General features: G+C 42.3%; 4 protein-coding genes across 4 annotated transcripts in view; 2 read left to right on the top strand and 2 right to left on the bottom strand.

The window, feature by feature from the left end:
- Window positions 1-5159: 5159 nt before the first annotated feature.
- Window positions 5160-15412, top strand: svip (small VCP interacting protein). Its single transcript, XM_076262876.1, has 4 exons — window positions 5160-5846; window positions 7895-7945; window positions 13087-13203; window positions 14327-15412. The coding sequence occupies exons 1-4, from the start codon at window positions 5784-5786 to the stop codon at window positions 14339-14341; spliced, it is 246 nt and encodes an 81-aa protein (XP_076118991.1). The 5' UTR covers window positions 5160-5783; the 3' UTR covers window positions 14342-15412.
- Window positions 15413-19880: 4468 nt separating this feature from the next.
- On the bottom strand, window positions 19881-51993 carry gas2a (growth arrest-specific 2a). Its single transcript, XM_076300073.1, has 8 exons — window positions 51788-51993; window positions 43754-43915; window positions 38343-38458; window positions 31950-32091; window positions 27524-27587; window positions 26999-27203; window positions 26549-26656; window positions 19881-21100 (listed from the first exon to the last, which is right to left on the bottom strand). Exons 2-8 carry the CDS (start codon window positions 43899-43901, stop codon window positions 20891-20893), a joined length of 993 nt encoding a protein of 330 aa, XP_076156188.1. The 5' UTR covers window positions 43902-43915; window positions 51788-51993; the 3' UTR covers window positions 19881-20890.
- Window positions 51994-52427: 434 nt separating this feature from the next.
- On the top strand, window positions 52428-53867 carry fancf (FA complementation group F). The gene has a single exon (XM_076300062.1). The coding sequence runs from the start codon at window positions 52594-52596 to the stop codon at window positions 53659-53661; it is 1068 nt and encodes a 355-aa protein (XP_076156177.1). The 5' UTR covers window positions 52428-52593; the 3' UTR covers window positions 53662-53867.
- Window positions 53868-64916: 11049 nt separating this feature from the next.
- slc17a6a (solute carrier family 17 member 6a) overlaps window positions 64917-72089 on the bottom strand; it is a 13243-nt gene continuing 6070 nt past the window's right edge. The window contains exons 7-12 of the mRNA XM_076300056.1: window positions 70975-71117; window positions 70125-70274; window positions 66332-66464; window positions 66087-66197; window positions 65659-65786; window positions 64917-65276 (exon numbers count right to left, since the gene is read on the bottom strand). Of these exons, the coding sequence (XP_076156171.1) occupies window positions 64917-65276; window positions 65659-65786; window positions 66087-66197; window positions 66332-66464; window positions 70125-70274; window positions 70975-71117 (1025 nt within the window). The remainder of the gene's footprint in view (window positions 65277-65658; window positions 65787-66086; window positions 66198-66331; window positions 66465-70124; window positions 70275-70974; window positions 71118-72089) is intronic.

Genomic DNA, 72089 nt, shown 5'->3' with positions numbered 1-72089 from the left:
GGGAATGACGGCTACCTGAGGGAAATCATATGGAGGGCTACTCATTTGAAATAAACAGACCCCTATAGGGAGAATAATCCTAACGCTTATAGACACCATGACATAGAGTTGACTGACCGAAAAGCGCTTATTGACGTTTATTATATGGATGCCTCCTTCACAAATCCACAGTGAGTCAAGTTTTATGATCTGTATTAAGTATTAAATCACAAAAGTTAAAGGTCATCCAATGAAGCATCTCCCCATTGTGTTCTGTGTGATTGGTGTGAAGACAGACAAACAAGTGATTTGTGGATTCGGCAATACCCTACAAAAGGAGAGGGACCATATGGAGTGTTCACCTATGACATTGTCAAAAATATGTCTGTAGCTTGCCGCCTTGCTGTCATGTTCTCCGTGCCTTTTGACCGAAATGTGCATGAGAATACTATTTTTATCAAAATTAAGTTGTGATGCTACTTTGCTGAAATAAATTTACTCAAGGAACAGCAATCTTTCAAGAGGATGGCAGCAAATGGTGGCGAGATTAGTTTTGAAGGTAAAGGTTACACCACTATCAAGGGAACCAAGACTCAGTTCTGGCGCATATACATGTTATCAGTAAGTAATATGAAGTGAAATAGTGAACTGTACTTTCAGAATTTAAGAATTAATAGAAAAAAAGCTTTAGTAGACTAATTTAGTGATAATGTTATTCAGTGTTAATATTAATTTGTTATTTTTCTCAAGATGAAAATGCTGTGGAGCCATGACCCTGTTTCTGTAAAGTCCATGTGCTTCATATGGTGTCAATTTAATGACTAATGTATAGAGAATCAAAACCCAGAATCTGAGAGCAAAAACTCAGAATGTGTAACCAAGACATAGCGTTCTGTAAACAAGAGCACTGTCATCTATGTCAAGATCTTATAAAAGTGTTTTTAAACACATCATATTTAAAACCGTTTAATTTTGTAAATTAAATTAAATTTCGTTAAAATTGTGTAAGTCAACCTCTCTTGCTATTCGCCTTATTCACCCGGCGGCCAGAACGAGGCTAAAGGGTACACTTGCCATTACACCTAAGTCCAGCAGATGGTGGTGGTAATGCACTCTGTTTGCAAACTGCCAAAAAAACTCACTGAAGTAGAATAGCAGGCCAGTGAACCCTTTTTTTTGGCAGTTTGCAAACAGAGTGAATAAGGCGATTTGGAGAGGTCCTACTCAGTTTCGGTTCTCTCAGTCTCACTCTCATTTCTGAAAGATTCTTGCTTGAGTTTTGGTATGGATTTGACAGCAAGTGGGTGGGATGGGACTCCAAAATGTCTTTCCATAGGTGGTAGTTAAACTCAAGACAGCATACCAGTAGCATACCAGCCAAATGCTCTAAACTCTACTCCACAGAACAAGCAGATGAAACCATGATACATATAATGTATGTGTGTGTGAGGGATGATACATGTCGATAGAAGATCACAGAGGTCACAAAATGGCTCATTTAAGGATTCAAGGAAGCTTTATTGTCATTCCTACATTGTCATAGCCTGGAAATCCAGACCCAAATCAAGAAAGATTTAGGGTTTGGCTATTGGTGCGTTCATGGCACCTGGGAATATCAGGGCCTGCCCTGTGATTGGGTGATTCTCCAACTATGGTACTTTTTCTGTCCTTGACATATATTTAAAAAAATAAAAAACATTTCTACTTTTTTATTTTTTTCACACTTACTACATATTTAGGGGAACCTATATATAAAAAATCATTGTTCAATTATGTTGTTTTTTATAAAATATAAGACATTTTATATGCGTTTTTTACTATTTTGCCTCTGTCCCTAGGCCAGACTTTGGGTCTTCGACCTTATCTCACTTAAAATCTAATACTGATATAATTTTAAATTCAAACAGAAAGTATGCATTATAACCCAATTCATTCAAATCTACTATTTGTTTTTATATTTCTTTTCGATTTGGCATATTTTAAACATGTTAAACACTTGTCCCTTGGGTTCACCGTCATTTCCACACCTCTGCATAAAATGCAATCCCAGGCTCAGTATTCTAGATTTGTATACTCATTAACCATAGCAACTGACACTCCAGAGGGATCCACATGGCTGAATGAAAGAATGATCCCAGCAGAGGTTAATACATAGGAGATATATCAAGGTAAATATGAGAAATACCGCGAGTATGTTTATTGTACGTCATTTCTGAACCGCTCATAATTCATTCCGATGGGAAAAATTCTGGATTTTTACCATTTCATTAGGTGTAATTTGAGATTATTTAATGCTAACTCTAAAACTAACACTAACAGGCTAGTCAATCATGAGATATTAGAGGGAAAGTGGGAAAATGTCATTTCCACGACCGTCTTTTCCACATCTGTCTCCATGGTAGTGATAGGTAGACAGGTTGGCTTGTTTTTGTTCGGTTGTGGAAATGACCATTGCTTTTGCCATTGTCTGGAAAAATGTCAAAAAATACATATTATTCCATAAAAATCAGCACAGCCAACTTCAGGGCAGGTATCTAGGCATACTGGGGAAACAAATTATGCCAGTAATATTTTAATTAAAAATGTTTCATTTTCTGAAAATGTTCAGGTCCAAAAAGTACCATAGTTGGAGAATCACCCGATTACGTTATTTTTCCCACTGCGAGTGTTCATGTGCTCACAACAAACAAAACTAATCTTAAATAAACAACCATATTTGCTTAAGAATATGGTGTAAGACACTTGTGAAAGAAGGATATGCAGCTTTCAAGTAACAAAAACGGCACATTCCCAAGTTCACATTAAAACTGTTGGACATGAAAGGCCACATGGACTACAAACTAACTACAACGTGACGACAAGCCCTCAACTCGCCAACTCTGTTATGGTCCGTTCATGGCACCTGGCATTAGGGCTTCGGGCTTGAACCCAGAGGGTTGCCAGTTTGATCTCCAACCATGTAGGAAAAATGTGGGCGGGGGAAGTGGTTAAGCAATGCTCTACCATGCCCACATCCAAGAGCCCTTGAGCAAGACACCTAACCCCTCACTGATCCTGCTGTAGCAGGCAGCTCAGTGCTCCGGGTTAGTGTGTGCTTCACCTCACTGTGTGTTTCACTAATTCACGGATAGGATAAATGCAGAGACCAAATTTCCCTCATGGAATCAAGAGTATCTACATCTATACGAACTGTTGGAAATGAAAGGCCACATGGACTACAAACGAACTACAATGTGACGACAAAAGTGAAGATGAGCCCCTAACTGGGCAACTCGTGTAGCAAAATCTAGCCCCAGTTTCCCACCTCTGATTCCAAGAAGTTACGTTTTTTACTGGGAAAAAGTTTTTTCCGACGCCCATGAACGCACTGTTAGCAAAATCTAGCCCCAGTGGCCGCCTCTTATGTTCCCGTTCCCGTAGCCCCATTGCCCGCCATTAAATCAGATTATTCCCACATGAAGTGACGTGAATGATGATGTTTTTTCACTGGGAAAAGGGTTTTTCCCGTGCCCATGAACGCACCGGTACTGACTGATTCCGGACTTCGACGTTGCAGTGCTGTTGTCGTCTGTTTAGCTCGCCTCTGGCCCGCCTATATCAGATACACTGATGTGATTGGTGCAGCTCAGCTCCAAGGGCATGGGTAATAATTGCCTGCATTACATGCATTAGTGATTGCCTGAGTGACTCGCTGAGCAAATTCATATTGTGCTCTCGCAAGAACTGTTACCCTGGATTTCCAGCGAATTTAATAATCAGGTCCCGGTTGATTAAACAAAGCAAAGCACACCTCCCTCTCCAATAAATATAAATACTTAAAACTAAGTAAAACAAACAAAAATAGGTAAAACAAATATAAGAAATACAAAATATGGGTAAAACAAATGTAAAATAAACGTATGTGGCCTATACTACATCTCCCAGAATACCGTGTGCATGGGCTGGAGATTTATAAATGGGTATAAATGATCAAAATAGGTATTTCTGCACAATTCAATGCATCTTAGACATGGTCCCTGAGGTCCATCATAGAAACTTTGAGAATTTGAACAGTTTAAAAATGAAAGTATGCATCAGGTTAGGTTTGAACCTTCTTGTCACTTTCACTTGACTTACCAAGTGTGCAGTCTGAGATAGTAGATATGAGGATGCGCCTGAAAAAAAAACCATGAAGCTTAGGGCAACCACAATATACAGGTGTACATCATTTACCTGATTGGCCAGACAGGTGACGAGAGGAAGAAGATGCCACAAAGTGCATTTGAAAGGATGAGAAGTGGATAAACTCTTAGAAGACAAATGTCAAGGGACCAGAGAGGTTTAATTATTTTTACATTTACAATCCTACGAGTGCCTGGATATGGAATTGTTTCCTTCTCCTTGTTAATGAACAATTGCATAACAATGTTTGACTACCTGGCCAAGTTAGAGACAAGACACATTATGTCTCAGGCGGGTTTTGAACCTGGGTCTCCTGGGCTGCAGGTGAATGACTCTGAGAGTATATCACAATTCATGTATGCTGACTGTCAAAATTGTTTACTTTTCTGAAATTTTGTTGTGCTGATTATGTGTATAAACTGTTTTTATGTTGGGGCCTTTAAGTTTGCATGATGCTGATGTTGGCCACTTAATCATCAGCGGCCACTTCCTTGTAATATTCAATGACTCAAAGAAGCAGATGAATGCAAATATTACAACGATGCAATAAGTTTGAGTCTAGGCTTCACTGGTGTAAAACATTAATTATCATAGCACCACCTATAGGCGCAGTACCTCAGGTTTGGGGGTTTGAGCCAACGGGGGAGTTTCACATTCCTGGGTCTTACGGTTTTTGCTGCACAATCACTTTTGGCGGAGAAAAATAAGACCTATAAACCTATAATCAGCACAAAAACAATAGGGTTCCTGCAGCTGTTCTGCTTGGACCCCTATAAATAGTGTCAACCACCCAACAAAATATATGTTAAGTTTGAGTGCAACTAATATGCACTGATAATGATACGAGCTTTTCTGTCATCATATTTAATTGTCACTATTTTAATGTCTTGAATGATTCTTCTGAAATGGATTTATTTATGGTATGATTATATTTACTCCCTACCAACAGGCGGCACTGTCGAGGCTTGATAGTGGAAGGGGACGCCTAACGGTAAATAAACAACATAGGCGTTGTTACCGCTTACACTTCTCCATCAGGTAGCAAAGCTAGATTAATTTGCGGCTTTCTGACCAAGACAACTTTTATCTTCGCCAGAAATTTTCTGTTTAATATTCACAGATGCCGCGACGTGTAAATAAGAGGTTTGGGCCCGTGATTATTTAGGCTTAAGTAGGTACACGTTAGTTGCTTGCATTTGTTTAACTAGAAGCTAGCTGCTAGAGCTTTCCAGCTGGGTGGCTGACTGACTGGCTGGCTGGCTAGCTGGCTTGTTGAGAGGTGTAACGTTAACGTGAGGTCTTGAAAAATAGCAAGGCTACGTTGTCGCTAACTGGCGTTAATCAGCGTGAGCCTAAACACCCTTAAGTAGCGTTAAATATTTAAAAGTGTTGCTGTCCATGGATTTAAACATCGAAAGTTGTCAGTGCGAACTGGCTTTTCGTTTTTATTGAGCAATTAGTCAACATAGCGGTGGTGTTTCCCCGTGGCTTTTGCAGTAGCCTAGCTAGCTATTCAGTAGTTTGACGCTGTCAAACTAATTACCTAGCTGGTTGTCTATTTAGTTTCTTTGATAATAACTGATTTTAAAACGACCATTTGTGTTGTCATTGAAATATCCACTACATCTTCGGAATAACCAAGTATGGGAATGTGCCTTCCTTGTCTGGGTGGAGCTGCAGAGGACGTGGTGGATACGCCAGATCCAGTAAGTTCTGCAAGCCTTGAGGCATCTTAATGTTACGGTAGAGCATCCTAGCAGTCTTAAAACATACCGAATTGTTCATCTCTATTAAATCAGAATAAAGTTAGTCGAGACCAGCATTACATGATGAGATTTCTTACCTTTTAATACACCGGTTCGTTAAGCTTAGAGCGTTGTGAAGCTTTATTGTTTACATGACAACCCTTTTTCTTTCAAGCACCATGACTTGAATTACACCACGTCTGGTTTGTCAATGCAAGGATGTGGAAAGATTTGGCTTTGTACATGAGTGCTGCTTGTTCTGTAGGAAGATTTAACATATTTAACTGAGATCAGAGTAGTCCAATGGAGATGCTATTTCTATCCTTACGAAAAAGAACTATAGTAATACTATAAGAATTCTATGGTAGTGTAATACTTCTGTGATGTTCTGTAATACCTCTATAATATCCTTAGCTGCTATTGTGTTTCTATGGTAGTCTTAGTAGTACTTCATGGGCAACATACGGCCCGCGGGCCACATCCGGCCCGTGGGCTTTCCCTGACCGGCCCGCGTAAGGTCCGTGAAAGAACAATAGTCAAGAGCCTAGCATAGAGATAATGCATGCAAATCAATATCGTTGTTTTTATTTTGAAAGCGACTGCTATTTGTACGCCCATGCATTTGTGCGTGGATGCATACGACGTACACACCCTCACTGATGTGCTGGTGAATTTATGCTTCTGCGTCGACACAATGTAGTTGCCTTTACGTCGGCGTAAACCTTTCAAAGTTTTGTGTATCTTATGTCTGCGTCGCTCACCACCGCAAAGGTTGTTAGAACGAACTCCTACTGCTGCTCGTTGGCGATACGAAGTGTTCATTTCAAAACGTCACTGGCAGATAGACAGTTTACAATCGGATAACCCCGTAATTGTAACCAAAATATGTCTGAGTTTATTTGCAAAGCTTATGTTAGCGAACTAGTATGATGCTACTACCCACAGGTTGCTTGAAGCAGCCGGCTCAACACACAGAGCGAGTTGACCAATCACAGTTATGTGCATAAAGTTAAAGCAAAAACATAGCCTACATTTTTTAAATAGTTTTCTTTGTGCATGTTGATTAACTAATGACAGCCTACTATTGTCTGCTCCACATTTTCGTAGTCTAATTCTGCATAGTTAATTTAATGATGCAATGATTTAATGATGAAATATTGCTGAGTGTTGATGAAATGGTGGCACAGGCCTATCGGTTGTACTGACTCCTTCACATTTTCATGACCTAGCCTAATTATATAGATATTGTAGTACTTTTTTTATATCAGTCTTTGAAAACTGAAAAAAAATGTCAATGTCAAAAAATCTTTTTCGAGAATGAGGATTAAATACTGGACATAGATTAAATATTGCTGTTTTTCCTTTGTCTCCCTCACATTTTCATCTGTTCTTACGACTAGTAAACAAAACCATATGATTTACTTAATGTTATACAAGAACAGAATAGAATTGAACAGAATTGAGTTCAGACTTGAGTTCGGTATTTTGGGTCCGGCCCTCCTCAACAGTCCCAGTTTGTCATGTGGCCCCTTGGGGAAATTAGTTGCCCACCCCTGTTCTATAGTATGTCCGAGCATTTTATTATAGTAATCTCATAGGAATACTATATGTATGCCTATAGTATTCCTATTAGATTACTATAATATTTTATTCCAAAATACTACAAGATTACTATAGTTCTTTTTCATAAAGGTAATCTATAATCTTTAGTCATCTGCAAGCAGAGCACAGAGTCAGTTATTGTACCACAAACAGGGTGTATTCGACTATCCATGTTGGCTTAATATTTAGCTGAAAGTGCGTTCTCCTGAGCTGATGATCTCTTAGATAAGCTTATATAGATAAACATTTGCTTTCACTTGATTGCTTTACCTGTCAATGGGTGATATATTTATGACATGCTGTTGCTGTACAAAGCCATAGCCTAGTAATTGGTGGTTTATTTGGTGGTTGTTTACCATTTGTTTTGTGTGTGTGTGTGTGTGTGTGTGTGTGTGTTTATTTCACAGGAAACTAGAAGACGTCAGCTAGCAGAAGCGGCAGAGAAAAGACAGAAAGAGGTACGTGGACGCCAGCATCACAACGCCAGCATCACATGTGGCCATCTCTAGCTCTCCCGTCAGCAGTCTGCCAGCTGGTGCTGTCCCTCACAGGCCGATGCTGCTCTGCTAACGCTAGGCTAGCTCTCACTTTCTCTGTGTGTCTCACCAAGCAAGGCGTGTGATTGATTCTCAGTCCAATAGTCATCTAACCCAGGGGCAGTTGTACTGCTTTTTCTCTGTAAAAGTTGTCGTTTATCTCACAAATGTAGTGGTGTATGGTATGATTTACTTAAAAGCAGGAAATAATTTAAATGGGGTCAAAACGATCTATTATTCTTATTCCTTGGTTTGTCTTATTTGTTGCTCTGTCTTTGGGAATATATACACTCACAAACTTCTCACAGTCTTCTACAGGTGCTCCTGTAAGTCTACCAAAACATCTCTCTCTCTCTCTCTCTGTCTCTCTGACAATGTACTATTTAATGTTCAAACTCCACATTTCAGTACTACACAGTTCAGTCTTTTCAGTTATTTTATTCATTTTCTAACCCATACAATGTGTTTCCAAAACAAATCTCATATTTTTGTTTACAGTGTCTTTAAGAAACTGGTTGTAGATTGTATGTCTGTTTTAGATAAGAAATAGGCATTGCACCTGAGAATGGGCTCGATCTTCACATGTTTCACAGTGAATGACTTTAAGGCCCCTGACCTTGTCTGGATGGCTCTCTGCTCTCTGACTTCTGCTACTTCTGGCCTGATGTGACCCTGTCAGCTACCTTGGACATGCCACTTGCGCATGCTGAATAACCCCCAGATTCCCCACTCCAAAAATCAGTCACAACCGCAGCCCCCCAGCCTGCCCTTCTCTTCTACTGCTGTGCTTGTTTTCTACTTCCGAGGCAACTCTAATTTTTGTCTCCCTTTCTCTGCCTTGCCTCAGTCTCTTCTGTGTTATGAATAAAGACATCTAAGCCCCGAGCCGTCTCGGCGCCTCTGTACAATTCTGGCAGCTTCTTTTATCACCTCTGTGCCACAGAGATACTTCCTACAGCGACTTCGCCGAGCGCGCCACCGAGCCGCCCACACTGCCGCGTAAGTAGTTTGGATGGACGCGGCCATTTCTCCCCCAACCGGGCACCCTTTCTGACCTGGCTGATCCTTTCTTCCCCCTACACCTCACAGCACCCCCTACAGGCTGGGTTGTGCACATAAAGCGGTCACAAAAGGGGCCCATTCTTCTTGCGCTTCCACAGGTGGAGGTGTGGAGTGTGGCATCAGGAGTCATTGTCAAATCTATTATGGTTGTGATGCTCCATCCAGTCATTGTGATGTGTCCCTGAGACTGCGCTGTTGATCACAGTGTGACATCAGCCACGTCCTCTTCACTGCTGTGAATTATTTCACATTCACAAGTTCCTCTGCTTACTTCCTCTTCGCTGAGGTTGTAGCTTCCTGTGCCCAGGAGTCAGTTGGTGTAAGGCCTCATGTTCGCACAGACACCACACAGTGTCCCTGCTTCACTGAATGCTCTGAGCCATGTTCCCAGCCATGTCCATATTCACCACACATACTCATGCCCCCACTGCCTTGACAGCCTAATGGAGTTTGTGGGTGATCTCGGCTAATGGCCATGTGAGCTTCAGTTGCTCTCCACATCCCTGCTGCTGTGAACACACTGTGGCTCAACATAATGGCTGCATCAGTGGGCGACCTAGGTTTGATCCACATGAACCACAGTTGCTCTCTGTATTACATCTGTACACTGTAAAGGCTTAGTGTGTGTGTGTGTGTGTGTGTGTGTGTGTGTGTGTGTGTGTGTGTGTGTGTGTGTGTGTGTTTGCTGGCTGGTTACATGGTATTAAGATGCCGCTCTGCTTTGCACATGAGCACTGCATACCCAGCATGCCTTTGAAGCACGAGATATGCAGCTGAAAAATCCCTCTCTCTCTCTCTCTCTCTCTCTCTCTCTCTCTTTCACTCTCTCATTCATTCTGTCTCTCTCTCTCTCTGTGTGCTTGAGACAGAGAGGGTAAAATAATAAGGCTTTTTGTACATGTGAGAAACATAAGAGAAGAATATCTTCATAAGGCATAATAGAGGCAGTCAGAGTTTTGCCTTGAGATAATAAGGCCATGCTTCATTCCACGCACTTAACACCTTAATGGTCCTGGACTGAAGACTTCCTGAAAGATTGCCCACTGTTGCATCCAGTGTTAAGACTTTTAAGCCCCATACCACCAATGACCTCCAGTGTGTATGTTTGAGTATTTGATGTCAGCTGATGAGGACGTGGTTTGACACTACTTACATAGGACCGCCAAAGCCAGATGGCAGACACTATAAAACACAAAGTGCCCATGTGTTTATAACTCAAATAGTTGCTGAGCCACATGTTTTCATTTGAGGTAATCTTCTGTATTGGATAGGTGGTGAGATGCTACGGTTCAAAGCTGATGCTTCCTTAGCAAGTGTAGAGTCGGTTTATGTTTGGACAGGCAGAGAAGGTGACTTGTTTCAGATTTGTTTGGAGAGCTGTTTACAATAGCAGTACATTGTATTTTGAGTGAACCTTTCAAGGATACTTCAGGAAAAAAATAAACACATAAATCAAACTCAGGATCTGAGCATTGAATCGCAAGGTCAGATTATTAAGTTAACCAAAGTGCATCACAGTGAACAATAACATACAGAAACATGAAGGAACAAAGTAGAAAAAACAAGCACAAGGACTGAAGCCCCATATTAGGATTGAGATAGAGGAGAGAGGAATGGGCGATGAGACGGCGTACACAGCGTACAGAGTTCAATATGCTGTCTGAATAATTCATCTGAGTTGATGAGACTGAGGGCTGAGGGCCTTTGGCAAAGAATCCCAGAGCTGTGGTGTGCAGTGACTGAAAGCCGTGATACGTGATAAGCTGACGGCCATTGATTGATTGGCTGGCTGGGTGGTTGGTTGGATTATTCATTTACTTATTGATTTGGAGTACACACTGTCTCTGTGAAGGAATTTAGAAATAATGGGTTACACTTTACTTGACAGTATCAACATAAGAGTGACATGACACTGTCATGAACGAGTCATAAACAAGTCATAAACGTTTATGACAACACTTCTGTTATTAAGTGACATTCGTTTTTTGTCATAACAAATTAGGGTAAGGGTTAGAGGTTAGGGTTAGGGTTCATGTGTCATGTGTTCATGACAGTCTCATGTCACTCTTATGTCGATACTGTGTTACCAAATAAGGCATCATTAATGTCCTATATGCATCCTATTGCCACTGAACTTTTTATTTTACTTCTTGACTCCTTGTGTGTTTGTATGCTATATTGTTTTGTTGGAGAGTGTGAAGTTATTCACAATTGTTCAACTATTGTAGTATGCTGCTCAGTTAGTATGAAAAAATCCAGATAATCATGGACTACGACTAACAGACAGTCAGACCCAATTACAATACCCTCTTCCCCCTACTGGTGGAGGGTATTAAGCTAAATTAATCTTGTGTATGGTTATCCAGTGACAGTGTTTTCGTTCTTACTCAGAACTGTGACATTTGATTTAATCATGAATCTTTATGAGCAAAGTCAGCAATATTGGCATGGATCGAGAGCCAGGAGCTGACATGTCTGGTTAGGTTTTTATAAAGCACCTTGCTACTGTACATGTGTATTGCACATCAGTGTAGTGATTAGCTTAGCCCAAAGGTGTGTTCTGCATGTGATGCCTCTGAGGTTGTGCAAGAGCCCACACTCAGAGCTGCAGCAGAGACACCTTCAGTCCAGCAGGAGATCGGAGTTCCCATGCACTCACTTGTTATTGTTTTGTAACCTGTTTTTTAGTCTCCTAATGGAGTCTAGTTTTAAGTTTCTGATGTTGCCAAGATTCACTAATACTCCATAGGGATCGTTTGTCGGACTATTGGAATTGATGCCCATACAAGTATCAATAATCTTAGATTTTCATAATAGTCCAGACGAAAATTATTTTCACAATCAGGGTAAATAAGCACTTGACATTTTCCGCATAAACGTCTGTGTACCTCAGAATAAGGTTTATATTGAATAACTGTATGTTGTTATTAATGACTAGACTTAGGTGCTAGACTTACAAGTGCTAAAATACCATTTGTTGGCATAAAACACATCTTTCAGTCATTTTCATCCTCAAATTGATGTTTAATTTTAGAAGTACACCAGTTTAACACATCATATTAACAGTGTCACTTTGGGTAGAAAACTAGACCACACTAGGACATTCTGTGATTATGATATGTTACAATTGTGATGCCGAAGAAAGAAGAAATTGTGATGCCGAAGAAAGAAGAAATTATCACAATAGGCTTTGTGCACTAGCGTAGTGACAAACTTCTTTCTTAACGTTTCTTAAAACTGTGGGCGGCTCTAAGGAGCACAGCTGTGTGCCATTCTGTTTGGCTTCAAGTCGATGTAACAGCGATTTGAGCTTCCACCTTTTTTCTAAAAATGCCAACCTTCATGCAGAGACGGCAGGATTTTCTGTGACGGCACACATTTTGGTACAACTGAAGATTGGATAAATAAACGTACAGAAGGCCTTGTAAAACAAAGTGCTTACCCTGATTTTGAAACTACACACTTCTTAATGAAAGCATGAAACTTGCTACAATTTTACACTTTGGGGCCCCAAATGTTTCCAAAAATGAAGCCATTGCAAAAGCATTGTCACTGCCATGATGACCATTTTATTCTCCGTCATAACTGAATAATGCATTTTGCTAGTGTTTTGTAGCTGATTAGAGCTCATCTCAGGTCGACAGTTCTGTATAATAATTTTTTTATTCTAATATTTGAGATTCTAGATTTTTTGATTTCCATTAGCAGTAACCAGTAATCATCAATATTAGAATAATCAAGATTAAAACTAAAAAAAGGCTTGAAGTATTTCATTTTATGCATATTGAATCTAGTGAACTGAACTGAATTGAAATTGTAGTTTTTGAAATAAATTACGGGGAAGTTTTTTGAGATGCACCTTTATCTCCTGAACCAAATGTGATGGAAAATAATAGGTGACGTCCACCCCTGTATTTCATGGTCAAGGATTATAGTGACCATATTCAGATACCTTATTCACCCTCTTAATTTTAGTTACAACACATCTTATGGTTCCGCAGACCTCCAACCGAGGAGTCAAGAACCCGGAAGCACTTGAGAGGAAAAAGAGGAAACAAGAAGAGATGGAGAAGCAGACCGTGATGGGCACGTCTCCGTCAGGGGGAGGGGGGCTCAAGGTAAGCGTTCGTCTTCCTCCTGTTCCTAACCATCATTATCGTCATCGTCCAACTCATTTATTAAGCTGTTTGTTTCTCTACCTCACCTGGAAGCACACTAAATATAAATATAAAACTCACCAATCAACAATCAACAAATGAACACTTATTGTAGTCATAGTACTGTAGTTATAGATTGTTTGTAGAGTTGATGCATGATGTTATATTATTTTAAGATAATATCTTTTGAAAATTATGGAAGCCCGTTTGCGCCACATAAATATAATAATCTCATTATTGTGAGATACTATCTCGTTATTCTGACATAGTATCTCATTATTGTGAGATAGTATCTCATTATTCTGACATAGTATCTCATTATTCTGACATAGTATCTCGTTATTGTGACTTAGTATCTCGTTATTGTGAGATAGTATCTCATTATTCTGACATAGTATCTCGTTATGTCTCGTTATTGTGACATAGTATCTCGTTATTGTGAGATAGTATCTCATTATTGTGAGATAGTATCTCGTTATTCTGAAATATTTCGCTATGACTAAATAGGAAATGCTTTGCCCCTTATATTTCCGTGGTCATTCAAGATGGATTCGATTATTGAAAACTATTTTCGACGTGGTTTTACAAACACTGAGATACAAACGCTTTTACATGAAGAGCATAATATTGAAATAAGCCTCCGCACTTTACAGAGAACCTTGCAAAGAAAGCACCTCTGGCGTTGGCGCAATAAAACTGATGTTGCTTAAGTTGCAGAGTTCATCCATCAGCAACTCCAGACTTCGGGTCAATTGCATGGCTATAGATGGATGCACCAGAAGTGCTGGATGGCTGGCATAATTATGGACCGAGAAACTGTCCGTTTGTTGTTAAGACTAATGGATGGTGGTGGCGTAGATTTGCGAGCAAGACACCGCTTGAGACGCCGTGTGTATGTCAGTCTCAGAATAACGAGATACTATTATCTCACAATAACGAGATACTATCTCACAATAACGAGATAATATGTCAGAATAATGACATAGTATCTCACAATAATGAGATATAATAGATCAGAATTTTTTTTTATGTGGCGCAAACGGGCTTCCATAGAAAATAATACTAACTTGACACTGTTTTTTAGTGGCAGATGGGCTGATCTGAAGACACCTCTTGTGGTTTAAGGACATTGGACATCGCATCGGCCAATACAAACAGTGTGGCAGTCAACTTGAGGGTGTTTTTTTTTTTCCTTTTTTGTTTGTTTTTTGTTAAAATGTTCATACATAAGCTAGTCAGAGCAGTTGCATCTAGAGCATCTAAAACTAGCCAAGCTGGAAGTGTGATTACTCGCCATAGCCTCTTGATTGGCTGAAGTGCATCAGTGGGCAGACCCTGTCTATATTGCCAAGGTGTACCAGCCAATGAGGTGCTCGAGCAACTGACTGCTAACAGTGAGTAGCAGGTTGCAAAAAGCTCTGCCAGGTGAAGAAACATTGCTACACATAACTACTGTTTATCGCAATGCAGCTCTCTCACACACACAAACACATGCTCAAACAATCTCCTTGAAAGGTTGTACAATGGTGCTTCTGTCACATCACATTGGTTTGAATGCTTTTGTGCTTGTGTGATAATTTATATAGATATGTATTTCCTGGGAGTCCATGGCTCTTTCGAGTGATTTAGCATGATTGGAAGTCACCTATACCACACATATGTAAGAAAACACTTTTATGGCAAGCCCAAGATTGTTGGAGGATCATTGTTGGTTGGTGTCAGACCAGTTTTGCTGAGATTTATTGATTGTCTTTAATGTTTAATTATTCCTCATAGTGCAATGTAAGTTATTTTGTCTCGAGTTTGAAAGGTAGGGCATGTTTGTTTGTTTGCATCATAGTTTGATGTTATTTAATAGAAGGCATTGGATAAAATGAAAGGTTTTCACCATTGAGAAGTGTTTGTTGTACACATTCATTATGTTCACTTTTCACCATTTACCATTTACTAATACAATTCACTTTTTGACTAGTGAAGTCATGTTTAACAGGTTGAAATGAAGTTGCCTCATACTGCATATTTCTATTTACTCATGTGTGGCAGTGTGCTTTTCGTTCACAAAACGGCAGCATTTTGGTCATCTGTCCAAATGCCTTACTGTATTTCAGGATGAACCTAACCTTAGGTTCAGAATGGATTAAAAACCTTTGACCAGGAAGTACAGCTTGTAGCTGTAGGTGTGTCTGATGTCATTTGGACATTTGAAGGAGGAGAGGGGGCATTAACACTGATGGTGCCCCCTTTCTAATCACTAACCTTAACACTATCTGTGCTTCTGAAACACAGCAGGAACTCGTGTAAAAGATGGGTGTCAATACTGAAGAATGCTTCTTAACTTTGAAATTAATTTCTATTCGAACCCTGTCTGTTTGCCTTGCTTCTCCATTTGCATTTGCAGAATTAAATTTCTATTTTAACGTGGCATGGATTTTTTTTTTCTTCTCTTGAATTGGAATGCAAATTTCAGTCAGACCTGATGACAGGGCTCATAGTTCAGGCCTGGCTGGGTTTTACATCAAATGTTTGGTATCTGATTGAGGAGAAATTTAATTTCAGGGTTAATCTGATATTCATTATGGAAAATGATTGTTGCACTTATTTGTATGATTGTTTGCATTTTGTTTAACTCAATTTTGTCTATCGATTATGGCATGATAAATAGGAACGATCCCAGTTTTTAGTTTTGTATATATAAGTATATATACTCTTTTGATCCTGTGAGGGAAATTTGGTCTCTGCATTTATCCCAATCCGTGAATTAGTGAAACACACTCAGCACACAGTGAGGTGAAGCACACACACTAATCCCGGCGCAGTGAGCTGCCTGCAACAACAGCGGCGCTCGGGGAGCAGTGAGGGGGTTAGGTGCCTTGCCGTGTCTACTGGTCGGGGTTCGAACCGGCAACCCTCCGGTTACAAGTCCGAAGCGCTAACCAGTAGGCCACGGCTGCCCCTCTTGTCATGTGTAGCCCAAGAGATTTTACACTAAATGTCATATTCCTGCTTCTTGCCAGGCTTTTCCTGAACATAAGTTATTTAGTCTCTAATCACATACGGGTTAAAACCTGAAAATAGATAATTCTATAATCGCTTCGAACATTTCCTGTGCCTGATAACTTCAGGCACAGGAATTGTGCTTGCTTTAAGTGATATTTTCTGTTTAGAATTTTATTTCAGTGTCCTCTCACTGTTGAACTGAATCAAAATTGATCTGTTATCACTCAAAAGGTGCCAATGTTTATTTAGGTGAAAATTAATGTAATGTAGGCCTACCTTAAGGCTAAAGACGTTTAATGTGTTTTATGTGTTGTCTTTATTTTCATCTGAGTGAACATGTATCAACAATGATCTGATGGATCAAATCACTGCATCACAAAACACATGCTAATGTAGTCAAACACAAAATAATGTTTTTGCTTTTCTGAAGTATGATGTTTTACTAGCCATAAAAAAAATATATTGTTTGAATAGAGATGCATGTTGTTACTATTAATGATGCTTAATAACACCTATGAATAGTAAAAGTGGAAATTAAGCCATTAGGCAATAAGATCCTTTTAAGATCCAGTAAATGTAACATAGTCAATTAGTCAGTTAAATGTAACATAGGTAGTAATCTGTAAAAAGACTACAGAAGGAGGAAACATGGAAATACCTCTGCCTGCCTGTAGAGGTCAATGGTGCTCTTTGCTATGGCTGTTGGAGATGTCGGGCATTGGGGATTTCCAATCTGTAATAGGATCCCCTTTAGTAAAAAATTACCGCATCAGTGTGATGTAAAATGCTGAATCTTTTGGTACAATAAGTTGACACACAGACATAGATCACAATCTGTTTCATGGTCATACCCAGAATATCACAAAAAACAGTAGGCCTACCATGAGGGAGGTATTGTCTTTCCACTGTGGGCCTATTGCTAGGACAGACCGTACTGAAGACAACTCGGCTAATGACAGATGGGATCTGATAGGCTTTTAGAAAATGAAGCTTTGCTTTCCAGCACCTTAGCATAAACTTTCTATCTATCATGACACAACATGAACAATTATAACAGACACATGTGAATTAATGACTGAGATTTACAACACATACAGTATGCTTTTCTCTTCACAAACATATCCTCTGTTCCACATAGATTGTAGCCTATGCTACATTACATACACAATATGAATTAGTTAATAATATGATTAAATATTCTGCTTTGACAAAGTCTCAGAAATGTGACCTTAAACTTTTCAAGTCTACTTTAAGAGATGAGTACAGATGGCAATTAGCTTAGTTGTGAATCCCCACTAAAGGAAACAAGGCTTTTACAAAAGTGTCCAAAATGATAGCCTTACAGACACCCATCTTTCAGATGAAACAAAACATTATATAAAGTAGAGAGTAAATACATTTCAGATATAAAGACAATTTGAAATTCAACAAAATACAACAGAAAGAAAAGGGAATTACAAACTAACATATTATATTAAACATATTATAACAGTGACAGTAAGATTGTCATATCCTCATTCATTTTTAAGAATGAAATTAAAGGGTTTTGAGTTTGCTTAGGATTGTCACAGAACATCTACTGATAAACATACCCAGTTCAAGAAAGATATTTCAAAAGCTACTAATTTACAAGCTCAATGCTAAGTTCTTTATTTCTTCAACCACCATACATCATATTTTCATTCGTTTCAAGGATAAAAGAATTACTTAAACACTAAACACTTAAACTGTCCCTATGTCATCTCATGCAGGGTAGCATTAAACCTCCACTGCTTAAGGAGCCAAACAACATACAACATATGCTCTCCCCCAATCATTACTCTCAGGTCAAAGGTCATTGGTCATCCAAGCCCTTCCTGGAACCTGCCATGGCTGTGCCAACCAGGACACATTGGCTTGCGTGCTAAACCATTTTATACTCTGGCACCTTATAGAGAACAAACAGATGCTTTGGGCTGATGGCACTTACAGGTACCAAGATGAAGATCTGCTAGTGTAAGGCACTCCTGATTGTTTTTCACGTAAACCTTTATATATATATACTGTGTATATACAGTATATATATACAGCGGGGAAAATAAGTATTGAACACGTCAATATTTTTTTCAGTAACTATACTTCCAGTGAGGCTATTCGCATGAAATCTTCACCGGACATTAGTATTAACTTAGGTAATCCACACATATATAAAAATCCAGTAAAGTAGAGTTATGAGTAAAAAAGTGGAATGGCACAGGGAAAAAGTATTGAACACACTAAGAAAAAGCAGTACACAAAGGCAAGAAATGGCAAGGAACAAACTGGAATCTATAAGTAGTTAGAGAAATTATCCCTCCTATCTGTGCAAATTTATATAAGCTGGGTTAATACATACTGGTGGGCTATAAAAAGGTTTTTTCTTACCAAGGTGTCAAACAAGAAGCATTTCATAATTGGTAAAAGCAAAGAGCTCTCCCAAGACCTTTGCAACCTTATTGTTGCAAAACATATCAATGGAACTGGTTACAGATGCACATCAAAACTTCCGAAGCATCCAGCAAGCAGTATTGGAGCCATTATCTGCAAGTGGAAGGAACATCACTGCATCATCACTGGCCATGCACAGGATCTCCTTGCAAGATTTCTGACCAGGAAGTCAGAAGGATAGTCAGAAGAGTAGCCCAAGAGCCAAGGACCACTCGGAGAAAGCTCCAAAAAGACTTGGTGCAGTTGTTACAGAGAAAATCATAGGTAATGCACTCCACCGCCATGGCCTCTATGCACACTCATCCCGCATGACTCTATTGCTGAAGAAAAACATGTCAAAGCTCGTTGAAAGTTTGCTACACAACATTTGGACAATCCTATGAAATACTGAGAGAATGTATTCTGGTCAGGCGAGAGCAAAATTGAACTTTTTGGATGTCATACTACACACCATATTTGGAGGAGAAATGGCACTGTGCATCACTCTAAAAATACCCTACCAACAGTGAGGTTTGGAGGTGGTGGCATCATGGTATGGGCTGTTTTTCATCTCATGGTACTAGCAGACTTCATACAGTTGAAGGAATGATGAATTGAGTCATTTTGTTCCGGGAGAATCTTGACCATCCACCAGGATGATGAGGATGAGACATGGCTAGACCTTCCAGCAGGACAATGATCCAAACCATTCAGCAAAGGAAACTCTCAATTGGTTTCAGAGAAAGGAAATCAAGGCCCTGACTTCAATCCAATTGAACAGTTTTAGAAGTAAACTAAAGATCAGGATTCACAAGAGGGACCCCTGGAATCTTCAATATTAAAGGACTATCTGTTGAAAAGAATGGGCCAAAATCACACCAGAATACTGTAACTAGTTTCATCATACAGGAAATGCCTTGAAGCTGTCATTACGAATAAAGGCTTTTCCACAAAGTATTTAAGACATTTCAGCAGGCGTGTTCAATACTTTTTTCCTGTGTCATTCCACTTTATTACACATAACTCTACCTATGGACTTTAATGTTTAGATTTTTTTATATGGGTGGATTATCTGAGTTAATACTAGTGTCTGGTGAAAATTTCATGCAAGTAGCCTCATTGGAAATATACTTACTGAAAAAAATGTTGACGTGTTCAATACTTATTTTCCCCGCTGTATATACAACTGCACCATTTCCTCTGCTTGGACTACAAAGCTAAATGAATATCATAAACGACTTCCTGCCTATTCTGGCCTGTGCTTTAAGAATGCTCTTTAAGTGCAGATGATGATGCTCAGGTTGTAAAGCTTATGGGAATGTACACGGCTCTTTCCTCCACGCCATACTGTGTTTCTGTACAAAGGCAGCATCACTCTCTCTTCCACACTCCCGCAGTCTGTTTTTCAGCACAGCGGCCTGGAGTCAGCGGTGTGGAGTCAGCGGTGGTGGCTGTGGCACTCTGCAGAGCGTGACTTCACTGTGAAGATGGGTGTCGGCAGCTCGACACGTCTCCATGCCACCAACACCACCGGCACACACATCACATCAGAACCCTTTACTTTTACTCACTCTCGTCCACAAACACACACGCCGACGCACACACAGACAGACACATGCACACACATACACACACACGCACACACACACACACACACACACACAATGCACATGCAAACCTGGCTATAGATCTTTGCAGACACTCTTTGTAGCTGGAACGATTCAGAAGAATCTACCGGCACTTTCTGTCACACGACTCTCATGGTGGAGGCTTCTGTTGACAGCCCTTCTCATAGGTCAACCACCAGCGTCATGACCCTCCAGGAGGTCTCTGGTGATGTAGCCAGTGTGAACGATATTCAGCCCAAAGACCTGAGATCAAGGCTGCTCAGTCCCTCAGTCCAACCACATTGAGACTGTACCCACTGTTGGAAGCAGGGTGTGAAGGACCCCAGAATGAGTGGGGCCCCTGTGAAAAGGGTGTATTAGAAGCCCTGACCAGTGGGTGTTTTGTGTTTGAGCGAAAGCAAATGTAACATGGTCAGTCAGTACATGTTTACATCTGTTACACAAGCTTGCATGAAACAAGTTTTGGTAAATGGAATTGGTGTCAGACCAATGATGATGGTGTCAGATTAAAAAACTGATCTCCCCGTGCAAGGAGCCCCTCTCTGGCCAAGGGTGGTTGATTGAGTGTGTGAGGTGCGCTACTTCTTGCTGCGGTAGTGAGCCGCCACCACCAGGTAGCTGTCGGGGCTCAGGTCCTTGATGTTGGGGGGCTTGTTGGAGACGGGAGAGGTCTTGCCCTCCACACGGGAGATCTGGAGCATGCGGCACGGGTCATGCTTCAGCAGGTAGCTCTCGAACGTCTCCCAGCCTCCCCCCACGCGAACCATCACATGCTTATTATGCAGCATCTGTCAGATAAAGATTGAAAGAGAAAGAGAGTGAGAGAAAGAGACAAACAGACGGATAAAGAGTGTGTGTGTGTGTGTGTGAGACAGAGAGATAGATAGACAGACAGACAGAGATAAAGAGAGAGAGTGAAATGGATAGTCAGATATGCAAAGAAACAGATCGATAGATCAGTGAGCATGAATATTTCAGTTGGCAAGAAACATTGGAAACAGGCACAAGTTCATTGATGCCTATTGCCTACATGTGATGAAAGAATAAAAAATTGCAAACAATAATATTCATGGCAATTATAAGATGGATACTTGAGGATAGGCTACATCAGTTCAATAACAAAATAGAGACTAGAAAGGCACAGCATTCTGCCAAGGCCCAGTATCCTCACAATGTTAAGAAAAGGAAAAAACGAATCTGTGGATCTGCCCCGTGATTCAGATCCACTCCACAATGTAACAGACACTGCTTTGGTCCATTGTTAAACCCTCCAACACGTTTAATGCAATTCCATGAAAGTTTGTGGCCTATACTTGCTGAAAAACAGATAAATATGGAAACAAACAAACCAAGCTGCAAACATAACCTCCTTGGCAGTAATAAAAAGAAGACTTTTGAGAAGACTTGGAGACCAGACGACTTTACTCTGATAACGGTAAATAATTTGGTCGACCGGAGTGAAAGGAGTGTATTAAATGTGGAAGAGTCTTTAATCACAAATAGTCTGAGCTGCTTTTGAAAAGATGCAGTGAAATTACATGATTTGAAATAGCTGGGCGTCTCTGGAATCTGATTCTCCCCCTAACACCTCCAGATTCACTCCTTCACACTCCTCCATCACCTGTCAGATGTTGCCCCTCACAATGCATTCCCAGAGTGCGCTGCCATAGCAACACCCACCCTGAAAGTTCCGAAGACTGAAAGGAGCCATAAAAGAGGCTGGGGTTGTCATTTCTGACCAATAAGATGCAACGTTGTCCAGTGCTCCCCACAGAGCCCCTCCTCTGCCTATCCATCCAAATAAGAAGCTGTCAGACCCCCCCCCCCCCCACACACACACACACACATACACACACACACACACTCAGAAAAGAAAAAATCTTCAGCTCTTCAGTGTTTATGTGTGTGTGGAGTACAAGTGTGTTTAAATTAAATGGATATGACTGTGTATCATGTGTGTCTACAGATTCATTTAGTGTTTAGGTCAAACATTCTAGAGCGCTACACTAATTTTAATGTTAATGTTTATTGATGTCAGTGTAAGTCGCTTTGGACAGCTAAGAACTATAAACATAATCATAAACATGTGGCATTGTGGCATAATTCTTGGCTTGCTAAACCAAGCTAAACTGTCCAGCCAAAAACAGTTCTATAATGAGTCCATTTGTGATAATTCTGTTACTGTAACTGGAATTAAAGATGCTCTAAGCGATGTCATGCGTTTTTTAGGCTAAAACATTTTATGTCACTTACTGCAAACATCACCTAACCAACCGCTAGCTGTCTGTGTCCTGAATACACTGTAAAAAAACACAATCTCTGTGGACAGCCCAGGCTCCAAAAGCGGCAACAAAAACAACCTGGGCAAACCTAGCCGATAAAAACATAACAAACTGTTCCAGCAAATTACAGACGAGAAGCGCGTTTAGGAAAGTTTCAATTGCACGGGAGCAGCACGGGGGTTTCAAAGTCAACAGAAAGAAGTGACGTTACCCAGCATCGTTTAGAGTACCTTTAACAAAACTAGGTTCTACATAAGCCTACTTTGTACTGTGCATGCACACACACAGCTAGCTAAGTTCCACCCCACAGACTGATACGATGGAGACTGCTTTACATGAGCTGTCTTTTTCTTTAAATGGCACTTAGCATATGACCGATTGTCAAAGATAGAGATATTTTCAGTGTACGGGTAGGGTGCAGATGAGGAAAAAGACTCAAACTAATGACACTTAGAATGAATGTCCAAGCATCAGTTGGCTCCATGTAATCTCACACGTGACCACTCATGAGCTGCAGATAGAGATCAGATTAGGAATCCACAGGTTACGCTAAAATAGGCCTAAAGGTCAAAACAGGTGTGATACACACTGCAGAAGTGAGCTGTCTTTGAAACTAACAGCAGCAACATCCAATGGACCATCTACATCTGTTTTGTTTTCTGGACTATCTACACCTGAAAGCCAAGATGGAGCACCAGTGATGTCTTAACATGGAGGGACTGCAGAAAAAGTAAACTCTTATTTGACAGTTTCAAAGGATACAAATGTCTTAGATATGACTGATCTCTGTTTGTCTTTGACAGGCTCCATCTGTGCAATTTCACCTCCTCCGACCTTTACTGCCAGGGTGGGTGTCTCAACACAGACATTGATCTGTCTGGTTAAAATTTCATGAAGGTGGAGACTCAGAGGTTATTGCCTTGGGAACTAATGGACTAATAGACGGGGCGGAGGCACACAAAGACGCACCACTGACCTCTAACACTATGGGCAGAACGTAGGATAGAGGAGCCAACAGTGCCCGAGGTGCAAACCTACTGAATTGAAACCACTTTCTAATATAGTAGCAACATGATCAAATATGAAATCTCCTACAGAAACAATAAAGCCAGGTCTTATGTGAAGGTCTTTACGTCTCACCTCCCTCTCTCCACACCTGTGCTTAGGGGCATGAACATCGAACCTGGTCAATCAGTGGTGCAGTGCAGAGGACAGGGAGACAAGGGGCCTGAGACTCAGATGGAGGTGAGGTTTTAATCATGCTGAACGGTATACAAAATGGTAGGGGGAGTATAACTGACACACACATACACACACACACAAATAAATTCTGGAAATGCTAGAAAGAAAATCCTTGTGCAAATGCAAATAAGCTAAATGCCTCAGTAGGCAGTTATGAAGACAGCTAGCCGTGCCATTCTGGTTCAATACATTCTGAGTCATACAAGACGGAAAGCATGTTACTGCAGTCTGAGAAAAATGACACCAGAGAGAAAGGAATGTTAATTGACTTTTCAGGGTGTGCGTGTATGTGTGTGTGTGTGTGTGTGTATGTGTGTGTGTGTGTGTGTGTGTGTGTGTATGAGTGTATACATGTGTGTGATTGTGTGTTTGCTGTGCACGTGTGAATGTGAGAATAGGTTTTTGTGAGAGAGTGTATGTGGTGTGAATGAGCTGCTGCAGGCCTTGTGCAGGGTGTGCGTGTATGTGCGTGTGCGTGTGTGTGTGTGTATGTGTGTGTGTGTGTGTGCGTGTGTGTGTGTGTGTGTGTGTGACCCTCAGATAGGCAGCTCCTTCACTGACCTTGGCTTGGCTTTCAAGGCAGAACAAAAACATCCTCTTTCAAAAATTGCATTATATCCTGGCATTGGAAAAAAAATGTAATGCCTTGCGAGCAATGCACATCTTACTGAAGAATTAAAGACATTTAACCTTGGTTTCCAAGCAACCAAAAAAGAGGGCATAGTGTAAGAAAAATGTTGAATATCCAGGGTTTATAAGGAATTTGGTGTATGCAACTGGACAAATATGTCTTTAGGCTGAAAATGAGACATGGAGAGCCCAAATGCTATCCAAGGGGAAAATATGCTTTATGTAGCCGAATACTGATGGCATTGCTTTCATCATGATTGCGTTCATTTCTTTCAGCGGTGGTATGGCAATATGGCACATCTCTATTCAAAAGCCACATCCTTGCAAATAAATGTAATGGCACACACACACACACACACACACACACACACACACACACACACACACACACACATTCTGCTCACAGTCACATACATATTCTCTCCGATACACACACGTACACCTCCATGATTTTTCTCTTCAGACTGACCGTAAAAATCATTGTCTGTTGTCACGACTCCGTGTACTTTCTTTGGACGCCATGGCAACATTGACACATTTATTTTAATTTGGGAGCAGCTTTAATTACTTTTGTGTGCGCGAAATCACACCACTCCCTATTTTAATTGCTTCTCCTGCCAAGGCTGCTTTGCTCCATCCTTGCACATACAGTTGAGTGTGTGTGTGTGTGTGTGTGTGTGTGTGTGTGTGTGTGTGTGTGTGTGTGTGTGTGTGTGTGTGTGTGTGTGTGTGTGTGTGTCGCTATGGCAGACAATAGTGACAATGATTAGGGTAATTGGTGGATTTATTGTGCTGACGGGAGTCCTTTGACCTCATCACATGTGAAGATGTCAACAGAAACACAGCAGCAGCTTTTAATGAAGTGAAGAGAGGAGGCGTCTCTGGCCAAAATCAAATCAACTTTCTCACAGTGGAGAGCTTTGCCATGAAAATGACTGATGCCAATAAAACAAGCCTTGTAGCTATTTAGAATGAATAAAATCTTGAGACCAAGTTCACAGTTTGAGACTGGACAAATAGACCTGTCTTTGTCTCTATTTCAGACTGATTTGAGATATGTAGACTGGGTGTTGTCACTCATCATGAAAGTATATATGACATGAATTGAGAATTTTAATGAAAATGTAGCTATGTGTGTGCAGTTTTCATACTGATGAAAATGTTTTTTTGGTTTAGATGAAATAAGCCTAATGTTGATATCCTTGTCCTAAATAGAAAAGCTGAATTATCATAAATGGGAGGCCACAGCTTTGTCTAGTGTTCAGCACACTTCTTCATATCTGTTGTAATAATATCAAAGAACATACTGAAGCAGTGCCTTATAGGCTCAAACATTTCATAGAACAGAAGAGTTCTCCACAGAAACAAGAAAAAAAACACTGAACATTGCACTGTGAATGAATGAAGACTTAAATGGTCCATCAGGCTAGAAATAGGGTGGTGAAAAATGTTCTACAGAAGTCTAAAAATAACCAGTAGATCTGTGCTCTACTTTCCTTCATGCTGAAGCAGATCCTAGAAGCTGTGAATCCATGTGTTAACTGCAACTGTCATGGGTGCATTAATAAGCTCTCGAGGTATGAAACAGAGCCCTTTAAATGGCAGAATTAACCAGGCTAGTGAGCTAGCGTCAGGAGAATAGCGAATAACTAAACATGACTGATGAACCTTCTGGAGGTGTTGTGATCCTAATTTAATGAAACAATGATGAAGGAAGGTGTCTGCTTGGAAGGTGCCAGTGAAATGCTCTGGAAGGCTGCTCTATTTGTGATGTTTTTTTGCCCACGAAAGTTGCTTTGCTGATGATTTTGCTTTTCATGTTAAATAGGCTTGGTTGTTGATTGTCCCTAGGTGAAATCTTTTACCAACAGCACTAGGATTTTAACATCACTCCTGTGTATATCGTCAATCTAAAATTTAATTTACTTCAGTCTAATGCTGTCTGAAGGCACTTTACACAGCTCCTCAGTGAGAGCTTTGTTCTAGAGAATGTAGAGGTATTTGCTTGGTGTGAGCAGCTGCTGGATTGTTTGTTTGGTATGTTTTTGTTTTTGTTTTTGAGGAGAGCATAGAGGCGCTCACCCTGATGAAGAGCATCTTCTCTCCCACTCTATAGCGACCCTGCGAATGGCGCTCCACGCAAAACTTATTAGGGCACTTGCATGGTGGGTCCTCAGAGATGTGCTTGACCTGAGGATACAACATGATGCAAACAGTCAGTGGCCATTTTAGAGGAATCACGCACACGCACACGCACACGCACGCGCACACAAACACACACATACACATATATATATTCCGAGCAAACAAACATTCTCAACACAACTTACAGGCACAACGCACAAACTCAGATACACTATGAGATACGAACCCCTGGCCTCAGGATTGTGAGTAGGAGCTAACCTGCAGGAGCTAAAATGATTATTAGCCAAATCCCAGCAAAACGGCAAACTGTCTACCAGACAAGGCAGTGGTAAAACTGCCATGGGGTGATTTGAGACGTGTGTGGTAAAGGGCACGGCAATAACTCACGGCGTCATCCAGCAGCTTGCCCGTGCTCTTTTTGCTGGCGGAGGTTTTGGTGGCGGAGGGTGAGTGCGTGTGCGTGGGCGTGGGCGTGGGCGAGATGGTGGGGGAGAGTAAGGGTGACAGCGGGGAGGGGGGCGGCAGAGGCGCCGTCTCCTCCTGCTCAATCTCCTTCTCCAGCTTAATCAAACCAGGGGGCTCCACCTTATACCTGCAAGGGGAAATGAGTTCAGGCGATTTATGTGATGACTGTGGAAAGGTGCAAGGCTAAATGGCCTTTACAGCCTGACAGGGTGACTACAAAACATAAATCAGTATACAGACAAGGAAAATAAATAAAGGCTAATAAACAACAACAGAGGCTATGGACTAGAGATAGTGGTTACGACAGGGAGGAACACTGGTGTTGGAAATGAATTGATGTGAAGTAATATATGTTCTATACTTTAATCTCTCTACATTCTATCTCAGCACATGGGTAATACCACTGGCAGCCATGTTGAAGTGTGTGTTGAGGTAGCAGGCTGTTACCTCAAGGCAATTCTGCCCAGCTCCAGCAAACAGAGACACACCTCCCGAGGCTGCTTGTGGAGAACTGTGAGAGAGTCACACTATCACTCAAGAGTATACAGCTGTAAAATGCACACACCCACAAACACACACACGCACACACACACACACACACACATGCACACAACCCAACCTCCCATCCACCCCCACCCACACAAACACACACAGATGCACATGCATGTACACACATGCACGCACACACGCACGCGCACACACACACACACACACACACATAGGCCTACACACACATTTCAGCTTTAGGAATATCAGAGTGCCATAAGAAATCCTTTACATGTTAGCGGTGTCAATGTAATGGGATATCTTTGACTCCTGTAAAGTTCTGGCTCCAGTCTGATGTGGATCCTGCAAATCCACACCCAGATCAGAGCCAGAACCACTTCAGTGTGAGCCGACTCTTTACAAGTTACACATGAAAACAACACACCACAATGCTGAGGAATGAGAAGGAGCTCATCTATGGAGGGGAAAGGGTAGGAGGAGGCACAACATGGACACACATACATGTACAGTAACTCATTTCTGATAATGTGTCTGATTTCTGATCCATGACTTTGAAAGTTGAAAGGAAAGTTTCTCGTCTTGGAACAGTATTTTCTTTGTCTCACAATAAACAAATAAGCTCTTATTGAGATCTGACCTGTTTCTTTTAGGAGAAATAAGGTGAGATAAGAATAGATTGAGAAGGACATCTTTTTTTCTCAGCTGCAATATAGCCCTCCTCTTGTCTCAGCCTCAGTCCAATTTAAGTTCAACATAAAATCTTCTGAATTTGTTCTTATCTCCCCATATTTCCCCTAAAGGTCCCTTAGAAGAAACAGGTGAGATCTCATTTCAAACTTTGCTCTCCTATGGGAGATTATGGAGACTCTGTGTACATTGTTTCTAATGGCTGACCCAGTGGTCTGTGCATTAGATGGCATGCTGTTTGTATGAGGGATTCAGCAGAGCTGATCTGGTGCACTGAATATCTGCACCTGATTATCACCAGAGCCGATCCTCTCCAGAGGCAGTGAGTGGCTACCTTATACGAGTGCTTGAAACCACTCCAGAGATGATAAACTCCAGATCTGCCCCCCGACCCCGCAAAAAAAAAAAAAAGCATGAAATCCAACACACATGGACTGGTGTTCTCTCTTTTCTCCGCTGCAGTCGGAGTGGATGAGAAATGAAATGACAGACAGTGAGAGGGGCATGCGGTTTAGTCATCAGCCTCCATCTCCACACACGGCAAACCTGAGTCTGGCGCTCCTTCCAGAGGTCTACACCCCCCGAACTTTCCATCTCAACTTTCACTTCCAGAGAAGGGAGAAAAAAGCACCAAATGATTAGTGAGGCTTGTGTTGTTTCAAAGGGGCTTTTTGTGTTTAAGCCTGGTCTTATTGAAGGAATTCAGATATGGCACTGGGAAGCATTCATCTGCTTGTCTTTGAGAACGGATTGTGTTTGGCTAACTAACAAAATATCGAAGAAAAATTATATGTCTATGTTAATTCAAAATATTATTAGGCTTTACTGACTATGCGACACCACCGTGACCCTATGGTTGGAGCCTCTGCACACACACACACACACACACACACTGCTCGTGTTGGTTACAGTAACAGGGCAGCATAACCTGGTCCAGGCCCAGCTTTATAAACTACACAGATTTTCCTCTCTGTCCACTGGCCATCAGATACCTCAGAGTGTGAAGAGTGAAACTGCCCTTCAGTGATTTAGCACTCTGCAAATTGAAAGGGGATTTCCACAGAATCTCGTCTCCATCGAGCCTTCAAGCCTGCCTATTCCAGCAAAGCTCTAAGGGAGACAGTCCCATAACAACATGATACATGTCACCATCACATATCGCGTTACCCCCAGAGAACAGCTGACTGACCTCGGAACAGTTCTTAGCTGGATTAGGAATGGAGCATGTCAAATCCGATCCAGGGTGCAGTTCAGGTAAAGTTCTGTGATCAGAGGCTTAAGATGTGCTACTCTGCATTTTTACAGTGGTAATAAAGCAAGTTGGAGGAAAGCAGCAGTGGCATATTGGCTGTTTATCCAAGCATGGAGGTATTTGGGTATTTGCTTTAGAGCTTCTGGTCATATTAACAGACAATACTATTTGTAGACTACTGCCAGAATAACACAAGAAGATTCCGCTGCTTGCTTTTCAAGGCCTGGAGTAACATGAAGTAACGTAAACACAGAAATATGACTCACAAATGCAAGCACACACAGCATGGAGAGACATTAAGAGTGGAGGGGAACAAGAATTTTCTAAGCCATCAGAGAGAATCAGTTCCATGGTCCTGCCCTACTTTCTCAGACTCTGTCTTCCTCCCTCTGTCCTCTCTCTCTCTCTCTCTCTCTCTCTCTCTCTCTCTTTTTCTTTCTCTCTCTCTCTCCTTGTCACTCCCTCAGTAAGCTCTGCTTGCTATGCAGCTGTTTCCCTGTTCCCTTACTATCTCACTCTGTACCCCGACCCCACCCACCCCACCCCCTCTCTTTCTCCTGGTGAATCCACGGGGATCTTCCCAAACCCTCTTCCTCTCATTCTCTGACCACCAAAACCACCCTCTCCTCCTCTCAAACACACAGACACTCTGATGGGCCGTGCTCTCTGCAAATACAGGGCTGCTAACAAGACAGAAACAGATAGGCCAGACAGCGGTGTGGAGTACAGAGACAGGAAATAGAGGGGAACTATAAGGGGAAAGATGGGAAAGTGTGTGTGTGTGTGTGTGTGTGTGTTTGTGTGTGTGTGTGTGTGTGTGTGTGTGTGTGAGAGAGAGAGAGAGACAGAGAGAGAAGTTTCATGGTGGACCATGGTGTTGAAAAACAAAGAGAGAGCATGACATCACAGAGTGATAAAGATGGAGTGCCTGAGGCAGAATGAGTGAGAGAGAGAGAGAGAGGGAGAGAGAGAGAAAGAAGAGCGAGCATTGTGTTGTTGGTGTCTCCAGAGAGGACTGCAGGTTAATCAGGTCTGGTTAGAGAGAGAGAGAGAGAAAGTGAGATGACCAGCCTGTCCAGCATCAGCTGCCGTCTCCAGCTACACAATGGGAGCCATTGAGGGGAGATCTGGCGAGCTTAGGGATGCTGAGAGCAGAGTCTCCTCTTCATCTTACGCTTAAGTATCTGTGCAGCCTGCCATACATAATCATTGTGAACCAAGCAAATCCTAAAATGGTACAATACAGTATATGCTACTTCTACTACCACTAGTACACATTTTTATACAGCACAGCATTTGGCAGAATATAAAAACATATGGGATAACCTGATACAAAATGACCTAGCACTATTAAAAAAACAATATTGCGGTCTGTAGTTGATCTGTATTGCAATCATTTGCAATGGGCCTCAGTGTTATGGTTAATTACCAATGGTTAAGGTCTATTGCAGGAAATTATTAAGCAGAGCCAGAGCCATTGCAAGTGTCTGGAAATGTTTTTATTTGCATAACGGTGTGATGTAATATTTGTTTGCTCCATTTGCTTGTGTTCTCAGCTTTGATCTTTATCTTTGGACTATGTGAGTGTGTCCTGCTTCTGAATCCAGCCAGCTTTTGCTCCAGTGTAAATGTACCAGCACAAGACCTCTGGAGACTTTATTAATGGAGATTTTGGCAATGCCTAAACATCTGATCACTGCCATGCATCTAGATTACAACACCACTGCATTGTATGTTTATGCCTTCATAACTTTTATTATGAGAGTAAGAGATTCCGTTTAGCACTCCACCCTAAGCAAGACACACACAAGCTGAAAGTGAATGGACCATTTGTAAATGGACCGTTTTTCTCTGTCATGATATTGAGATAAGAGAGAGAAGAGCAACCTGTTCCTTTAAGGAATGAATGAACAGTGAGTGTGTGTTATTGAAAGAGAGAGAGAGAGAGAAACAGCCCTCTGAATTTGCATCCGTTGACCTTTGCTGCCCATGCACACAGAGGTGGGGATGAGCACACAGAGGTGGGGATGAGAACAGGGTCAGAGGACTCCAATACACGCTGTTTCATTACGACACAGCAGAGCCCTTAACACAGCCGCCTGAAAAGAACAGCCACATTGGCCTTTATGTCAAGGTACAGTAGCACCTCCGCTGGGAAGATCCAGTTCTGTGGCTTGTACATGGAGTCTCAGTTATGTGTAGCAGCAATTAAATGGAGGACATTCTTTTTCTTTAATACAGCAAGAGGCAAAATGTGGAAATAATTTAAATATGAAAGTAAGAGTCAGGAATATATAGAGGATGGGGCAGTCATACCCTACTAGTCAAGTGAGATACCAGTGCTTTCATTACAATATGATACCTGAATTCATATTCCAGCATATGCCCACATGAATAGACACACAGACCTAGAGACTGGACACTCACCCAGTCCATCGGACTCAAACAGGCACATCTCTCCCACCCCCACCTCCCGACACCAGGCCAGGAAGTTGGCCGTGTTGTCCCTGGCGAAGAAGGACCCGGAGGGGGCGCTGGCTCGACAGGGGATCTTGCGGCTGGGGATGGCCTGAGGAGAGAGGAGAGCAGGACGGTCAGGCAATGCAACACAGACTCAATGTGGACATGTGAATGGATGGTTCAGTGTTTCTGGCTTCACCAGCAGACACATTCATCTTCAGCAGAACAGCTTTTCCTGACGGTGAAGAAAATTCAGAAAAAAAACGTATGCCATCACTTCATGGCTTTATTTTGTTTGACATGTGATATGTTCTTTGATTTCTGAAGTGCTTTTAACACCATCCAACCCCTCAGACTGGGAGACAAGCTCTTGCAGATGGGTGTGGACGCTCACCTGGTAACCTGGATTAAAGATTACCTGACCGAGCGACCACAGTTCATCAGACTGAAGAACTGTCTCTCTGACACTGTGATCAGCAGCACCGGAGCGCCACAGGGAACTGTGCTCTCTCCAGTCCTGTTCACCCTGTACACATTCTGACTTCTGCTACAACACCATGCCACAGTCATGCCACATGCAGAAGTTTTCTGATGATACTGCAATTGTGGGGTGTATTAGGGACGAGCAGTAGGAGGAGTACAGGAGCCTGGTGGAGGACTTTGTGCAATGGTGTAAACTCAATCATCTTCAGCTCAACACTTCAAAGACCAAGGAGATGGTGGTGGATTTCCGCAGGTCTAAGCCCACTCTGCTACCAGTCCCCATTGATGGGGTCAATGTGGAGGTGGTAAGCACCTACAAGTATCTGGGTCTCCACCTGGACAATAAACTGTACTGGTCAGCCAACACTGACACACTCTACAAGAAAGGGCAGAGCAGGCTGTACTTCCTGAGGAGGCTGCGCTCCTTCAATGTGTGCAGCAAGCTCCTCAGGATGTTCTACCAGTCTGTTGTTGCCAGCGTCCTCTTCTATGCAGTGGTATGCTGGGGAGGAAGCACAATGAAGAAGTATGCTGGGCGACTTGACAGGCTGGTAAGGAAAGCTGGCTCTGTAGTGGGAGCTGAACTGGAGTGCATCACTTCAATATCTGACAAAAGGACCCTGAACAAACTGATCAACATTTTGGACAATGAGTGTCATCCACTCCACAGCACTATTGTAAAGCAGAAGAGCCTGATCAGCTGGAGACTTCGCTCACTGCCTTGCACAACAGACAGACTGAGGAAGTAATTTGTCCCCAGGGCCATTGAACTGTTCAATGCTTCACTTAAGGGAAGAGGAGAGACAGACTCTCTGCATAGTCTGTCTGCCTCTCCACCCTCTTCATGTTTTGGTACTATCTGTCCACTTGCCACTTTTTACCACTTTTTACCACTGCCTTACTGTTTGCGTGCTATATTAGCACATATGTATAACCCCTCCCTCCATGCCACAGCCGGATTGTGGCCACACTTATACCTTTTCTTAATATAGTTATATATATTTATATATATATATATATATATATAGTTTTTTCTACATTTTTTTTATATTACCTTGCCTACTCTCTTATATGTCCATATTTATTTTATGCTGGTGTCTAGACTTTATTCTTGCACTGTTGCACTGTTGGACTTACTCATTTGCACCATCACCATGACACTCACTCACACAGAGCACCTTACCTTACTATGCACAGAGAATCACAGGCTCAGTCCCTGCCTCAGTCATTGCAAGTGCCTCTTGATTAATCACCCACTATGTGGATACTGTTTTTAGAATTGAATTAGATTAAGTGTTATTTAGTATAATTTGTATTTTAGTATATTCTTTATCTTCTACTGTCCTTATTGCTTAGTTGTGTTTTTTATATTATATACTTTTAATTAGTTTTTTCTGCTTTTTCTGTTAGTGAATGTGTGTGTATTGTCTGTATGCTACTGAGACCTTGAATTTCCCCTTGGGGATCAATAAAGTATCTATCTATCTATCTATTTATTAGATTGCAATTGAAATCAAGCTCTACCCCTCCCCCCCTCCCTCACCCATCCATCTGTTGGTCTGTTCTGCAGGGACCAGTGGCCTTTTCTCACTCACAGATCAATATGAGAAATGTCAGACACATTGATGTGGCTGGACATTTTACCAGACTGTCAGGAATCACCAGGATCAAATAACACACACACACACACACACACACACACACACACACACACACACACACACACACACACACACACACACACACACACACACTCTGTGTGGGAGATTTATGTGCGTCAGCGTTCTTTCACGGAGGAAGTGTGTGTGTCTCGGCCCAGGCAAAGGTGCAGTGAAGTCATTCTGGAAAAATGCATTCTTTTGTTGGGATTTTCCCCCCCTTTCCCTTTTTTCTTCTCCAGCGTGCCGGCCGCTGGCTGCCTGACAACCCCGAGTCTGCTGCCACTTCACCCATCACCCGCATGCCAATACAGCTCCCCTGGTGCTAATCCCAATGCCCACGCATCCGCACGCACTGGCGCATTGCCCTAAAATAGATCGGTAACATCTGCTAGGCCTGTTCCATCCCTCTTGTCGGGGGGATCAATTATACCTGTTTGCTTCACCGGTGCTTGTGTCGATAGTATTCGCACACCTTGACCCCTTTGTGGACGCTAATAAACTACAGCGACTCATTACGAGGGACCCCAAACAAGAACACACCAATTACGGCGTCATCAATAGGGGCAGGGCTGACTGGCTCGGACAGGGCCTTTTGTGCTGCCTGACGGTTGGAATGTGACACCGTCGGCGCTGGCGTGACATGGCTTCCCTTTCTACGCTGGAAGCTGCTCAAGGCTTTCCTGTCCTGCTGCTGCTGCTGCTGCTGCTGGGTGAGCTTGCTTCTAGACAGGAGAATAATAATCAAAGACTTTTTGGCGTCGACCATTTTTGTCTCTCACACCATACTGTGCGAGGAGGGCAAGCAGCTTCACTAGGGAATATGAATGAACGCTGTGTGTGTGTGTGCAAGCGTTTGTGTATGTGTGTGTGTGTGTGTGTGTGTGTGTGTGTCTGTGTGTGTGTGTGTGTGTGTGTGTGTGTGTGTGTGTGTGTGTGTGTGTGCGTGTGCGTGTGCGTGTGCGTGTGTGTGTTTGTGTTTGTGTGTGTGTGTGTGTGTGTGTCTGCCCTGCCTCTCTGGTATGTGTGTGGGTCTCAGTGTTATTTTCTAGCTCCTGATCAATACAGTGGAAAGCTGGAAACCAATGTAGCATAACAGTAACCCAGGTCACTTGGGTCTTAAAAGGTCTTAAAAGACCATGCCTTCATCTCATCATCTGCGGTTCTGAAACCTCCACCAAAAGGCTCTGCCTGCAATGGCTGTCTGCGCCCAAAAAAACCCTCCACAAGCATAAACAACATCAAAGCATTCCTATCTCTACCCATCCCTCTCTCCCTCTCCTACTAAACAGCTCATCGATTGATCAATGGTCTCCTTTATTTCATTTCACTCTCTCTTCTTCGTCTTTCTCTTCCCTTCTCTCTCTCTTTCTCTTTTCCTTTCTCCTGCTCTCTCCTCTCCTTCTCTCTTCCTCTCTCTCCCTCTCTCTCATTCTCTAGCTGTTCCCATGAGCATACTTAACAGACTCTCTCCATCCACATCACACAGTGATCAGCAGACCCATCCGTCCATTACACAGTTACACACATGCTCTCTCTCTCTCTTTCACACACACACACACACACACACACACACACACACACACACACACACACACACACACACACACACACACATACATAAATATACACGCTAAGTGCCTGACAAGCTCTCCCACGCTTGTTATATTATTGTTTTATGCATGTTATGTATGGCGAGGCAGGCCAGCAGTGAGTCCTCTGCTCACTAGGGCTTGGGTTGGGTCATAATGCCGTTGTGGGTTTCTCCTCTCTTCACAACAACACAACAACAACAGCTGACTCCTCAAAAGGTCCAGCCAGGGTCTGGCGTCACAGCAGCACCATCATCTACTTCCTCCAGAGTGGCTCACGTTGCATCCGACTCTGGTTTCAGAATCATCCTTTGTCACCACAGTCAGCAAGCCATCAAATGAGGTGCTAACAGTTGTTCAGAACAAGGGAGGCCAAAGGGTCATTCTCACTACCGAAGATAACAATAACGATAACTTTATACATCCTCATGACAATGGCAACAACCACACAAGCATTAAGAATGAACTATTGGGTGAACAATACAAACACTGGCAGCCAATCATCATCCAGTTCATTTTAAAGCCATCACTTTGAAAAAAGAATGATATTTCTCAGAGGCTTTCCTTTTCTTTGGTCAGTGTGAATTCTCTTGTGAGCCTAGTTTTAGTTGTAGGCATCATGGCTGATGAGGACAGGCCTTTAAGCTATTCCTTTAGCATCTTGTATAGTTACCACGATCATCAGTAGAGTGAGCTCATCAGTCTCACTTGATAAGAAAAGCAAAGTCCTATTTGTCAGCTCTCTGTTCATTGGTATCAGATCAGGGCTTTGTGTCCAGCTGCTATTCTCATCCTCTCTGACCTTGTGCTGACCTCTTCCTCGACCCCTGGCTCACGGGAGACCAGAGAGAGAACAGAGAGGGCTTCTCCTAAGCAGCTGAATCCGTTTAGAGCACGGACAGACAGTGGCCTGTGGGAGAGGATGTGGAGAGGACTTCTACTCTCTCAAACCACTTTACCAGTTACACAAGGACATGAATGCACAAACATGGGAATACACACACACACACACACACACACATACACACACACACACACACACACACACACACACACACACACACACACACACACACACACACACACACACACACACACACACACACACACACACACATAGAAAGAAACTTAAATTCGACTGAAACTGTGGTCCTCCGCCCATATTGAGTTAGGGGCCCAACAAACCAGCTCTTGTAGACATTTATCACGGACATGCTCCCTCTGACAACCCTTTAGTTCCTCCATGCATGTGTGCATAGGGAGAGATGTGTTACTGTCTTACAGCCACTTTCACACACAGACACAGAACACAAGACTCTGGGGACAGAGGGATCAACATGTGTGTGTCATGGTCACAGTTTATCAACAGGGCACAGGGGCATGATAAGGACAAAGTTTACTCTCACACATACATATACACACACACACACACACACTCACACTTCACTGTTTTTCATGCATTTGCCTGGTGTGTCATGCCGTGTTAACGGTGCTTTGGGGAGGTATTGGCTGAGTTGGTTATAAAGCAGCGTGTCAGTGAAGGGTGACAGGCCTATTACTGAGGTTCGAAAACGCCTGGGTGTTTGCCAAGCCAAGCTGAAGTATTTTTCTTAATTTACCACAGAAAAGCTAAAAGTCTGAGTTTAATGCCTTTCCCGTCTGTGAGTTTCTTGTTCAAACAGAATTTTGCTATCATTAGTGCTAGCCTTGTCTGCCCCTTAAAACGGCTCAGTCAGCAATTCCAACCTGGAATTCTGGGTAGGACGTGCCCAGCCTCCACACACAAGACAGAGGGCTTTGTGTTGAGGACAGAAACAATAACGGCTAGAATAATCTACAGCGGGTTTTAAAATCCTCACAAAACAGACCAGACAAAAGCAATCAATTGCAGTTTAAGTTCACAGGTAACACACTGGGACTGTCGTATATATGAGCTGTAAAAATGAGTTTATTGGATGGAGTCTGCAGAAAAAATAGGAGAAAATGTTGCTGTTTTATTGAAAGAGGCCACAGCTCTGCCAGTTCACTCAGGGGGTTCCATTACCTCCAGCAGCCCCCAAGATTAGAAAAACAAAAACACCAGTGAAGTCATCGGTCTGACAGTCCAGTGTTTTGTCTGCTCCCTGCATTCTTCTCTAATTAAAGGAATATTCCCAATGAGTGCTACTACCACACATATTCCATCTCCATGGTAACATGGAAACCTGATTCTTGACTTTGGAATCCTGAGAGTCATCGCCTGGGAGACGTTCTTGAGGAGATATTCCATGGCCACTGAGAGTAGGATGAAAGCGTACTGTTAGCGTTAGCTTAGTATCATCATCACCTCCCTTCGACGCACATGCCTAAAAAAGCAGCAGTGCTGGGGCACAGACACACGCTCTCTTTCTCTCTCTGGCTGCCAGCCAATCTCCACATAAAACCGAACGAAATAAAATGAGAAATAACGAGCCCAGCTGCCAGTCTGGCTGTGGAGACGTTTCACGTCTGACTGTGAGGGACTGTAAACAGCAGAGGCCGTCTGCCCTGCGGAGGTGCATAGCCCTCTTTCGGGAAAGAGATATAAAGACGGAATACGATCTGAGGGGAGAAGAAGGAGACCACTAGACGAGATGAGTAAGCGGTACCTTGGCCATCTCGCCACCATTCTGTCGGAATTTCTCCTGCAAGGTCTCAGCCAGCTGGCAGAGCAGGAAGCCATTGTCCAGACGATCCATGAAGCTCTCCGCAGTGATCTCTTGACCTATGGGTAGCGAGAGATGAATGATTAGAATGATATAAAATAGTGAGAGAGAGAGAATCAGAGAAAGAGAATATGAGAGAAACAGAGAGAGGAAAAAAGAGAAAGTTTTACATGTGTGAAAATATAACAGAAGAGTGGGGTATTTTGTGAGTGACTGTACAGTATGGAACACGTGAGTGAAATATAGCATCATAAATTTGACTAAAAGTCTTTCCAACTGAGATCAAAAAATGACAGGAAATCTAGTCCAAGGGTTTTCATGAGCAGTGCACATTCTTTCTCTTGTGGAATGTCAAGTCTGTGTGGGAATGTTAATTGATTTGGACACAGTGAAAGACTGTTGGTCCATGTCCCTTTAGGGAAGGCAAGAACTTGGGGACAGCTCATTGTCCTCTCCATTTTAGTAGGGGGGACAGTGCCATTGTCCAGGAGCCCAACTAAGCCCCAGTGCCACAATCAGTGGGCAAATATCAGAACATGGAGGCTCAGAGAGTCAACAGAAAACAAACCTCATTGTGGACAGCTGCCGAGGAAACAGATGATAGCCTTTTTGCATAGTAACTCCAGATAAGCCAAAGCATTGCTGCAAGACTACAACAAAAACTGTGGAGTACGAAAGTCTGTCACAAAAGAGAGCCTGGTCTCCAGAAAACCATTCCTCCAGAGTTAGATCACTGTAACAGGGGGTGGTAGAGAGAGTGGGAGTTGGGGGAGGGTGGGAGAACGTGGGGTGAAGGGGTGGTGGGGTATCTGTGGAAAGAAACGGAGCAGATTTTTTTTCTACATCCACTCTTTTTTTGTTTTTTATTAAAAAGGCAGGAGGGGGTGTGTGGGGGTGGGGGTGAATGAAATTTAATGAGTTCCAAATGTCATAATTGAGCCCAGAGGAAGAACATACTGGGAGCCCCTCACGACCCGCACTGCCCACCCCTCATCCCCCACCACTCTCCTTTCATGAAATAATTTCCTCTCCTCTCTCCTCTCCCCTCTCTCTCTGTTCTGAGAAGGGGAAACGCTCCTCTTGACTGCACCAAAGCTCGGTTCTGTCAGAGAGAACAAAGCCAGGACTCCACACATTCCTTTTGAAAGGCCCCACACTCTCCTTACCTGAACAGAACTGTTTAAACCACTTTAATAATCTTTTGTTTTAAGAAATCCACTAACTTTTTTCTGGTCCTGTCTTCTCCGTCATCACCTATTCCTGATGTCTCTATAGAGCCCAGGATAATCAGACAGCGTTCCCCTCTCCCCATTTGCCTTTTGGAGAAGTGGGGAGTTGCTATTCAGTCTAAATCTCGGTTTCTTTTATTTATGTATTCTTCACTAGTTTTATTCATGTATCACTAAAGTCTGACTGGACTGTGAAGTACTCTTGGTCAACTCCTGTTGTTTTTGACTGTGCAATAGAAATAAAATGACTTAACTTGACTTGACTTGTGGTGCTCCACACTGTTTAACGTCTCTGCACCATTTAAGATGCAGTCTGCCATTTTGGAAAAAAGTTGGTATGTGAGTTCAAAAGCAATTCAAATTGCACCGTTTCCTTCTGCACTCCTGATTTTTTTAATTGTATTTATGTCTTAGTCCTTTCTGTTTGTTTCCCATTCATAGAGGTTTTTTTCTTAAATGCATATACACAAAACTTTCTGGTGTACATGAAACACTCAAGAGCCTCCAAAGGGATATTTGCTTTCTTTTTACTTGTTTTCTTATTTCAAAACCTCACATTATCTGTGAGGATCACACATATGAATGTCACTTCCTCCCACAGAATGTATAATGTTGGAGAAGAGAGACTGAGGTGATGAAGAATGCCTTCCAGACTTTCACACAGTCTCTTTTCCACAATAACCTAACAAGCAAGAAGGAGAAAAACACATAGAATTTACTGCATGAATGTGATGATCTCATTCACAAGAAAGGCTTTCCACATGGCACACGTCGTATCTAGGGACACATGACCAAACATTTCACATTTTTCTTGTAGCAGGTCCACTTTGAACATCAACCTCCAAATACTTGCTGAATGACTGCACTGCATCTGAGCCATGACACGAGCCAGACTAATGGATGGCAAACACTTAGGAAGAAAATAAACAAACAAACACTTTAAAGAAATTCTCATTAACCCACAATCCCCCCTGCTGTCGTGTTTTGGTGCACACATTGGAATCAGCTGTGGCGAATTCCCACGTCACACTCAGCAGCAGGGTAGTACAGCAACCCAGATGATGACTGCAAGGATGTTCAGAGCACTTGACCCACTCTTAGGTCTGGGATACACTTGCTTTTACCAATGTGTATGTGTACGCATAATGGAATGTGTATGTGTACGCATAATGTCAAAGTCAAATACATTAGAGGGCCAAAAAAACAAATTTGCTACAAGCCGAGGGCCGGACTGGTTCAATGTTTATTAAACCATATTAAAATGACTGCACGTAACCTATTGAACCAAGACGTGTACTGTATTTTATATTAAATGAATAATGACTGTGACTGAAGTGCGGGCAAAGTTTGCACAAATGTACGATTTTTCCCATCCTCACCGACCTTGTCATAAAACTTGTTTAAATGATCATATGATGTCTCCTTGCTGCTCTGTCGTCTACATCAGCCTTTCTCAAACTTCTTTGACCTGAGGCCCAGTCAAGGCATGCTTTGGGGTCATAGGGCCCACCTACATGAACCCACCCCCTCCTCCCACCCCCCATTAAATTATCATAATATATTACAATACAATTATTACAGTGCATGAAAATGCACTGTACTGTTCTTCCTAGGCAACAACTTATTACAGTGCATGAAAATGCACTGTACTGTTCTTCCTAGGCAACTTCTTCTTCTTATTATTATTCCGCTTACCACTTTTTCCGTACGCAATTTCTCTTGAACAGTTTAACTTAGAAACTTCATTCAAACTTTGTAACGTAGGTCTTCAAACAGATCGGGTTGGTATGACTTTTCAACTTTGAAACTTTTATACTTAAACTATTAAAGAAAAACTTTTTAAAAATCCCCATAGACTTAACATTGTCGATTATGACATCATAATACGGCCATTAAGCAATTAGAATCCTATGGCAGGTGTTCAGGCCACCTGCAGCCTCAGGCTTTAAGCATACAATCTGGGTCAATTAAGACTACACATCCTATTCAACTGTTTCCTCTGCCCAAAACTGTTTCAAAATAAAAGTCCTCACTACAATAATCCACTGTTAAACAATGTAACCCATTAAACTACTGAACTTTTTACATTCAACTTTTAAACGGTCTACTTTTAAACTATCATTAAACTATCTATCTATTAAACTAGCTGTCTATCAACAACTTTTAAACTATCTACATTCAACTTTTAAACTTTTAAACTATATACATTCAACTTTTAAACAGTCTACTTTTAAACTATTATTAAACTATCTATTCAACTAGCTGTCTATCAACAACTTTTAACTTGTCATCAACTATGTCAACACTTGTCATCAACTATGACTCCTACCCACTGTAGCTAGTTAGTATGGTTAGCATAGTTAGCATGTTAGCATTGCTAGCATTGTTAGCATTTTTAGCAAAACTGCTAAAAATGATTAGCTAGGTTAGCTAAGTCACATGGTTAGCATAGTTAGCATGTTAGCATTGTTAACATGATAGTTAGCATAGTTAGCATAACAACTAAAAATGATTAGCTAGGTTAGCGGGCCTTGACTTTGACATGTCTGTTGTGTATGTGTACGCATAATGGAATGTGTGTGTACGCATAATGGCTGCCACATGCATGCTGTATCTGTATGGTTGGTCATGCAGGTCCTTAAATGAAAGTGACGCGTTTGTGATATGAACTATTAACATGAACATTATGGCCGATAGTATAGGTGCAGTATAGATACATGAGGATACAAGAGCAGCTTGAGCTATACTCTGGGTCTGAATTCTGTGGTCTGACCTCAAGGGGAGACATTCAGTAACACATGTAGTGCCTGCACAGTAATGAAGCTGGGTTTTTTACACAATGCAGTCAGTTGTGTGCGCGAATGTGCACAAATGCTTGGACAAAGAGCAAGTATATCCCAGGCCTCAAGGCCCTTTCATACCAAGTCCCAATTTTTGGATGAAAGAAATACTTGCATGAAATCATACTGGTAATTAATTACATGTGTTCTTGCTGTGTCTTTATACTCACCAAGGACGAAATTTGTGGCGATTAAGAAATTCGAAGGAATTTCGTCCTTGGTGTGTAAAGACTAATAAGAACAGATGTATTTCATTACCAGCGTGATTTTGGTGTGAAAGTGCCTTTGGTGTGAAAGCGCCGTTACTCACTGCCATGTTAACCTGTAAGGAGATGTCTGTTGGGCATTGACACTCTATCCAAACATAGCACTAACGTACCGTAACTACGTACTAATGTAGTGTCGGTGTCTTCCGGACTGAGTGCTATCCACCCAGAATGCAATGTGTGTGAATGTTAACTTGTGTAATACTGGCTTTTGTAGGTGTAATTGCATTTACCTTGCCCTGTATGTATTAGCATGTGTAGTCTTTCCTTGGTTGTACCTCATGTGTTTATCCTGGTGTGTTGTTTGTGACTACCCTGTTCGTGTACTGCGCATGTTTTAGTGACTTCCCTTGTGTTTTCTTTGTAATGGTGTCTGAGTTCATGTGTGATCCCTGCTTCCACTAATAAAGCTTTTGTTGGACAACATGAGTCTCATCAATGGATCCATACAAACACATTTATATGGGTGTGGAATGTGTACACCCAAATGCTGCACACACAGACATACAATGCACATGTAACGGAGGCGAACTGAGCATGCCAGTTACCCGTGTAAATCCTCACACCCCTAACCTTAAGAACGCTTCTAACCGCTGAGTTGGAAGCCTGGGGTGGTTGGAGCTTTCGACTCCCATGCCCTAAGCGGTGGACGAATTACGACCTTTCTTACACACACATGCCCCTCTAAAACAAACTGAGGAACAGGACATGTCTCTCGCCATGCAAATAATATGGGGGAAATAAAGGCATATCCTGTTCACTGTCTGTCTCTGCTCACACGGGCACTGAAGGGCAGAGTATCAAACTGCAGTTCAGTTCAGTTAGGTTCAGTTTAGGACAATGTACCTATATCTCTCATACACCTCATGGTGTTACATGGTACCTTTCAGACCAAGTGGTGGAGAATGTGTGTGTGTGTGTGTGTGTGTGTGTGTGTGTGTGTGTGTGTGTGTGTGTGTGTGTGTGTGTGCATGCATGTGCCAATGTGTACACAGGTGTCTGAGGAACATTTCCTTTACCCAGCATGTTGGTGAGCCACAGTGCCAGGTCCTCCTTCATGGGCAGCAGGCTGGCCTCGTGGCGGCTGGCCAGCCATTGGCTGTACTGCTGCATGTCTGTCAGCCCCGGGCCGGCCAGGTGCTTCGGACTCAGAGAGCTGCACATCATCCCCTCTCACTGCCCTGCAAAAGAATTAAGAGACAAAATAAAGCACTGCTAAGGAGGGAGGGACAGAGGGTAACAAGCTATGGTGGGACTAACAACAGTATACTAAGTACTGTAATGGTGTTAAGGCAACACTGTGTAACAATTTAATACTTTTTGAGGTAAGCTTTTTGGTGTCATCTTCAAAATAATGTTGATGATACATGGTCATGCGAAGGACAGATAAACTCATGTGTTTGCCTACATTGCCAAAAGACGCCAGGTAGAATAATAGCCAGATTCTTGCAGTGCCATGATTCTTATAGGTTGCTTGCTAGTCATAGACAAAAACTAGCACAGTGCTGCTTTAAAACAACAGTATGCAGGAATGTATCACTTTTTATCAGTCAAATTCATTTAGCTAAAGACTCGGGTCATTTCCACTAGCCACCCATGTCGTTCTGTGATCCTGAGTTTAATTGCCCTGCGAAAAAATAAGACAAGCTTTCACAAACTGGCTAACTGAATGACCAAAACACTCCAATCAGCAGACTGGCAGGTAGTGTGTTTTTGCATACCTTTGCACATCTTTGCATAACATTTAGGAAGTGAGTTAGTTTTAAACATACTACTGCGGGAGAGGAGATCACAGACATATACAGTGGCAAGTATGTGAACCCATGCAGAAATGCATGGGGTACTTTCCATAAGATTATCTCTCAATGCAAATCAAATCAGATATTAGGCTAACTGAAATAAAACCATGCCAATCTCTAGGTATGGTGAAGGGTATGTAATGATGTGGGGCTATTTTAATTCCAAAGGCCAAGGGAACTTTATCAGAATACATATAGTATCCTGGATCCATAAAATAACTGGCATTTAAAAAAAAAAAATCTACCTTAGGGGTGTGTATACTTATGCCCCTGTATTTATTTAAGATACATTATTCATTCACAAAGAAAATTGGTGTCCTTAAAGGTTGGAGTTTTCCTCATGTTTTTAATTAAGGCATTACGATCAATTTCCAAAGGATGATTTTTTATTCCTCTTTTTAGTCAACTTTAGCATGGGTTCACATACTTTTTCTTGCCACTGTACTGTAGGCTATACTGACTATACCTTAAACAGCACAACATGAACAAAACATATTCAAACACTGACTTTTGAGGTTCTGGTTATCATCTCTGTCTGGACATGAGTCAGTAGGCTCCTGTAGTGCCAAATGTCAGTGTAGGAGTCAGTGATTTAAAAGGGCATCTCAATCTGTTGCACAGTCACCTCTTTCACTGCCCAAAGTTCCGTGCCAGCCAACTGACCATTTCACACAGCTTCTGTTTCAGCTATCACCTGCCTAATCCTACACCAGCTCTCTAATCATTCTTTTCACCATTCACTCCATCAGTACTCGTTTAGCCCTCATCCCTTCATCCTTCTCCAGGGTTTTTTCCCCATTCATTTTATTTCCATTCATCTTTTGTATCTTTTATCTCTGACATCAGACTCATCTCTTTCCCACACTAGAGTTTACAAGTTACTACGGTCCAGCACAACCACTCTCTCTCTCTCTGTCTCTCTGTCTCTCTCTCTTTCTCTCTCTCTCTCTCACACACACACACAGACACACACACCTCTGTGACTGCATCATACAGTATAACATTTTTGTGCATTTCCAAAAGTACAGACTTCACATCTCAGACCCTGCATCTCACATGTAACTGAATACATATAGTAGCACAATACATAAATATCTGGCCATACAATTACATACATACCTACACAGATACATAAAGAGACAGCAAGAGAGAGAGAGAGAGAGAGAGAGAGAGAAAAAGAGATAGAGAGAGAGTGTGACAGACAGTGAGTGATCAAATGATAGACAAGCCCCGTTTGCGGTTTCTTACAGAGTCCAAGACAGAGAAAGACCTGTTGTGCACCTGGCCAGATCTGTGGTGTAGTTTACAGCAGTCCAAATGGCACGGAACATTCCCAACAGGCACGACACGGAGTTAGCCCTCCCTCCCTCCCTCACCTCACGTCGCCTTCCACCAACCCTTCACTGTCCAGAGCAGCGGCCTTTACAAGGCAGTCAGGACGGAGGGAAGGATAGAGAGGGCTTATCTTACACAACAAAGAGAGACAGAAAGAGAGACAGATACAGATTAACAGATGGACAGATTAATGACTTGAACTGCTTATGATATACACCGGAAAGCTAATCCGTAATCCAAGCTAACGACACAACAACCCAAATCCTCCAACAAAGTTATATGAGAACAGTGCAGACATTGGTGTCATTATACCGCAGGATCTATGTCAGGCATTGAATCCAGGCAGGCAGGTAGGCGACTAACAGAGCAATCCCTTTTCACAGCAGTGCTTACCATCCTCTGCCAGCCATTCATCCTCTGTGCTAAACAATGTCACAATTCTTCTCCAGTTTCAACTACTTTCTTAACCCCAATCTCACCACCCTTGTCCGTGGTTAATAGTTAGCAAACATGGGTTAAACAAGAGGTAAAAGGCACAACTGGGCACCAGATGTGAGAGTGTTTTTTTTACGGCCCTACAGTAAGAGAGCTGTCTTCGCCGGACAGAGGGGTTTATTTACCGTGGGGATGCCCTGGGGTCTTGTAGATTTGTCATAAGGTCATAATAACAAAGCAGTGGGGCTTGTGTGAGGTGGAATTTGGCAGCAGTCTATCCCAACAAGCTATATAGTGATTGTCAGTATGGGCAGCTCAGAGAGTTGTGCAAGATTCCAAGTCTTCGATGGGGTCATGTACTGTCCAACTTCCTGACCAGACTCAGAGTCTAGAAACTACAGGCTTACAAACCTGAGGTACGAAAAAGAAAGGAAAGGACCACAGGGCGGGAATCAAACCCGGGTCGCCGGCGTACTGTGCAGGTGCCCCAGCTAGTTGCGCCACGGCTGGGGCCGGTACGACTGTCTTTTTTCGACAGTGTGACCAAGCGACTAGCCTCCAGTGGACCTCTGCTTCACAGATAGTGTGAATACAGTGGTGTGAGTTTGCCAGCTGCTACTGGGTCAAGTGCCTGCTACTGATTAACAGAAGTGGGCAGAGGTCATTCAGCAGCAGTTGTACTGTGGTCACTAATGAGACACGGGTCTGGACATTCTAGCCACAACACAGCAGGCAGCGATTCTGCCACTCCACTAGGAAAACAAGCTGCTAACAATGCCAACTCCATGGGCCATGTAACAAAGTCCATGGGTTTCTTCCTTAGGAACACACATACTTATAAACAGAGGGTCCATGGGTTTCTTCCTTAGGAACACACATACTTATAAACAGAGGAAAATTGCAAGCATTCCCTAAAATTGCAGTGCCTTGGAATAGAAATTCCCTGGCATTGCTTTGGTAAAAGGTGTTTGCTCCATGTATAATGTTATGTGTTCCTGCCGTGTGATGCTAAACAGGCCGTGTTCAGCAGCATGTGCTGTACATGTCACCGTGGCTGCACACGAAGCTCAAAGACATGGAACTTGAGACAAGACACTTATCATACAGGATATAGCAATTATCTGTTAATTGGACACACATTGACACTGACAAATATATACATAAGTCTGAGTAAACACTCATCATAGTCATTAAAAGATGAGCCAGAGGCCTATTAATACCTCACCCTTGCCAAACATGCATGCTTTCACAGTGCCAGAGAGTCATGCTGTCAGGGTCAACCATCCAGCCATGCATAAAACATTTAAAACTAATCCTAAAAATCAACAATGTCATGTACAATCAACAAATACAGGATGGAGTAATTTGAGGCCGGAGCAACAGACAAGCGGGTTGAGTGTGTCTTTTCAATGCAAAGCACTATACCTCAGGTGAGATCCAATACCCTTGCACCAAAACACAAGAGAAGTCTCCCAGCACTGGCAGAATAATCACACACATACAGATATATCGCTTTTAGAATAGCATGTCCAATACATGTATTGCTTTAGGTTTAGGACATCGTATATGCATCTAGAGCTCATTAAGTTCAGTATTGAATTCATTAACTTATGTAAGATATTAGATCCAGGAATCAGGCAGAGAAATATAATTGGCCCATGTCTGAATACAAACCATTCTCAACTTTTCTCTTCACAATGTCTCTTGTTTGTCAGCCTAGTTGGCTCTGGAAACCACACCTTATAAACTCAATATTTACTGAATAAACTACAATCATAAAAGGTAGAGAAGGCTCTTTAGATGCACCTGGGACTTGCACATGTCCTGTGGGGCTTGGCTTAAGGCGATTCTTAATGGCTCTTGATACAAACACCCCATTCAGGAATCACTCTGTGGGCCAGGAAGGGCATGACACCAATGCAGTCTGACTCAAAGTAGGGAACAGAATAAGAAGGAGTCTGCTGTATTTTTGGATTTGTCAAAAGGCATTTGACTCAGTGAAGTCCTTCAGTGGAATGTGATTGCCTACCCACATTTAAAACCATCTGGTTTTTGCCAGGTCTATAGGAATGTTGATGAGGTGTGTGTGTGTGCCTGTGTGTTTGTCTATGTGTTTGTTTGTGTGTTTGTTTGTGTGTGTGCGTGTGTGTGTGTGTGTGTGTGTGTGTGTATGTGTGTGTGTGTGTGTGTGTGTGTGTGTGTGTGTGTCTTGAGGGACGGTGCTCTTCAGCATGTAGACCAGAGTAAGCGAAGGTTATGTGCTGACCTTATGTTTTCTGCACCACCTCTCGCTGTGATGTTGCACTGCTGGACAGGGAAACACTCACAGTTCTCTCACTGAGGACAGAAGGCTATGCGTATATGTACAGTTTATAACAGGAATGAATGGAATCTGAACACTGCAGTTGGGCTCTCCTTCACATTTAATTCAGAAGGCAGTAAATCGTCCAATGATGGTGTCCTCACTGTAGAGCATAGTGTACTTAAAAACGCCCTAATGACTGTCTGTTAACAGTGTGATGAGGATTGTGTCCTGTTATCTGCAAGCTGAAACATACCCATACTGTGCAATACACCCATAATATACTCTTAAGAGCTGACTGAGTGAGCCTGGCTATCTATCAGTTTCACATATACAGGGGTCATTTCCCCAATAAATGACACTGTGTAGGTGTTAGTGGCCATTTGGGAAGTTGTTGATAATACACCAGATATTATATTATTATATATTTCATGGATGAAATTACACCACACAGGAAGGTAAGTTAACACAGGAGTTAATAAAAGCAGAGAGACTCCAGGACCCCAGGAAAGCTAGCAAAGAATGTTTGCAAGCTAATATAAATCCAATAAAACAGTAAATGAAAGTTCACTGGGGGTCTAGGGTTAACAATCAGCCACTTAAATGTTAATGACAGAATTAACAGTGTCGCTGTTAACAAATACAAGGTTTTATTTTCGACCCTATTTCTCCTTGACGGATCATATAAAACACTGGAATCAATTGTTGATGAATGGAACCTTTCCAGATCCCAAACTCTTAAACTCTCATTAGCAGAGGATACTAGTTTGCTTTTAGGAGAACTACCACAGAATTGTTTCACTTTTTATGTAATTTTACACCTGCTTCAAGTTGTCAACTGTTCATTGCAAAAACATGAGCAAAGAAAGTATACAAAAAAGAGTACAGGTACACATAAAGTATCTCACAGAAAACACCCACACACACACATACTCCTAAAACACACATGCATATGTAGCCAACCAACTAACCCCCAGCACACACACATACACACACAGGTGTAACATTCCCATGAATGTGTTGATATACCCTTGACACAGGCATGAGAGAGATGTAAGGAACACTTTCATCTTTTCAGTGTAAAGAGTCTATGTTAGCCAAGCAGAGACAAAACATTTGAGCCTTGTGTCGTGTGCATGAGGATGTGCTGCTCTCCTCTTATGAAAGACTTATTTCATTCAAGCTTAGACATGGACTGCTGAGGGACTCCAAATGTGGAGCAACTGAGTGTACAACCAATCTCCAAATCTATTTGCAAAGGCTGTTCTCCTCCAATTGATTCCTGATTCTGATAATGCATGGAAAAAGTCCTATCAAAGAGTACGTATGAGTGACTGCTCACAGTTATATTTGCATCACTGCTCAGGAAGAGTTAACAGAGGAGGAAGTAGTTCAGGAGTGTGGCCATTGATTGTGTTCCTATGGCCTGATGGGATCACAATGTCCAGTGAACAGCATGGACTGCACTGTCTGACACATTTGCTGAAATAACACCCCCCCTAACCCTTCTCCGCAAATGGGGGTTTACTGCAGTGTGTCACATGACCCACCAATGTCAAAATTCCCTTTAGGGGGGGCACACCCACACACACACACACACTCCCCTCCTGATTGCCGAGCCTGGGACCAGACCACTGCTGATACACAACCCTTGTTTAGTGCAGGTCAATGCCAGTACAAGACTGATTCAGTCAGCTGTCACCTTGGGTATATACGGTGACCTTTGACCTCAGTGCAGCATCTGACCCCACAGTATCCACTATGTGATACAGGAGCTGGGTGGGGATGCTGAGTCAAGATGTCAGGAGAGAGGACATATTGTGTTCTTCTCAGGTCCACAGTCCTGCTACACTATCCTGCAATCTCCCAGATCTCACACACACAAAACCTTGACCCTCCCCAAAAAAATAACTGCCGCTCAGCACTTCTCTGGCTGCATGTCCGTCCCCACCTGGTGAGAAGGGCAAAAGGATCAGATCTGCCTCTAGTGAATCGAAGCACTGTATTGCCCTGGAAAGCGCTGCTGCATGATGACAGACAAATATTTCATACTCATCACAGCATAAGGTTCATGCCCTGCCCAACAAGGCCAATGGCAATGTGGTCATGTCTACAGCTCTAAAGAATATTATTGAACTGGGCTCTTGTTAAGCTGATCTGTGCTATCACTGGTGTCTCATGTTACAAAAGCACCCTTTTTGAAAGTTGTCTGAGTTATGTCACAGACAGCAAAATGTCTTCTTTGTGTGATGAATTTCCCTTCTCTATTTTCAGATTGAATGAACAGATGCATAGACAAATGGCAACAGAAAATAAGTTCAAGCGAAAAATATGTCTCAGTTGTCATTTAGGCCTTTTGTGTGGAGCTTGTGAGGGCCGCAGACTCCTTGTAAATCACATATATGGCATTAAGCAATACTGGAATTTGTCCTGATTAGTTTTGTTTGAAAACAGTAACAGCATTTACACAAATCCAAAAGACATAAGTTGAACTGTTGTTATATTTCATGGTTGAGTAAAAAGAAAATGTAGAAAATGCAGTTGTACCTCTTTCATGTGTTTGGAGTGAGGGCAGATGTTGATTGCATCAAGTCCCTTTCTGACTTTTTACAACTGCAATAAGATTTCAAAGCTGTCTGTTTCTTCATTTACACCCTCTTTCTATTTAAGCATTTATGACATATTTTAAAAGCCACAAAAGTCGCAAGTTTTATAGAAGGGAATACTGAGACAGAAATGCATATTTTCTTTTTTTTTATTAATATGTCAAAAGAACAATAAAATATTCAGCCACCCACTGTGCCTGCCATAAACCATACAGAATAGCAAACCATTAGGTTTCCCCCCAAGTTTTATGGCAAAAAATGGGGTAAGCAGAGTAGGTTAAAGGTAGGCTAAAATAACCTAAGCTACTTGGAGTACCCTGATGAATTTAGAGAGAAAACCCAGAAACTATCCAACAACAATCATCTGTAACAACAGTGATTTGGAGTAAGGGTCACCGTTACTCTTTAGTCCACAGTTAAAGTTAAATTGCGATGTAGCCATACAGCAACATAGCCCTATACTTATTGAGAATTTAAGCATTCATCATTAAATTTAAATAATTCTGAATCAAGAGAATTTAAGTCACTTTTCATTAGAGAGCAGGCAATTTTAAGCATCGTTTTTGGTGACTTTACCTTCTTCAATGCAACTCTCGGTGACGGACCGCTCTTCTCTGTTGCTTCTAAGGTCATGCAGAATCCGTACACGCATGCTTCCTAAACTTCACAATTTCAGTGTTCTGGTTTCACGGATTGCGAGTAGCGCACAACAGCATGGATATGACTAGACAGGGCTACTGCCTGCAAAAACAGTGATCTGACAGGAGTTCAAGATCCCTCTCTATTGCTCTTCCCCCCTCTCGCTCGCTAGAAGTGGGAGGATACTCTCAGACAGTAGAATGGGCTCATGGACTGAATACAAGTCCATGACCAGAGGAGGCTTTTGTCAAGTCCATTGAGGAGGCTACTGTTAACCCTTTAAGAAAATAATAATTGTTTAAAACTCAATGTAGTGTTGAGGCATGTTTATTTATTTTTTTAAAGCTTGGGATAATTGAAGACGAAATTAATCTTGACATATCTAGGCTGCGTAAACTAAAGAAGAAGGAAAAACTGCATCTAGTCTGCAAGATTATTAGCCTGTAATGTAGCTATTATTAATCACCACGTGCGTCATTCCAGATGTTCAGCGGGCTATCAGTTTTGCGTGTTAAGGCTATTATTTAGAAGCGGCTTTTATTTTGACAACATGAAAGTCGCTTCCGGTTCCGATGCACTGCACAAGAAACGTCTGTTTTTTGTTACAGTGAAGTAGTTGTCCGAAATTAATTATTCAGTCGGAAAACGAGAATATCATAGACCGAGAGTAGGCTACGGCTGAAAAGATTGCCAGCATCCACGGGGTTGGAAATGTCAGGTAGCCTTTTGAAAGAGAGCGCCGCATGGAGGCTATTTTGAAAAACCTAGAGAGCACCTCGGAGTTGATAGCCATTTCCCAGACTGAGTATGTCAAGTGGTGGGATGAGGGCACCGTGGATAGGGCTTTCCAGTGGAGCGACTACTGTGAGCACATCTATAAGAGGTTCAACACAAACCCAACCATTAGAACCGCAATAGAAAACAGACTGCGACAAACCAACGAACTCCTACGAAGAACTTTCACGGAACACCGGGATTTTACTTTTCTCGACTTGGGTCGGTGTAGAGATGTGCTGCTGGTGAGTTTGTTGAAGAATCCCGCGTGTCCTTGTTCTGTGATAAAAGTTATTTTGGGAAGTTTTAAACCAAACGATAGATGTGGAGATGGTCCCGTGTCAATGGGTTTCTCTGACCTCCCTGGGTCCATTTCTTTCAAGTCAGCTGGCGAAGTCTTACGGGCCACGAACGGAAATAGGAGAGACACGCGTGGTTTATGTGTGGAACCTCTGGCGAAAGGTTCGATCTTACGGGAACACATACAAAACCTTCTCTCACACAACGGTAATGAAAGCCTTGTTAGTAGCCTGCTGGATTCTCTTTTTCAGCCTGTCAGCGATAACAGTGCTCCAGAAATTATTGCAGGTGTTCTTCTCTCTTGCGAAGACTTTCCGGCTCATGATGTCACCAGAAACTTCATCTTCTCTTGGCTGCAGGCTAACCCAAACTCAATACTGAACATGTGCCAAGCGTTGCCAGTGTTGACTTTGACAGAACTGGCACAGCAGTCAGAGGGGTTTTGGCTGGCATACATGGGCATACTGAAAAACTGGGCCTTGGCTCTGTCCTACGATGTGACTGTTGGTGAATGGGTGGCGAGTGAAGGAAGTGGTGTGCCATTCACAGCACTCACAGAACACTTCAGATCTTTACTTTCAAGTGGACATTCCCTGGATAGAGAGACACTGAGAGAGTTGCGTGAGCTGAAAGAAGGTGACGGCGGCTTTGAAGAGAGGGGTCTTAGTGTATGGGGAGATGTCCTGTCTGAGCTCAGCACAGGCCAGAGGTTACCCGATGCTGCCAATATCCTCTGATCTGAGTGAACTACACCCATGAAAACTGCCAGACCAACAAATCACTGAACAGTTCATTCATTTTCTCTGATCCTAGGAATTGAATTATGGAGTGGTTTACTGTTCGTTATGGTGTCATTTTCCTGAACATGCAATTGATTAATTTATTCCGACATCTTAGTTTGTTCATATTCTCTGTGAGAAAATAAAGTGCTCATTTTAATTAAGGGTGTCTCTCTAGCCTCCAGAAGATAGAGGGCAGTGGTGCTCTTTTCTCTATTAGCTCTTTGCCGTTATATTATGAGCCTTTATGACTGCTTGTGTCTCGAAACATGAGTTGCAGCAGAGTTCATTTGTGTCTCTGCTACAGTGTGGACGGGTGCCCCTTTTTCTGGCTCCACAGAGTAAAGCCTAGAAATGCAGCCTTCTCTTCAAACATCAAGGGAAGAGGGTTCATCTGGTGCACACTTTGTACCCCTATAGGTTAGTTCTTTGTGTGAATCTCTCAGTAATAATAAAAGCAGATCTGATCATTTTACTTTCTAGGATAATATGACATCACACTCTCAAATATACAAAATCCCTACATTCCAGTTAGGCTACATTCGGGTAATATCTTTAGAGTGTGGTGACCAGTTCTGTCCTTGAGATAGCTGTCATGTGTGACAGACCACACAAAAAAAATCTGACCTCACAGACATTAATGTTAACGCATCATCAGTGGTGAAGCAGTGCTGCTGCAGTACAATGTCTTTTGCACTCTGTGCCTTAATACTACATGTCTTTGACACTAGAGACCTAGTTCATTTCTCCAAACAGTTATTTTTGGTCTGTGTTGATGTGGTATGATAGTATTCCTGAATAGGTCTTGGCTGAAGTGGTATAGGTAAATAAAAGATTAAAGAAGAAAATCCCAAATATGATTAAATCTAATCTTATTATATTATAAACTCCAGTGAGTGTGACCCTTATGTTTGGCTTGGCAGTGCAACTGAAAATGTGTTAAATTTCAGCAAGCAGAAAAAGTTGATCATTCTTACTCATGTTAAAAGAACAGGTGTTGGTCTACATTAAACTACAAAGCTTACTGTTAACTGTTCAACACAAAATTACAGGGTAAATCATTTTAAGTTGAATTATCCAGAGGCGCCTGTCAGATTCTTTGCTTCTGTGAAGGTATGCTATTTAAATTGGTATTTTAATTAAAAATAATAATTTTATAAGCCTACTTATATTACCTGTCATTTTTAGAAATTACCTGAACATGGACTCACATAAGTCCTTGCCTTGGCAACTGGCTTTCATCTAGTCGTAATCCTGACTCATTACCATCCCCAGTAATCCTTTCATGCCAGAGAAACTGCAAATTCATCACAACCAAAATGAAGATATTACCCAGGCAGCCAACAGCATGACAGATGGCGGCATCCGCATCGCCCAGGCAACCAAAGATATCGTCCAATACGATCTCATCTTAAATTGAAAGTAAGGGTCTAGGCTGTGTGTGGTGCTCCACCCAAATTGGTCTCTGGGGGGACAAAGACACATGCTACCAATGGTGCCTTACAGCAGGCTGTCGGAACTGCAACAGGGATGTGTGTGTGTGTGTGTGTGTGCATGTGCAGCATGTTGGGGGTAGGGTGCATTCCAAGGTTACCAGAGGCGTAGTAATTTTCTGCTGTTGACACAGGGTTTGGATACTCATCTCTACAATGATCCTATCCTTTATATCTGTAGATATAAGTGAAGTGCTTGTCAAAGAAACAGCTATAGCAGCATTTGCTTCTCTCAGATCATCTCTTTACAAACATCAACAACCTTTCTCTGGACGGTAGAGACACCTTTAACGAAATATTTATAATTACATAAACTACTGCGGTAAATAAATGCTGAATAAAGACATTTACATCCGTAAAGGATGTTATTAAATTCACACATCGCATCCTTCCCTTACATGCTTCTGAAGTTGATTGGCTGAAATTGTGTATAGGCTACAGCTCGTTTTGAGACCCAATATTTGTTTCCCATGTACAAAACCAGGACTGTAAGTACACACTCAGAGCAGACTGGGTACACACGCAATGGACAGCTAGAGCACTGAGGAGCAATGATCTGAATTTTACAAAAAAGTGTATTGGATTAGAATCACAGACACCTTTAAGTATGTAATATTTCAAGACATTTCTGTCTTTAACACATACATTTGCCTTTATTTTTCATACTTTAACGCATGATAATATCTCATGGGTTGCATCTTAATCTCTGCCTTCATCTTGTTTTTTTCCCTTTCTCTCTTTCTCTTTTGGCCCTCATCTCATTGGAAACCATGGAAACGAGTCTCCTGTGAGATGTGGGGAGGCATCAAAGCTGTTAGCAAAGCCAACACAGACGCGCACAGACACACACACACACACATGCGCACAGGGTCAGCGCTTAAAAAGAGGTAGACATATCAAGTGACATGACTCATCCCATTACCTCCCATACTGCATCCTTCACAGAACACATCTCGTTAATCTGGATAATGATCTTTGGGGAGAAAACACATATCCTGATACCATCTTATCTTATGTCTTATCGCTTCCTTTTTGCTATTGGTACATATGCCACCCTCAGAGACGTGTACGCCCATACCATACACCCCTGTTGTGTACTCCTGAGCCTGTATGTTTTTCAGGATTCTGACAGCTGTTTGGATGGTCTGTAGACGTGGGTTGGACTTTTTCCAAGTCTTTTCTTTATCCATTCTCTCTGTCTCTCTTTCTCTCTCTTTTTCTCTCCTTCTGTCTATCCACACTCATTCTGTTCTCCAAGCTGTTTCTCACCCCACATACTCCTCTGCCTGTTTCTCATGTTCCATCATTTTGCACTTCTCTTCTGCTAAGTGGTATTGTTATATGCACCTGTTCTGGTGGTGCTTTTGTTTTGTAACTCCAATTTGAAAATACAGTATACTGGACTTGTAACAGACTTCATGTAGTTTATATAGTATAGACTAGGCTACAGTATATGTACTGCACTATACCATAGTAGCCTATCTACAGTATATAAATGTAGTATAGAAGCCTGTAGGCTACCCCTCTCGTGGCATAGGCTACTAAATCACTTTAGTCTGAGCAGTGAGCAAACAAGTAATTGGTACATTTGGTAGTTGGTACAGTTTCATTAAGACCTTTCTATTTCAGACACCAACACAAAGGCTTTTTTTCTGTGTTCCCTGATCTAGCATCCATCCCTGTTCCAAATCACTGCATCAGCTCTGGGGTCAGCTGCTATAGGCTTCTTGGGCTTTCTGCAGGAGCATGTGGTGGCAACCCCAGGAAGTCCACAAATGAGGAGCACATTTCGAGGCGGGGCACCAATTACCCTCCACCAGCAGCGAGCCGACGAGGTGCATCTCACTCAATCAGCACTGTGCATCTGACGCCCGGGCGGGCAGGCACTCAGAAAACACCGGCGACAGTGGCACGCTTCGTTTAGCAGCTGACACGGTGCAGACTGCCAGGAGGCGAAGGGCTAAGGTGCAAGGCTGTGAGGCACGTATTTGCTAATACCCTGTGTGTATGAGAGGCGTTGGTGAAATGGAGGAGAAAAATAACCTAGCAAACATTCTGTTTCAATTGTACCAGTTAGGCAACACTACACAGATGATGTGTAATGATATTTTTACACAAACAAATCTACACACACACATTTGCTCTGCAAGATTGATTTTTAAAACTGAGATATATGCCTATTTTTTTTCTCATTTGGAAAATGCACTTATCTTTTTTCTGTTGTTCTCCAGTAATTTCAATAAATTGATTTCAGGAGAGTGTAATGTTTGCAACTTTCCTGGATTAAGAGTTTCAATTCCAGTTTTGTATCGCTATAACACTTCTTCTCTTGTCAGGATTAATATTAACTCTGTGTTCTACTGATAACCAAAATAAGCTTCTCTGAGTGTTACCTCCTGACATGACACTAGCACTAGATCGTGTGTGTGTGTGTGTGTGTGTGTGTGTGTGTGTGTGTGTGTGTGTGTGTGTGTGTGTGTGTGTGTGTGTGTGTGTGTGTGTGTGTGTGTGTGTGTGTGTGTGTGTGTGTGTGTGTGTGTGTGTGTGTGTGTGTGTGTGTGTGTGTGTGTGTGTGTGTGTGTGTCAAGTGTAAGCCCGTCTGCGCACAGTCATGTGAGTTCAGAGTCATTAACACTGAGTCTGTGTGTGGCTGTGAGCAGTGCCAGAATACTCTTTCCCACCTCACACTCAACATCACACATAGAGCATCACTACTGACAGCCAGAGAGATGCTGAGGAGGAGGAGAAAGAGAAGGATGAGAGGAATGGAGGAGAGGAGTGGAGGAGCGGAGCGATGAGGGAGAGAGTGGTTAGGGTTACTGCCTCGTGAAAGCAGATGTATATTTCTCAGAGACACTTTTAATGTTACTACATTGTCACTCTCTGTGCCCCCCCTCCTCTCTTCCACACACAAACACACAAACGATGTTCTGTTTGCCTTATTTGTCATTTTTGTTCTAATAGCTCATTCCATAAGTCAGTCATTTTATATTTAACTTAATTGGAGCCCGGTCAGTGGATGTCTTGTTTACTTGGGATTGTGCTGTAAAAGTTCAGCGATTTTAATGCGGAAGGCAAACAAACAGATTTGTCCTTGTTTTTTTGCCTCATCAACAATGACTACCCCATTTTACTCAAGCTCCTTTAGTTGAAGTTTATGAAAGTAAGTGCCAACAACTACAGCATATTCCCTTAATTTGAGAGGAAATTTCCCCTGCGGTTTTCATTTGTTTTCTTTAGGTCTCCTCATTGTGCTTCCCCTGCACCCTCTTCTATGAAGAGTAGAATTCATTGTGTGTCTGTGTGTCCGTGTGTGTGTCAATGTCCGGAGTGAGAGTGTGTGTGCACATGCGTGTGTGTGCATGTATGTGTTTGAGCCTGTTTGAGCAGTATTCATCTGAGGCTTCTGTCACCAGTCCCAAACACCCATCTGGCAGGTCAAGACCAAATAGACCCCCCCCCCCCCCCCTCTCCACCAGGGAATGAATCCTCTGTTCAGCATGTGCCCCAGAGCACTCCCCACTCCTCCACACGGCCCCTCCCCACAGGGGATCACTGTCAGATGGGGAGATAAGGGGGGCCTAAGCTGCACCTGAGCCCCACAGCACAAAAGATCCCCCCACCCCCACTTCACACACACACACTCTCTCTCACATACACACACACTCACACTCATACCCTCTCCTCCTGCCAAAGTCCTTCTCTCACCCATCTGTGAGCATTTCTTATGCTATGTGTTATTATACTTCAGTGCATGGATAAGTTCTTTTTAGATGGGCCTTTCGTGAAAGATGTTTTGTTAATGTTGAGAATTTGTGTGTGCACATCATTTATTTGTGTGAAAAGTCAGACACTGTTATAATGCTATGGCAAGGCTTCCCTTGAGGTGAAAAGGTCTATTAAAAACAAAGCAAACAACTCTGTGTGAGGGCTGTTATAAAATATACAAAAATATGATCACAAGTAAGTAAGAGTACAAGAAAGAAAAGGAATTTGTCTTTGTGCATTGTGGCAGAGAGAGAGAGAGAGAGAGAGAGAGACAAAGACAGAGAGAGGTGATTGGCAGAATACCTGTGGGGAATAAACTATCCGCCTCAACCCATTGAAGCCTGGAGGAAAAAAAAGAAAATGAAGGAAAATAAACAAAAAATAAAAGTGCTGTGTCAGTCTGCAACAATCTGCTGCTATTGCAATCTGCAGCACAAGAGCTATTTTTGGAATTGGAGGGAGAGGGAGAGGTCTCACTTTAGAAGGGGAGGGGGAGAGATGTTTCCCAAATCAAAACATCCCAGTTCTACTCACAGCAGAAAAAGGAGAGGGCTGCATACTGTACGTCCACATCCTCCACTGACCCTCTCTTGGCCTTTCCCTTGAGTGAGTCTGAGATGGATGACGGAGGTCCAATATTGTTTGTGTGCCAAAGGTAATGAAGTCCTTTGTGTGAGGGAGAGTGGCAGGAGAGGCAGCATATTACATTTGGGTGCCCGAGGGCAGTTCAGCACTCTGGAGTTGTAATTTAGGCACTAATTACAGCAGTAATTCCTCCGTGGCTGAGCTGTGATCATGAAAGCCATCAGCAGTCAGGCGAGGCACACAGAGGTGATGGAGAGCAGCTTTGAGCATGGGGAGAAATCTCCCCTTTCTGTGGCTTGAGGGGACATCACCTCACCTGTTCTGGGTTGGCAGGAGTCAAAGCACCCATTATTGCTCAACCGCCAGTCAAATGCCATTAAAAAAAATGGCAGGCCAGATTTGGCAGATTTATGAATGAATAGTTCTCTGATGCCCCACCACAACCTTGTATTTGTATTGTTTTCTCTGCAGTGCAGTCATTCCTGGTGTATGATGCAATGTAGAGTTAACACACTGTTGCATACGTAGTCAGTCTGAACACTGAGGAACAATAGGAATAATTCATATTTAACTCAATATCAAACACTTGTAAATGGAATATTAATGTGTGTATGGTGTGTGTGTGTGTGTGTGTGTGTGTGTGTGTGTGTGTGTGTGTGTGCGTGCGTGCGTGCGTGCGTGCGTGCGTGCGTGCGTGCGTGTGTGCGTGCGTGCGTGCGTGCGTGCGTGCGTGCGTGCGTGCGTGCGTGCGTGCGTGCGTGCGTGCGTGCGTGCGTGCGTGCGTGCGCGCGCGCGCGCGCGCATGCGGGTGGGTGTGCATGTGATGTATGCTGGGGTGGCCTATTGTATGTTTGCGAGCACGTGTCTGTGGTGAGGGATTGGTTCGGGTGGGAGTGTCTATTGGATAATTATATGAGGACCTGGTCCCATGGGAATGGTGCCCTTGCTGTCATTAAATTGTAATTCCAGATCTGGACCATCGGAGCACAATCTACATTGGTCCCAGGAGACGCCTAGAACACCTGCCCCCACCCTCCCATTTACACACACACGCTCTCTCTCTTTCTCTCTGTCTCTACCTCTCTCTCTCTCTTTCTTAACCAAACCCAACCAATATCTCATACTGTATGTATATAAGGGTACATCCATATTCAGAGCAAAGTAATATTACCAGCTAAAACACCAATCCCCTGTCATATCTCTGTACCCCAAACTGAATGACTGCATCACCAACACAGCTGCTTCTGCTCAGCGCCACTACAGCTGGGGGTTCAGAGTGTCATGCGGTCAATTGGCGTGACCAGCGTGGTTCGTTGGCTGTGGAAAAACACGTCTCGCCTGGTTGGTGGCAGGATTAAGTGCTGAGTCTGATTACAGAGGGCCGACTGGGAACAGGCTGGTGGCTGGGCCATCGGTGTGTGTGTCTGTCATGGCCTCTGCTACTCTGCTAGTGTGTGTGTGTGTTTTTTTTTTCTTTTTTTCAAATCTGCCCACCTTAAATCTCTCCAATGAGTAGGCTATTTGGAAAGTGGGACCACATTACGCTCTACTCAAGGGGGAATTTCATATGAATTGTAAATGGGGTTTATCTACAGAATTAGACTAGCGGACCGTCACTTCAAGAAGGGAATGGATTATAATTGATGCAGCAACATTGGGGACATTTACATATGTAAATACATGCAAGAATACACACACACACACACACACACACACACAAACACAAACACACACTCATGCTCACACATCCCACTACCCCCAAGGACATTCAGCAGTTTCTCAAAAGGTGTGAAGGGGTATTGATCATTCATTTATTTAAATTTAACTCAACAGTAGTCATTTGTCTTTTCTCCCCTGGTTGTTGTGCAGCCGGGTCAATAGTACTAGTGCGTTATAGCTGATGAGAGAAGATATCGACCCAGGCACTTCCTGTGCAGACAAGTCGAGAGAGGGAGAAGAAGGTGGTGTTCACCTGGAAGACTTCAGCACAACCAACAGTATGTATTGTCAGTCAAAGAACAAAACAAACTACACTTACTGATATGCATTTGCAGTGTCCTGTTATCAGTAGATATATGTGCCAACAACCATCAATTGTACAGTTGATGTAACATCACAGAGTATATCTGGTTTATTAACAAACCAAAAAATTTTGAAAAACAATGTAAAATGCATATGAACAATGAAAAACATTGTGTGTGTGTGTGTGCTGCAGCATGTGTAAGAAAGCGTGCGCGTGAGAGAGAACTGTGTGAGATGTGGTACTGCTCTAGCTACAGTATAACAGAGCTTGATGCCCAGGAGACTTGACCATTGATTTCCTAATGAGACTGAGAGGAACTAGGAAAAGAAGAGGGAGGAGAGCACAAAGAGGACTCATCAGCAAAGGTGAGAACACAATTATATATGATAGGGTAATAGAGGAAGCCTATGTACTGTAAACAGTGTTGTATTTAAGTGTAGCTCCTTTCATTTAGGCTTGGTGTCTGGACATCACATCGTGAAAAAGCTATTTGTTCATGGCAAAGCGGGTCCATGGTTGGTCATTCAGTTGCCGATAAGTCTCCCATGTGTGAGTGTGCTTTGTTGCGTCTGTGTTGGTTCCTTGTGAAGTGAGATTGCTCTGTGTTGTGGGATGCGCAAAGCCGTGCTGTTTTGCTGTGTGATGTGAGAATCTGCCCTTTCCTGATGTGCGATCTGTTTCCTGTGGGCATTGTGGTTGCCATTTCTGTCTTTTTCATCCAGGTCTTTTACATCATTATTTCTCTGAGAGCAGGATTCATTTACAGCTGTGTTGATGTGGTGTGGTGTCACCTTTACCTATAATATGAACTCAAGGTACATAACAAAATAAGGATTTTCATAATAAATCATATATTAATGATTTGATCAATCAATACCAAGAACAATGATGAGGCATCGGGTGACTGTGCTGGTTTGCATTCTTTTTATATATAAAATGATAGTTTGAGCATTTATACAGTAGAACACTTTCTGACATTAACAAACCTCTTCATTTGACACAATATCAATAACTTGTGCTGATCAGTAATACACTACTTTTTTTTCAAGCTGAGGCAATAAACCAGGAATGTATCATTTAGATCAAATCAAATATCTGTGCAGATCTGAATACAGACATAAGGAAAGATGTACAATCACAGCACAGCGATCTCAGTCAGACTGAAATCAATTATGAAGATTTTAGTGATTCTATGGTTCCACATTCTCCACAGAGGAGCAATAAATGTACAAAAACATCAGCCGATTTTCCAACATCAAGAGTCAAGTTACCCCCCTACCCAAACCCACCCAACACACACCCACCACCACCCGTCAAGAGAAAAAAATGCCCACATTCATGGCTCAGAGTTCCCCACTGGGACAATGCAATGATCTCCCTGGATATCAAGCAGCACAAGTTGTAGACCCCAGAAGATTTTTTTTTTTAAATCACATGACTTCAAAACAATTACTGTGACTGCCATCACCATGTTACACAACAATAGACCAGCAACCATAGTTATAGATTTATTGCATCTCGTATGAAAAATAAGCTTCCCAAACAAGCAAAGATTTGCCAACCACTGCAGACATACATCGATGGGAAACTGGTGTCATGCTCAGTGAGGTCTCAGTGAAGGATAGTTAGATGTAAACCCAGAAAAATTCTAAATGGCATAAGTCCATCACTGTTACATTCGTTTAAAAAAAAAAAAACAATAAACCAATCCCAATGGACACCTGTCTGAGATTTTGGCAAGAGACTCTTGAAACTTTTTAGTTTCTCTCTCTCTAAAGAGATGTGCTTTTTCTTGTAACGCTAGTCAGACCTCCAACTGAAGACACAACAAACTTAACTGCACTTCATGCCCACAAGACTCGGTCCATGGCAAAAAGAATGGCCTTAGTTAGGATAACAAGAAGCACAACAATCACCAGCCCCACATCACGACAGTCTCACACAAACAGTAAATATGCATGTAAAAACACAACTTTTACAAATCAGATATTTGTCTTTTTTTGTTTTCAATGATTTGTTGTCTATAGAATATTCATCAGTGCATTCAAAGTATCTTTAAAAACAGTGTTACAGATGGAAAATACTGATGACTCAGACATACAGTACAGATGATACACACATGGCACTCATTACAGAAAGGACTCTCTGACACAGACTTCTTAGAGAAGCCCATCTTAACGTCTAAACACTAGATGTGTGGAAGTGGTTGCCAAATTTAACAGTTAATTCCATGAGAAATCAGGTTGGGAGTGAGATCATGATTTCGATCATTATCACTGATCTTGGTGTGAAATTTGGTCTTTTGTCTTGTAGTGCAAAACACAGCATACAAAGAATCTACTATCTGGGACAGATGAAGACGGCTTTCTGAAATGAGTGCGTGTCACTAAGTCTTATCCTACTACAGTACTAGATGGTTAAAAGGCCTATTGAAGACCATCACGGTAAAATTTATTTTGTAGTTTCCATTTAGAAGAAAACTACATGGATGGAATGAGAAATGTATCACAATTTAAACAAGTTTGCACCAAAAAAGTTAAAATATAACTTTACATTTAGGACCTTATTCATAGTACATATTATATCTTAAATTGAGATATACAGTATAACAGGTTTAATATGTAATTTTGATTGCGCAAACCACAATAGATTTTCTCTGTTAAATAGATTTTCTATTAAAGAACACTCATTTCGTTTAAACTATATGTATTATTTAAATGCCTTGCTGTGGCCCTTCTCTTTCTTTATCTCTATGGAGTAGCACAACTTGTCTCAACCAGAATATACAAAGTCCAGCCCAGGACTCTTCCACTCCCTCCTCACTTTCTCTCTCCATCTCTTTCTCGCTCTCTCTCTCTCTCTCTATTTCTATAAGAAGAGGTGTATTAGCTCTGGTATTGGCTATTATCCATTGGCAAAGTAAATCCATAAATTAAACAAAAACCTCTAAGTTTATATCACCTCTGATTGTATAGAGTGTTGCATTTCTGTGCAGGACTATGTTTCTGTGTTTCTTTGCAAGGAATGTTTTATAGCACTTCTATGAATTATTTACATTATCAGTAATCTTTAAAGTTTGTGTCTGGTATACTTTTTGTTCTTTATATGATCTTTATATTTAGTATTGTTTATTACTTAATTACATGTTTTTAAATATATCTATTGTAATATCTATTTGATATGTTTTATATCTATTTCAAATTATAGGCCTACAATTTTTTTTCTCTCTCTCTCTCTCTCCCCTCTACGAGCGATTCATCTGGGGAATATGTATGTGCATGTCTAATACTGTGTGTTATTTGTGTGACTGCCCTCTGTATTTCCTCTGTATTTGTACTTGTGCTCTAAGAGTAGTCCTGGTCCTGGCCTGCGCCATAGGCCTGCGGAGCTCCTTCCTGGATGTACTCTTCAGTCTTGTCCCAACTCTGGGCCCAGCCGGTGTTGACCTGCGTAGTGGCCCCGTAGGACTTAGCTGCACCGCCTGCTGCCATGCCCTGCGCTCCCATGGGCATGTGGGATAGCGTGATGTCACCTGTCTCCTCGGCCAACTCGTCCTCGTCGATGAAGCCGCACTTCTCCTCGCTAGTCTCCTCGGGGTCGGCCCACGGCTGCTTCTCACCGGACGCGAAGATCCCGTAGAAGATCACGCCCCCGTAGTGCACGAGGGACGCGATCAGGAAGACATACTGCCACTCCTCACGGGTCTAAAGAGGGAAGGGGGAAGAACACACGCACCAAAAATGTACAAAGCAATTAGCTACCTCCATGTAGATAGTGTGGTGCGAATGTATTTGTGAAAGTAAAAATTCCCCACATGCTAGTGTACTACAAAATAAGCAAGCATTTGTGTGTTGTGTATTTGCATTGTAAGTTAAGCATAGTGATCATACAAATTCATATCATATTTAAATTAATAAATTGCTCAAATGTTACGAGCATATACTACATTTTAAGCAATGATTGTGGCGACAGATGAGTGAGACAGTGTGAGACAGAGATAGTGTGAGACAGAGATAGTGTGAGACAGAGATAGTGTGAGACAGACAGGTGAAACAAAAGAGGGATGCGAAGGAGAGCATTACGCACCTTATTTTTGGTCATGGCACCGACGATGAGGGGGCAAACCATGCCTGAGAGGGTGCCCACACCATTTGAGATGCCCATAAGGATACTGGCATACCTTGGCGCGATGTCTAGGTGGTTCACGTTAAACCCTAAGGGATGAGGACAGTTAAACCAGTGGGTTACATTACCTGAAAGCATTTGAATAGTAAGTGGAAGTCAGGTCAATATGATTATACCAAAGTGAACCTGCATTAAATTCATTTTTAGTTGAATAGCACCATACAATTAATTATTTTACTTCTTGTTGTAGCATCCTGTCCCTTCCTATACATTATAATAATCTTCACTTCAAGTTTTCTTCAAGTCCCCATCATCTCATCCAATTTGGGATGCTGAGGTTGTTTGACCATCTCTATCCAATTTACCCAGCATGCTCCACTTTCTCTTACCTGATATGGCAAAACCACTGAAGCCAACAGCCAGCACCAGAAAGGAGATGGCCACAGGTTTACTGTGGGACCAGCCCACGACAAGCAGTAGAGTGGCCTCCATTCCAAAGCCTGCAGGGGGGTAGAGAAGCTGTCATCTGTGACCAACAACCTGTAATCTTGGGCTTTATCAACAGCTAAATACTGGTTAGGCCGTAGGCTCTTGTGGATAATTTTCATAAATCTCTACTCTGACTTCCTCTCACCTCCACAGTTCATGATCTTCCTGACGTTTGTGGTGGACATGATCTTCTTGCTGCGCAGGAAGTCAGCCAGTTGTCCTCCGATCGGCACGATGATGGTCATCACCAGGTGAGGCAAAGCCGAGATCATACCCACCTGAACGCAGAAAGGGAGGAAGAGGTGAGTTTGTATACAGTAACAGTATAGACTGAGAAAGGAGGGCCAAAAATGGATTGCACTGTAAAACCAGGGGACAAGATGATCTGACTGTGTTTTGTAATATAGAGTCTAGGTTGTGAACTGCGAAGTGCAGATATTCTACCCATTTCTCTTATCCACAATATTTGAGTCTGACCAAACATAACAATCATGTTTTTTATGACAACATGCTCCCAGCACTGCACAGGAATGGGAAAGGCCCCAAGGAGAAAATAGTAAAATGGCAATATACTAATGGCTGGCAAATGACCAGAGCCTTTTCTGCCAGCAGTGCTGGTCACATGGCATATCCCTGATACATTACAGAAGAAAAAACTTACAGGTGTATTTGTGTATTCAGGAGGTTTCTAAGGATGGAAATGTTTGATACAGTATGTCTACCTATACATTTTAAATATTCAGACTCAAGAGGCATATAGTATTGCAAAGGAGATGGTGTGTACACCAGCTGTCAGGTGTAATCTGTGGAAATCTCTGTCAGTGGTTTATATCAAATCATGATGTGACTAAAAAAACACCATACATCTTCCTGAATTGTGTCATCTTTAAACCTGAGGGCATATGAAGTCTAGTACGAGCAGAATATGTGCAGTAGGAAGATAAACAGTGCAGTCGAATTCATCTCTGCACACGTTGGTGGTAATGGGTTAGAATTCATAGCACTAGTAATTCTAGGGAATTGTCTGTGTTGTTTGCTTACCCACAATACAACTTTTATTGTTCACATAATTATTCCATCCAATAACCCACCACCTCTCTAGGGTATTATTCATTTGCCATTTGTTTTCTGCTTATTATGGTTATTTTGCACTTGCTGTAAGTGTTTCTAGTCTTTTCTTTGTTTGAGTAATATTATTGCTTAAATACATCTTAAGCATCTCTTCAATCAATCCTCCAAAATACTATCATCATCACGGTGAATCAGGTCAGAGGAAGGCTGAGTAGATTTCGCCTCAGGAAAGCAGCCGGCCCAGACCGAGTGTGTCCTATACTGCTCAAAGCCTGTGCTGTGGAACTGGGGGAGCCTCTGCAGCATGTCTTCAACCTGAGCCTCCGACTGGGAAAGGTACCAGCACTGTGGAAGACATCATGTCTCAAACCAGTTCCAAAGAAGCCACATCCCAGTGAGCTAAATGACTTTAGGCCAGTCGCTCTAACATCACACATGATGAAGACCATGGAGCGACTGCTCCCCAGGTCCGCCACTCACTCGACCTCCACCAGTTTGCATACCAGGAGAAGGTGGGCATGGAGCATGCCATCAAATCAATCAAATCAAATCAAATGTTTATTTGTCACATACATTACAGGTAGCCTATAAATGCAGTGAAATGCTTGTTCCACTGACTCCAAGACTGTGCAAAGGATATATAAAAGAAGAATAAAGCAAGAAAGTCCAAAGTGCAAAGTGTTTAGTCTATGCTGCTGCTCCTGCTATAATCCTCATTTAGAATCCTGATAGCCTGGGGATCATATATCTTAATCATCATACTGTAGATCATATACACATCATATACCTAACCTACTGCACTGAACGCAATCTCATCTGGACAAGGGGAAAAGTGCTGTGAGAATCATGTTCTTTGATTTCTCCAGCACCTTGAATACCATTCAGCCTGTCAGATTGAGAGACAAGCTTGTGCAGATGGGGGTTGATGCTCACCTGGTATCCTGGATCACAGACTACCTGACGGAGAGACCACAGTTCGTCAGGCTGAAGGACTGCTTCTCAGAGATTGTGATCAGCAGCACCAGGGCGCCTCAGGGGACTGTGCTTTCACTGTTCCTGCTCGTTCCTGTTCACCGTGTACACGTGTGACTTCAGCTATAACTCTGAGTCATGCCACATGCAGAAGTTTTCGGACGACACTGCAATTGTGGGGTGTGTCAGGGATGGACAGGAAGACAAGTACAGGAACCTGGTGGATAACTTGGATGCAATGGCGCAGGCTCAACCATCTGCAGCTGAACGCAACAAAGACCAAGGAGATGGTGGTGAATTTCAGGAGATCTAAGCCACCTATGCTGCCAGTCTCCATTGAAGAGGTCAATGTGGAGGTGGTCAGCACATAAAAGTACCTGGGGATACACATGGACAATAAACTGGTTCCTCTGGATGCTTTACCAGTCTGTCATTGCCAGTGTCCTCTTTTGTGCTATGGTGTGCTGGGGAGGTGCTTAAGAAGAGGGATGCTGGGCGACTGAACAGGCTGGTAAGGAAAGCTGGCTCTGTTGTTGGCATTGAGCTGGAGTCACTCACAAACTGCAAAGTCAATCACAACAACTGCAGAGAAACGGACCATGAGCAGGATGCTGGCGATCATGAACAAGGCTGGGTTCACCCAGCCTAACAATGACTGCCACCCACTAGACAGAGGAGCATGTTCAGTGGCAGACTTATGTCACTGTCATGCTCAACAGACAGGTTGAGGGGGTCCTTTGTCCCCAGGGCCATCTTTCGATGCCACACAAAAGGGGAGGGGAGAAATGGACTTTTCAGCATGAGGATTTCAGGCCTAATTTGTGCTACAGCTATAACTCTGCGAGTAATCAGCTCACTCCATCCCTTTCTGACCTGTCTATCCACTGTGGCCTCGGCTTGGCTACTCCCCAACGCATCAATCTTCTGTTTGAAACATAGCAATCATGCTCCTCCAATTCATTCCACCGACCGTCCTCGCCGTCGTAGTGGCCAACAATCAATAACAGTGTCGGGATTTATTTGCGGCCCTCTGCCCCTGACCAATCCTTATGAAACGTCCGAAGAAGTAGACGCAATCTGATATGGGACTGTTAGATGAAGGCCATGACACAGTCGCAGCAGTCATTGATGCCATTGATTCAATCAGGACTGGTGTTAGCAGATTGCCTTGCACAGCCATGTTCGGTGTAACACATCCTCAAGATTAACACAAACATTGCAATGGTTGACAGATATACAAGTTGTCCATTGAGCCTTTAGTGATCTGGCAGTCCATGGACATCCAACAAGAAAATTAGCACATTATGTCACCGTAGTAGTTACAGTGTTGATTGTATATGAAGCAGTTGCATTGTGCCCATTGAACCTAAGTGGATCTCGATCTTTTAATTTTTAAAATATTCCTCCCAAAGTCTTTAAATTTGCCCAATTTTGTAAAGTACGTACCTCATGCCCCCACTGTAATTGTGCCCACAGATTTTGGCTTGCGCAACATTTCTGTTTTCAAGATATTGGGTATTTTGGCAGTTATTGTTTGACATATTCAATATTGTTTGACATATTCCTATATCAACATTCAGGACAAGAACAGCAGTGTTTGGGGTTTTGCCCTATGTGTATCTTTACTCTGAGGGAAAATTATGTGTTGTCAAATTAAGAATTAAAGGGGTGATTAATTTGCTAGTTTGTTTGTTGGATACACCAAATCATTAAGGGGGAACAACACATACTCTACATGTTATCAATGGACATCTCCTTCTTTTTATTTTTCTCAGAGCTTAAGGACCACAGAAGAATGTCATTGGCTATGGTCAAGACCGCCTTAGCCAATAACTATTGAATACTGAGGCAGAAGCCACTGAAGTCGAGCAAAAGACCACAGAGAGACATCTCACCTTGCTGATCTCAAAGCCAAACACCTCCTCGAAGTACGCCGGCTGACTGATGAGCAGCAGATAGAAGGTCCAGCTGCGGCAGAAGTTGGCCACGATGATTGCATAGACGGGCATGGAGGTGAAGAACTTCCTCCAGGGAGTCTTAAATTTCTACAGACGAATAAAAAAAGGTGTGATGCTGAGTGACATCACATTTATTCATAATGCATTCATATTCATTATACCCTGTGCCATCCATTTTGATCCAATACACTTTCAAATTTAGCAAATTGCTCCTCCTGATCTACCGGCTATCTGTTCTGTGTGTTTGTGCTCAAATAACTCTTTATACACAGTCCTGGTTCTATAGGCTGAATAGGAATCCTAGCTAATCAACAGGTTGCTTCAGGACAGGAGTACAAAAAGGGTATCATTTGATTGGCCATCGACAAAAATCAAAGATACAGACTGTATCTTTAAGCCACTGGCTGTTTTACATCAACCCACACCACCCACATATTCTTCTTATTTTAAAATCTAGTGAAGTTATTAGACCAAGATGGCATGAATCATATAAGTAAATGTCTATGTTTCCTTCTGTTAAATGGGTCACACTTTACTTGGAGAGTCCACCCACAGACTATCTACAGATGCTCTGATTATCAACAAACTATCAATTGACACTCTGTTAACTAAATGTATGGTTACAGTTAAGGTAAAGGTTTGAATTTGATTAGGGTGATGTTCAGTAATTGTTCAACAACAATTTTACATACTGAAGATGAATCTCAACAGATGATCTGTTAAATCTCTATGGGCGAACTATCCAAGTAAAGTGTTACCAAAAGATAAAACAGAGGTGCAATCTCACATCAGCCGGCCCCATTAACATGGCGCTCTCGCCAATGCTCTCCTCGATGTAGGCCCGCTCCTCAGCAGTGATAGTAGGGTGGTCAGCTGGGCTCTCATATGATACCAGGATCCAGAACATGTACCACACAATGCCAAAACTACCTGCAGGAGTAAAACACACACACACACACACACACACACACACACACACACACACACACACACACACACACACACACACACACACACACACACACACACACACACACACACACACACACACACACACACACACACACACACACACACACACACACACACACACACACACACACACACACACACACACACACACACACAGAAATGGTTTACAATAACTGTTTTCAGACATGTCCTCCGCACTATTTGCGGATCTTTGTCAAACGGATGTCCGACCCTTCGGGTGATTCAGATATAATGCTTAGCTTACATGCAGACATTATGTGTGAATGACACCGACGCACATGAACAGAATCTCCGCGTGGTTGAACGTGGTTGAACACGTAAATAAACAGAATCTCACCATGTTCTTCGATTCATTCAGTCATGAGCTCATTTACATAATGTCCGTCCGAAATACTAGGAGAGGAGTAGTGTAAGAGCCGGCTAAGTTCGGAGTTCCAAATGTCTAGTTATGTTGTTCAGATATAATACCCAACCACCGCTGAACATAGGGACTTACACCTATATCTGAAAGCAGCTATAGACTCTCAGGAAAAAGTCCTCCTGTATAACTTAAAATGTGGAAAGCTCTACAGAGAACTTGTTCAAAACAAATGCATTCTCTCCTGATTAGAAAGGTTTAGAAAGATTGTCAGAGCAGCTGAAGTTGTAACAGATCTCAAGCTAAAGTAGAGCTACTGTGCCTGAGAAACTACCAGCAGGTGAGCTATGATCTTACTGTAAAATATGTTATATTCTCCTCTCTCTGAACTTAATTCCCTGATTTAAGAATCTAAGTTATCTCAGTCTAGCCTGGTGAACCCAGACAAACCTGTTAGCAAATTTGAATTTGCTTTGCATGTCCGTCTGGAAAGGATCCCATTGACGCCGAACTTGCCGTTTTATGACTTCCAGGGACATAACCATAAATTG

Source organism: Alosa pseudoharengus, unplaced genomic scaffold, assembly GCF_046254945.1.
Source record: "Alosa pseudoharengus isolate Yale_2024_CS ecotype anadromous, Long Island Sound unplaced genomic scaffold, YU_APseudo_1.1 YU_APseudo_1.1_scf_10, whole genome shotgun sequence".
Classification (NCBI taxonomy): domain Eukaryota; kingdom Metazoa; phylum Chordata; class Actinopteri; order Clupeiformes; family Clupeidae; genus Alosa; species Alosa pseudoharengus.
Note: the sequence above shows the minus strand (reverse complement) of the source record. Positions and strands in the feature narration are given on the sequence as shown.

What these genes read in the sequence shown, in the direction of transcription:
- svip (XM_076262876.1), top strand. Translation starts at nt 5,784, where the DNA reads ATGGGAATGTGCCTTCCTTGTCTGGGTGGAGCTGCAGAGGACGTGGTG. An exon ending in TGGTGGATACGCCAGATCCA is followed by an intron (nt 5,847 to 7,894) that starts GTAAGTTCTGCA and finishes TTTATTTCACAG; the next exon opens with GAAACTAGAAGACGTCAGCT. An exon ending in CAGAGAAAAGACAGAAAGAG is followed by an intron (nt 7,946 to 13,086) that starts GTACGTGGACGC and finishes ATGGTTCCGCAG; the next exon opens with ACCTCCAACCGAGGAGTCAA.
- gas2a (XM_076300073.1), bottom strand. Translation starts at nt 43,901, where the DNA reads ATGATGTGCAGCTCTCTGAGTCCGAAGCACCTGGCCGGCCCGGGGCTG. An exon ending in GTGGCTCACCAACATGCTGG is followed by an intron (nt 38,459 to 43,753) that starts GTAAAGGAAATG and finishes CGCTACCCATAG; the next exon opens with GTCAAGAGATCACTGCGGAG. An exon ending in CTGGGCAGAATTGCCTTGAG is followed by an intron (nt 27,204 to 27,523) that starts GTAACAGCCTGC and finishes TTCCCCTTGCAG; the next exon opens with GTATAAGGTGGAGCCCCCTG.
- fancf (XM_076300062.1), top strand. Translation starts at nt 52,594, where the DNA reads ATGGAGGCTATTTTGAAAAACCTAGAGAGCACCTCGGAGTTGATAGCC.